Genomic DNA, 72089 nt, shown 5'->3' on the forward strand with positions numbered 1-72089 from the left:
GGACATCAATAGCTCATAGCTAAAAACAAACACTTTCGCGAAGTATTTGTTGCAGTCCTGTATGTATGTGCTTCCAGGCTTTCTACTGATATCCTGCAAATGAGAAATAACTTTAAAGAAAACAGAATTATGCCTCATATACTGAATTTATTATTTAAATGGTTCTATGGAATTTCGATACATGTGGTATTTCCTCGCCCAAATTTCATTTTCTCTCTTGGGGCAGGAGTAATAACATGAACCACTTGTTGCTCGTTCAGTCACATAATGCATGTGCCTAATCTCTTTTGCCTCTTAGTTGAATGGATGACTGAATTATCCAAAGAGGTTAAGAATTAAGTTTTAATTTAAATACAAGGCAGTTATAACCTTTGAAACTAAATTTTAAATAAGGAAACCAACGTTTTCATAGCATTGTAGAGCCTAAGGGTTGGACTTCACTTGAAAGGTCACCTTGAGAGCCACCTGTTCATTGCAAACCTCTACCTGATTCAAGCCCGGAGGTCATTAAGCCTCAGTTTGCATATGTCCAGTGACAGGGACATTGCTATTTCTAGAAGCAGTAAGGTTTTTGAGACAACATATTATAGTGGGAGAAAAAAATATTATTTAGGAGTCACCCATACCTGGGTGAGCTGAACTATCTTTTTTTTAAATCACTGGATTTAGACATGAGACAAGTTACTAAAATGCCTCTATATCTGCTATACTGTGGCTTATGTTAAAACTATATGCACAGACTTAAAGCACTACTCTTGATTTGGAAACTTTTGGGATCCAAAAAAAGGCTAATAATAAAGTAAGCTGTAAACTAATTATTTTCTTCTGGACTCATCAAATCTACACATTTGCTTATCACTTTTTCTATGCCAGATTGATACTGGAGATGAAAAGATAAATAAAATATTGTTCTTTGTTACAATATAAACTAAGGTGTATTGAAAATTTTAAGAGTTTATTTGAGCAAAAATCTATTCCAATCAGGCAGTGCCAAACCAGAAGTGGCTAGGAGCTCTCCAACAGGTGCTTGGGGGAGACTTTTATTTAAAAAAAAAAAAAAAGAAGGTGGAAGCAAAGTAAGAAAACCATCGATTGACTACAGTTTAATGCCTAGTTGGATCTTCGTGACTCGTTGCCCTTAGGTTTTTATTTTGTAAACTTGAGGCGTTTACAGGCTTAGATTTTGGTTTACCTATTAAGGTCACCATAGCCTCAGAGTCACCTCAGTCTAATGACTTTTTGTTTAACTTATTACCTTGTTCTCAAGACCTTCTGGGAGAGGTAGACCAGTAAACACGGAACCATAGGATCACATGTGGAGGCCGGGGAATGCTGGAGCAGATGATGCTTAGATAAGCCTTAGTGGAGGCAGCAGTCAGGCCTCGGTGAGGTAAGAGGTGACATTAGAGGTTGTGCCTAGGACAGAAAGGAAATAAAAGAAAGAGCATTCCAGGCATGGCAATCAAACCCAAGACATTCGAGAGAACATCTGCTTCTAGGGAGTCACAGGCAGGGCAATATGAATGGTGTGCAGTGTGGATATAAGCCAGCAGTGATGAGAGAGGAAGGCAGAGTAGCTTTTTATTGCTGCCATACCAGATTACCACAAATATAGAATTTTCAAATAACACAAATTTCTTATCTCCCAGTTATGTGGGGCAGAAGTCGGACACAGAGCATCTCAGCTGCATCTTCTGCTAAGTTCTGAGGCTGATTTATTTAAGAATCAGCAAGGCTGAGTTCCTATCTGAAGGCGCCGGAGAAAAATTTACTTCCAAGTATAGTCAGATTGTTGGCAGGATCCAGTTTCTTGTGTGTAGGAACTAGCTGTCAGCTGTGGGTCACTTGAGCTCCTAAAGGCCTCTCTCTGGTCCTTCCATATGACTCCCTACATCTCAGAACCAGCAAGAGCACCAGTTCCTCATGCTTTGAACTCTCTGACTTTCCTTTCGTCTTCTGCTCTCAGGCAGAGACAGCTTTCTGCTACAGGTGCTCAAGTGATGAGATTGGGCCCACTTGACAATCCAAAATAATCTCCCTATCCTAAAGGTCTTCAACTTAATCACATCTACAAAGTTCATTTTGCCATGGGGATGAGGAAATAGGCAGCTTTGGGGGACATTATGTTAATTACCATAATTAAAACACCAGTACCAAAAGATAAAACATGTGCGTGTCTGTGTGTGTGTGTGTGCGTGCATGCATGTGTTCACCTACACATGCACATGTATGCGATCCAGGATTCTCACATTTGAGAAACACCGAATGCTGTATTCCGTTCTTGAAGATTCAAAAAACATATTTTTATGTTAAGACTACAGTAAAGAAACCTATGTAACTTTTCCCCAAATTTGTTTTACCTTAAAAACTTTCTCCTTGAAGATTCCTTATTAAATTTCTGGGAACTGGTGTTATACAGAGAAGGCTTTGGGAAACTGAGAGAGGTAAGCAGAGGCCCAGTCACAAACATATTCTTGAGTCACGCTCAGATGTTTTGGTATTATTTTGAAGATTATGAGAGTCAGTGTAGGACTTTTAGTAAGGAAATATATCATCAAATGGATGTGAGTAGGAATTGTCTAGACATGGAGGAGAATGAATGGTAGGGAAGGAAGAAGTGTGTTAGGAGGAAGAGAGGATGGGAGGCAGGAACAGGATTCTAAGCAAGAAATGATATCAGCCTGAATTCAGTAGTGAGGGTTGAGATGGGAATGACTAAAAAAGGATACTAATAAAGCAGGAGAAATGGATGTGAAAACCAATTTATGAAATGAACTGGCTAAGGGAAGTTAAGGATGGCCCATCCCTGGTGTTTGAATGAATATGCCTCTGACACATTTCTGTAAATCTGCTCATTGGCAATGAGGCTTTAGGCTTTGGAGCATGGGTTTGATTGTTGGAAACATCCAGCATTTGTGGCCACAACTAGCTTTCACACTCTCTGTGTACCTTGTACTCCAGGGACTACTAAAGTTCCCAGACAGGCCAATCCCCCACACTTCAGACCTCTGCCCCTGCTGCTTCCTCTGCTCAGGCTCTCCCTCTACTCCCCTCCACCACGCATGGACCTGGCCAGCTGATACTTTATTTATGTATGTAGGTACCATCGGGAAGTCTTCGCACCCAAATGCATTCGTTGCTTCCCTCTATCATGATTCTCATCAGACCATTTTATGATCGACTTTCTTGTTTGTCTTCTCCTATCGTGAAAGTTCTGTAAGTGAAGAACCACAAATTAATTGTTCATTTCCATTTACAGCACCTTTTCTAGCACAATATGTAGGCTTAATACATATTTACTTAAGGAATGAGTCAATAAATGAGTGAATAAAATATTTCAACTGGGTAAGAAAATTTGGAGTAAAAAATAAGATGTGGCTATAAACTTTCCCCAATTTTTTTCTAATATAAGAGCTACTTATTTTCATAAAGACTGACTAGACATCACTGAGGTAAGTTGATAGGAAGGATAACCTGGAATTTCTCCCCTTAAATATACATCCAGACAGTTGACAAGTGATAAAGTGGAAGTGCTCACAACAATAGTTTCATTAGCCATAGAAACTCTGGTCCCTGTTTGAAGTCTGCCTGGCCCCAGTCTCCCTCTGTGTGTCAGCATCTGCCTGGCTTCCAACGGAGTCGAGATCATTCCTTTAGTGAAATTTCAATATGCATCAGAATGGGGCATGACTGATGGAAAAAAGCGGAGAAACCCTGCTTTAAGCCTTTCAGCCATATGAGGCTTGACGAGTTTTTAATTATTCCCCATTTTGCGGTTGTGACCCATTAAACGAGATTCATTTCCTAGTGATACAGAAGGGTAGCATTTGGACTAAGGAGAATGATGATAGCTACTTTGACAGGGATAAAAGTTATTTGAGAGGGGGGTTTAAGTTTTTGCTATATTAGATTTTGAAAGTCAATTTCTTTGGTTTATAATCATATCTTGCACATGATGTAACTCTGATATTTAACTGAATGTTTTCTGGGAAGTTTGAAAATGAGCTAACCTAAAGCAGAAATTTGATTTGTAGGCAAATGAGACACAGGCTGAGAGGGTCATTGGAAAAATTCCTCACAAAGAGATATGCCTGTTTCTGTAACTGTATTGTCCATCTCAACAGAATACCACACTCTCATATTCTTTCTGATTGAACTCTGATGTAAGATTGACCTAAAAAGTAATTGGTTTACGTCTGACTGATGCACAGTTGTTGTTGGTCCTGTTGACACGATGAGTTCAGACTGCTTCAGTCACGAGCTCTGTTGAAAGGTTGGCAGACACAGGAGACCACTCTCTGACAACCACGCCCACCAGTTTTCTGATATAGTGTCACACATTTGTCTGAGGGTGCTAAACTTGGCCATCAGAGATCCATGAAGCTTGTACAGGGGCATGAGCTAGATTTGGAAATTTATTTTAATGAAAGGTAGAGATTTATGGAATTCTTCATAAAAAATGATGCCCGAACAAATGCAGTACCACTCTTCATCCAATTTGCTTTGACTTTTAGCTATCTCTGGGGACCTTACTGTTAGGTAGCTAGTTAGACATGAGTGACAAGAGAAACCAAGGAATAGGGGCCTGGCCTAGAGGTCACCCAAAGAACACTTTATTGGTAGTTAGAGAATCCCTCCTGCATTCCCAGAGACAAAGAACAGGAAGGCCATAACTTATAGCTGGTTTAATCTGGCCACAGATGTGTGAGCAGAAGGTACTATCCTAACCTGCCCATAACATCAGCCTCATTATACCGTTATTATAATACCTTGTTTATGCCTGGAAATTCATGAATCTAATTATAACAGACTGAAATCTGGGTAAGCGCATGCACACTAGGCAAAGAGTTATATGGCAGCCAAGTGTCAATTAAAATGACCTAATGTGCCAATCACCTAGGAACGCCTTTGTAACCACCCATCACAGCCCAAATATAACTCCACTTCTGGGGGGTTACAGCTGTCTTCACTGAAACCCCGTTCCTCCCTCGGAGCATGCTCCATCTTTCTAAAACATAATTTTAATAACTCTTTCCTAAATCTCACTGATCTGTGATTCTTCACTGCGACAGCGAGAAAGAACCAAGGAAAAATGATAATTATACTTCTGTGTCATTATTCGCCCCATGCCACTGGGGCGACACTGAAGCTCAAATTACCCCCAAATGGTAATATTACTACTTATCTTCTTTTGTCTTTATACATCTTCTATCCATTGGTTTAGAATGGCATGAATTCTAATTTTTCACACCACAGAAACAGAAAGGCATCCAAACTTCATTTTAAAGACACATTTTAAATTTTGAAAGAAATAAATAACCATTTTGAGTAGCAATGAGCCAAAGTTTAAGAGGGAAAGATAGCCTTGAACATCATAAGATTTTAAACTAGAGCAAATCAGAGGACAGTGTTAATTAGTGCTAGTCCTGCATGTCACTTTGCTGTTAAAAACAACGTAGTCAAAAAGAACAACCGTTAGCAGAAAGTTTCCCAATGTGAAGACAATAACATACAGTATAATGTGGATACTTTGTCTCTTCTGGCTTCGGGGTCATCCTGAAAGTCATTTTCCTATATTTATCATTTTTTTATCATTTTCCTATATTTCATAGTTGTACTTTAAAAGATGTTAAAATTATGGCTACAAATAAAGATAACCTATACTGAAGAGTGTTCTCCGAAGACTCTTTCAGGGCTTTTTTTCTTTTCCATGGAACGGAAGTTGGGACGTCATTGATTTCAAGCGTAAGGCGATAAGATAATGCTCTGGGAATATCCCTGTGGGATCAGTTCAGTTTCCGGTGGGTATCAGACACGTCTGCGTCCTTTCTTTATTCTAAGGCCTCTTCAGTTTCTAATCAAATCCGGCTTCCTGTGAATTTAGGGACAGAGTATCTATCTAGGTTTGAAGGGCCAGCTCGACATGGCTTGATTCACTGCTCCTCCCTCTGGAACAGTTACGTGTCTCATTGACATCGGGTTTGGTCAGATGGCTCGTGGTACCCTTCTCTGTGGGGTAATTGTACTGACCTAATCCTTGAGTTGAAGTTTGGCTACATGACTTGCTTTTGCTGATGAAATATGAATGGAAGTGATGGACGATCCTTTCAAGCAAAAGCTATAAAAGCTATCGTGTGACTCTCTCATCTCCCTTTGCCATCTAACTGAAATTAGCACATCTCAGATATGCTGCTTCAGGAGCAAAGCTGCAGCTGATAAATAATCATGTGAATGAAAAATAAACTTACCTTGTTGTCCTAAGCACTGAGATAGTAGGGTCAGCTGTTATCACAACATCATTTAGCCTAAGCTGAATGATGCATTTACTTAACACTGGATGGCACCCTCTCATAGGGACCAAAATGTAGAAATTAACCCAATTCGGCTGGTCAGAGATAAGAGTGGAGGTGAGGAGAGCTGCAGTGATGATGGCCCAGAGAGAGAAACTTATTTACTAAAATTTGAGCCTTAAAGGCATGAGCGACATAGGTCAGAATGGGAAGAAGCTAAGTCAAAGGTCCCAGGAAAAAATCCAATTCATGTATTCATTCCTTATTCAACAAATACTGTTTTCTATTGATTTAAGGTCTGAGGTGAAAGTAGTGAGCAGTGGAATGTGTTTGTTTTGTTCACCATCATATTCTCAATGCCAGAAATTATCTTGAACATATTTTAGGGACTTCAATACTCAATAGTTTCTTATTGAATGAAGGGGGCCTAGTAGATGCTGTGTCTTACCTGGTTGAGCTAGATGAGCTCTTTGTATTTCCCCAGGACTGACTCCCAGATCTGGTGGTAAACTGGAACTGCAGGCGCTATGCACGTGATGACAGGAGTCAGCAGAGGCTGGGACATAAGCCATGTGCAGCTGGATGTTCCTGATAAAATCAGAAATGCATCACTTACAGGTGTTTCTAGAGAAATCGTGTGCTCAATCTGATTGAGTTGTCTTACCCCACAGGAAATGTCAACAGCATGGTCTCTAAGGTTAGATATAGTTGCATACATTCATTAGTTATGTGACTGTGAGTAAGTTGTTTACCTTCCCTGAGTTCCCTCTTTTGAAGACGAGGTTAATAGTATTTATGGCGTAAGGATGCTGTGAGGATCAAATTAAATAATGCATGTAATTCAGTATATTACATAGCAAGTAGTAAACAATTCCTTAGTGAGGGGAAGTAGTTGATACTATCAGCTGTCATTGAGTATAATCATTATCATTATTTTCACAAGTGTCATGATATCCCTGGCAATTTGACTGAGTGGATTGGCTTTATGAAATTTGCTTGGCCTACTTGGCTAGAGTAATCTAACTGTAATTATAATATAATTATGATCCAACTCTGGCTTTCTTCTATCATATAACTGGAACTTCTTTTCTTAATAAATATAAGTCCATGATGGTGGCAAGAAAAAAGGATTAAAGGTGACTACTTAGACTAAAACAGAGATAGCTTTGAATTTAGCCTTTTCACACTTTTGACAACAATAATCATTGTGCTAGGGGCTAGGGAAATATAAAAAATGAAACAGACAGACACTGACCTCAAAGAATATTCCCTATAATAAAAGAGATGCAGACATTTAATAAAGTAGAAGTGATAAATATCATAAAAATGAGTTGTGATATAATCGGCAGTTCAGAGAAGGCTGGATTCCCTCCACCTGGGAGGACCCCCTGGAGGAAGCAGCATGTAAGGTGGGCCTTAATTTTGAACAAGTGAAGATGGATCTGCATTTTGAGAAGAAGGAACAGCTTTAGTCGAATCGTGGAGAGATTTGTTATAGGCTGGGCTCCCCTGGAAACAGATCCTGAGATGGAGACTTATGTGCTTTATTCTATACTTATTGCAGTATATATATAGGAACAACATTTTTGAGGGAGAAAAGAGTGAGAAAAGCAGAATTGAATAGTAGTTGAACTGTGATGTAACTACAGTGGAAGCCACGCTGACACCATGATGGAATCTGAGACTGAAATGGCCCATTAGAGATGTCCTTGGTTGAGGCCGGGGCCTGAGCCTCTATACTTTGCAGTGACAAGTCATTGGGTGTGAGTTGCCCCTGAGGAAGGAGGAGGGTTCCTACGGACTAGGGCAGTTTCTGGGGAGAATCTCAGCTGTGAGCCATCAGCAGGTAAGCAGCAGGGCAGCTGGAAGAATTATAAGGGAGAATCTGAGTGGTCCATGGCAGCATGGTCCATGGTCCTAAATGTTGACATAGGACCAGTGTAAGAAAAAAACATAGACTGGGTGGTTTAAACAACAAAATTACATCTTCTCATTGTTCCAGAGGCCGGAAGTCCAATATCAAGGTGTCGACAGGGTTGTTTCAAGCTTTTCTCCTTGGCTTGAAGATGGTCACCTTTTGCCTTTTCTTTGTGTTTTCACATGATCTTCCCTCCATGTGCATCTGTGACTTAATTACCTCTTCTTATGATGACATCAGTCATATTGCATTAGGGACGACTTTCATGACCTCACTTAACCTTAATTTCCTCTTTAAAGCCTCTATCTCCAAAAGCCACATTGTAAGGCACTGGGATTTAGGACTTCAACATTTGAATTTGGGGAGGACGCAATTCAGTAGGAAATGTCAAAATATAAGGGACAAATAAGGAAAGTAAACAAAAGAGGAAATTTAAAAGGGGACAGAGAGAGGCCGGGGGACGGAACAAAAGAATATCCTTTAAGCCAATGGAGAGGATTTCTAGAATCACATATGGCCGATCTGCAGGTTTTTGTTAGATAAATGGACAAGTGATAAAATGACTAAATAAACAAATAAAAATATTTTTGTTTGCAAGCCTTTTGTTTTCTTAAGGCTGACAAATCTGAGCTTATTTACTCCGTAAGTTAGCTCACTAAGAACAAAACAGTAGTGTTTTCCTAGGTGTCAAATTCTAAAGATTGGAATGTTCTCATTCATCTATCCTCCTTAGATAAATGTTAAAATGAGAACTCTATATAGCACTCTTGTGAAATTCACAAATATCAAGAACTTACTGGAAGCTAGAATGGTCTGGTTCTATCTTCTGGGTATGAGTGGTGGAAGGGGGTGAGCTTCTACTGGAGGATGCCTGGCCTAGCTGATGTTTGGGATGTTTGCTGGGAAGTGGGTGTCTAAGGGCCTTTTTCTCTGTATCTTCCAGCCTGTCATGGGGTGCTACCAATCTTGGCTTCCTTGGGGCAGGAACTACACTTTATTTATCTTGTGCCCTGAGGACCTGGAGCTGTGCCTGGCACGTAACAAAAAGTGGATCTCTATCCACTTGAACCTTGCCACCTGTGGTGCACTAGTGGTTCAGCATCAGATGTACAAGTTGCTCCAAAGCACCAGCTGCACTCATGAGCCCCTAAAATTCTAGTACATTTTAGTCTAGACATAGAACTTCAGTGAACCCATGAAATTTTTTATGTAAATACTTCTTTTATGAATTTAAACAATTGGATAAAGAAAGTTAGTTAAGATCGGGATGGTCCACTTGATAGACTAGCCAAAAGAATGTTCATTTTAAGGCTATGTAAACCTTTGAACTACAAAACAAGAACATTAAATTATAGAGTGTTGAGGTCTTAGTACAGAGGGAGAAAATGTGATCCTTGTGCATGACTACTAAAACTACATTTCTTACTACAACCGTTTTCTCAATCTGGAAGGGATGCAAGTTTAGGAACTTACTTCAGGAAATAATATTTCTATGCTAAATCCAAACATTACTTTATCTCCTAGAGAAGGGATTTGCCACTTATAGGCCAAGTCTTGGTCCTCTTCTAGTGGAAATTAGATGATTAGACATTTTAGAGGAAGTGAAATTTTCTCATACCTGCTTGATAATCTACCAAAGGTGAGCACAGGTTAATGGAACGATTTCTGCACTTTTTTCTTCTATTTTTGCCTTCTCTCATCCCTCCAGGCTTCCCCCTGCAAAGACATTCATTACTCTGGGAAGCCTCTCTTTTGATCCACCAAGGCCAGGATAATGCCCCTCCCATACGCATTCGTAGAACACTGTGTGAGCATCTAAAATAACATTTTCACACTCTTTATTAAGTGTTTGCTCTCCCATCTGTTTCCACCCAACACTTGAGATTCTTAAGGGCAGGACTTTGCCTTTCATTACTGTGCCCTATTATTATTTACAAGGAATCTTGGTTTAATGACTGAGTCACAAATTATTCCCTAGATCTGAGATTGAGCAACCTTGATCATATTCTTACATCAAAATACAGTTATCTGAACGTCACCATTTAAAAATCAGGTCAGATTTATCCAGTATTTTATTAAAATAAATACCCAATATAGGAATAGATGAAACAATTTTCATTTTCACTTTTACTTACAACATTAATTGTGGCTCCCAATACGTCCTCTTGTTATAGCTACTTAAGGAAACTACTGTAAAAATTTAGTATAATTTAGTATAATTTACATTCGAATTTGGCTCTGTGCCACATTGTCATAAATAACCATAGTATCTATAAACTTTCCAAATTACACTGTCTTAAAGAAAAAGGGAACGTGTTTTTCTTTGTCATAAAATGAATCCGGAGGTAGTTACTAAGGGCTGGACAGGTAATCAGTGAGGTGTCACAATTTTCAGGGACTTGGGACACTTCGTCCATCTCTTATTCCAGCCATACCCTCTTCATTATAGCCAACGGGATGAAGAAGTGGAGAAGAAGAGCTCATCACTTCCATTTTAAGGAGCCCTCTTAACACCTTGCAACACTGTTGCTTACGTCTCATTGGCCAGAACTTGGCCAATGGCTGTACATGGCAACCAGGGAGATGGAGAAATATACATTTAGCTGGATGGTAATGTGCCTTCAAGAACAAATACTTTGTTTTTGTTTTTTAACTTATTTTAGCTTTAGTTTAGTTTTCTAAAGAAGAATGAAGGGGAGAATGAGTGACATGTTCAGTCATAGTTTCTTTAATCATATTAAGATATTACTATTTGAATTAGAATTTTATATCACTATATTCAATATTAATATTTGTTTTAAATATGGAAATATATTTATTTGTACACAGTTACATCATATGACATGTATAGTTCTGATTTTAATATTATTACTTAAAAAAAAATCTGTGACTGAATAATTTTCCATAGCATGTGGGTACCATTACTCAGTTACCCATTTGTATTTTTTCTGTTCATTATCTGTTTGCCCTTCTTGAGTAAAGAGCTCCAGATTTGAGGTGGGGGGTTAGGGGGATCTGCCAGAGGTTCCAGGAGAGTAAACTCAACTCTCCATTCCCCTGTCCCAGGTCCAGAAGCTGTAAGGGATTGAGTCTTGCCACTCGGAGGCTTGGCTTTCTCTAGCCTCAGTACTGGGTTGGGGAATGGGTGTGTCACCATTAAAATCAATAAGTGATGGCAAGATATTTGCTGAGACTTCTGGAACTGAAAGAGGGAATCCTTTCCCTCTGCAGTACACCTAGAAACATGTCACTGAAACTCCTATCTCCATTTGGCCACTGTATGAGGCACATGAGAATGAGGCTTTACACGGAGAGCAACAGGGATAAAAGACAGAGGAACTAGGCCCCAGAATTTTATTCAAGTCTTGATCAAACCTTTCCTGAATTGAGTCCTACCTCTGGGCTTTTCAGGTACGTGAGTTAATTAATTTTATTTTGATTAAGCCAATTTTAGGGGGAGGTATTCTGTCACAATATTTAACTGGAGGGGATCAACTCAAAATTATTATTAGAAAAAGACGGTGAAGAATTACTAATCAGATCCTTGTCAGTGTTTCTGAGTTGATAGGAGAATGGTATCTTTTACTAGAAAAACTATGCATTTCTATAAACTTGTTCTCTAAATTAAAGAAGCAAAACTTTTTGCCTAGGTGCGAGATTTAGAAATTCTTTACATAAAATAAAAAGTAGTAATACAGTTGGAAATTTTTTCATGACTGGAAAGGTTCCACTTTATACTCTTGATGTTTTTGCAGTCTAAAGGGCGATTTGAAGGTCTAACTAGAACTTGAAAATGACCTTCTATCTTTTAAGAGTAGGAAGGGGGTTTTCTTCCCTCCACCCTAGGCTCTTCCTCAAATAGCCTTATTCATAACCCAGGCAGATTGGGGGCTTGGCTTTCCTCACACAGTGACAGATTTTTGTTTATCTTAAGTGAGAAACGGACAAAAGGAAACACAAAACAGATGAACAGGCAGAACTATGAATAAACAACTCCCGCAGCCTAGTAACAGATGGCTGCACGGCCCTTGTGACTAAACAAATTGATTTTCAAGACTTCTGGAAGGAGATTTTAATGTTTTTCCCAAGCAAAGTTATAGTGATAGAATAAAAATGATCTCATCACTGACCACAGCCTTCTGTAAAAAACAAACAAAGAAAAGGTTATTTTAAGGAAGCAAATAAAGGCTTTATTACTAAGTTATTCTATATTCTTTCACTTATAATACTCCTAACAAACCTTCGCTGAGTGCTCTTCGTTACAAACAGTGGGCTGCTGCGGATTCCAAGAACAAAATGACCCTCCCCGCCCCTGCAAAGAATGTCTTAGGTGAATTGAGAAGGATATCTTACAAACACTAAATGATAATGCACCCAGAAAGAATTCCATAGTGAATGTATGGGGCAAATGTCGCAGACAGTGGTATGCAATGTGAGAAGGGCAAACATCATGGGCTTTAGAAGCAGACAAAACTAGACTCAGAATCTTTAGCGGCTCTGCCTTGACTTACACAGTTAGCTTCAATTTTTCCTGGTAAACTTAAAATAATAATACACCTTTATTTACTCAACCAACATTTATCAAAAGCAGCCTCTGGTCCTCAGACATGTGGAGCAGAATGAGAGGGCAAACAAAGATGCACGTCCTTCTGGTAGGAAAGTCTTAAGGCCGTCCCCTTTTTCAGAGGCTGTGGTGAGAATTTCTTGGGCTTTGTTGAGGAAGCAGCTGTGGTTGGAGCTTATCTACCCTGGAGTCAGATGCCGGCAGTGAAAATCACGGCAGCTCTGAGTTTACTGTGTGATCTACAGCAAGTTACTTAACTTCTCTGTGCCTCAAGTTCCTCTTTTGAAAAATGGAGATAATGACAGTAAATTTTACTGGGTTATTATAAAAAAACCAATGAATTACTAATACATGTAAAGACCTGGCACCTAGTAAACCATAAAGAAGAGTGAATATTATGATAACAAAATAAGATAACATGTTAGGCCCAGAGTAAGCTTCTGATTCATTTTTTAAAAATGTCTAGTAAATATTTTGTTCCCCGCGGAACCAATAAACACAGCCCACAATTTAAGACAGCTTATAACTTAGGTTTTTGATGAGATAATAAGCTAAGTATCACATGTTAAAAATAGTAAAATGTCTCACCCTGTATTTGATCATTTTAACATAGAATGCAATAACTGCACTGGAAAATCTAACTTTTCATATGACTTCTCTTTAATTCATTAATTCCTCATTGTAATTAATTATTAATTTTCTTATTGGGCCACGCCTATGAATTGTGTCAACTCCAACCTCTGGTATTTTCTTTCTGGGTTTTGCAACAGGAACGATTTTACAACAGGCCAGTCCAAGTCCTTCTGCTGCAGATTTGAGAAAATAGCTGGCTACTGATTCGAACGGATGGGCCGTGTGCCGCGATTCACAGAACCGGGAGCCCCCCAACGCCGTACTCTTCTAAGAAATCCCCTAAGACGCTTTTGAGAGTGTGGATACAGGCGCAAGCCGCCTTTAGGCCACCGGTTTTGCTGGAGCCACCACCGTGAGTGAGCGGCCAGCCTTAGGCGCTGTCTTCTCACACCGGCTGTGGAAGTCGGCCTACTAGGGCACTGGTGCAGATTTTTCTAAAGATCCTTGTCACTTGGGTGGAGACAAGGTCAACTTCATGCATCTGTGCTGTGATCAGCAATGCCAGGGACAGGACTGCCTCCAGAATGGAGGGCATCACCAACTTGCAGGGCTCTAGAGAAAAGAGGCTTTGCATTGCATTGCCTGTGTCCTTTTTACAATGACATGAATCAGGGGCTCCGCGCACCCGGAGCACCGCGCAACGCGAGCGCGGCGCACCAGGAGCACGACGGTGCCCAGAAGCCCGACGGTGCCCAGAAGCCCAGGCCCGGTTTCCGCAGCCCCTAAGCGCTCTGTGACTGCCCGGTAGTCTCTTCGGCTTTTACAGCCCCAGAAAGACCAGTGCGGAGGCGGTCACCTGGACTCCAGCCTGGTGATTAGAACTTCTCCTTTTGCTGGTGCCATTCTCTGCACCCTTTGCCAAGGGCTTGGCATCATAGGACAATCTGAGAGACAGGCGGGCCTGACCGATGCTGCTCAGTGAATGAAATAGCACCTTCATGAGTGGCACTCAACCAGAGGGATCTGACATACAACTAGAATGAAGTTTGGGACTGTGAGTCTTTCTGCGAAGACTCAGAGAAGCAGCACTGCACCAGGAGGCCCCAGCATCCCCGCCAGCTCTGCACTCTGGTGCTGTTTGACTCCAGAGACCCCCTCTCCGCCCCTTTTCTCCAGGCAGCAGGTGACATCCAGCTGCGGGACCTCCCACTGCACTGACCGCTTCCCATGGCTTTCGGTGCAGTAGTAACAGGTATTAACGGCCACGTTTTTTTTCTCTCATATTCTCCTCCCGACAAAATGCTAATGCCTTGTTTACTTTCTCCATTTTTTTAGATAAGAAAAATGAGAATCAGAAACAAGATCTGATCAAAAGCCACTTGGCTCATAAAAGATAAAGTTGAAGTTCTGACTCCAGCCCCAGACAACTTCTATCACCCCGAATTTACTTACACTGAAACAAACCAGGTGAGGCACATATATACAAAAGTATTTTGAAGTATATAATTTATTGCAAAGTCAATTTTATCTTTTTAAATTTTTTATTGCTGTCATTATCATTATTTTGTTGTTGTTTAATAACTGCTTTATCAAAGGATCGAAAGAAAGGCTCCAACAAAATCATCACAGCGAGAAACAGTCCCTTTTGAGTGGCTCTGTAAGATCTCTTGAGTGGCTAGTGCCCCTCCACCTGGCCAGGTCCTTGTCCACCTTGCCAGACCTGTGACCCTGCTTCCTTTAGACATGCAAGAAGAAGACCACAGGGAGGGAAACTTGAGGGTCCAGCTCTTTTGCTTAGAGAGGTCACAGACAACTGCCAGTGGCACATAGATTCAGATGCCTCTGGTGTTTGGCAGCTTCCAGTCTCACATATATTTAAATTGACAAGGAAGACAAGACTGATAAGAGCAGTTTCTTGAAATGACCCAGGACAGCAGATGAAGAAGCGCAATGTTTAGTTGTGTGCAAAGGACCGAAGACAAGCGTTTCCTTCCTGCTGGTAGTGAGGGACAATTAGCGAGGGACAAATTGCTTCAGAAAACAAAAGTTAAAAATGATTTTGTAATCAGGTGTACAACATAGTGATCAGAGTAACATAATAATGTATGTCGACTATAACTGAAAAATTTAAAAAATTATTTAAAACAATGATTTAATGTTATTATCAAGAAATACCTTGAACCATGGATACAGAATATGATATAAAGAGAGTCCACTGTGTTTTAGGTTGGCTTTTTACAGATACCAGATGGAAAAGCCTGTTTTATTATCTTTTGGGGTTTTCCTTTTACTCACTCATTTATAAATATACAATGAGGAATTACTCTATGTCAAGCTCTGTTCTATGTGCTAAGCATGTAAGAATGGAATGGGTTTTCCACCTTAGTCAGGCAAGTCAAATAATTTAATTTATAAGAAATTTGCTAATATGGACTGTATTCTTTAGGACAGCCTACCTGATGTTAACAAACCACCTCAGTATTTCAGTGACTTATCCTGTCACCCATCCCATCAATCCGTAGGACTCTGCGCTGCTCCATCACTTGGGAAGCCAAGGTCTTTCCGTCTCAAGGCTTCCCTTCCTCTATGTGCTTCCTTCTGTTAGTGGACTGGGAGAGAGAGAGAGAGAAATGCCCTTACGAAGTTTTTATGGGGTTTTCTCAGAAGTGGCATGGATTACATCTGCTCACTTTCCTTTAAGGTGGACAATATAAAATAGATGTATAACCAGAAAGAAAAGGAGACCCTGGATATTAGTGTGCACTAGAAACTGTGACATGGAGTTGTGTTCAAAGATTCAAGTCTTAACAAGTCCACTGTTTTAGAAGGGTGAAAGTTAAAATTGACTGAAAACTTTAAAGTTAGTTATAGACCAAAAACATCTTCCTTAGTCCTTGTTAACAGATCCCCAGTTTTGTTTGCAGGGCCCTGCCCCTGGCGATAAACTATTAGTGTTCCAAGCTCATCATGACAATTCTGGTTCTATTTGTCTGACACACATTCTTGGCTTTTTTGTAGTTAAGGGTGGCAATGGGATTTAAGTAGATATTGAATGAGGACTTCTGAGAAAGCAGCTTTTTTCTTTTCTGATAAAAGGTCAGGACTAGGAAGCAAGCTTGCTATCATGTTTTCTTCCCTTTGCTTCTTGCACTTAAATATGCTGATAGAACCAGTGTTGGAACTGTGGCAGCCATTTCAAGACAATGAGGTACTGGACATGAGAAAAAAAATCATGTAACCATCTGTACTGGTTTGCCTGAGACAGTCTCTAGTGTATCCTACTGTCCCAGTGTAATGATTGATAAGGCCCCCATTCGTACTAAAAAGTGTTCTGAATAAGACAAAAAAAATTATGGTCAGACCCAGAAAAAGCTTCAGATACTGAAGCTGATGGAGAGGAAAGCGATAAAACAAACATTGTGGAGTGGCTGGCCCACCTCTGGACGATTTACCTCCCTATTTTGATTTTAACTAAACAGCAAATGTTTCATGTGTAAACCTATATTAATCCAGTTTTCTGTTACTTTCAGCTAAAAGCTTCAACTCAGGAATTTTGAAATATAGTTAGAGCTTGACCATTACTTTCAAACTAAAGCCTTTTCAAGTTCTGAAATTTTTGGATAAGTTTTTCTTTTCTGTAATTCCTGAATTGGCATGATAATTACTGAAATGTTGCACAGAAGGCTTATTTTGTGGTATTTCCAATAGGAACCAGAAGTGGAAGTGTCAAAACTCTCACCAGAAAGCTTGTTATGAGATGTTCTGCCCAAGCTGGCAACTCCAGGTGGTTTGGAAAGTATAACTAAGAGGTATAAAAAAACTTTCCCCAGTTAATCCGATTTTCCAGCTTTTTGCATTTCAACTTTTCCCAGCAGACAGTATGCTTCTCACAAATCTTTAAGGCTTAATTATAACCTTTTCACTTATTTTGTTTTAAATTCAAAGGAAATTGTCAATGAAATCCTGGAATCCTGGAGGAAAATGTAACACTTTGCTGTCTATTACATTTGAAAGGTTTATTGGTCAGATCTGCATATAATGAAGAAAAAGTGCCAAATATCTGGGAAGAATTAAATTTTAGTAGAAGTAAAAATAAGTCCTTAAAACCATATTTATTTATTTATTCATTCATTCATTCATTCATTCATTCATTTATTTATTTATCTTTCATTAAAAGCAATGAAAAGTTAAGTAACAAATTTATAGAATTAATTCCACAACAAATTGCACATGTGTCATCTGGTATAATGTCATATTACAGAGGGTCTCCCATCTTCTACTTCCCAAATGACAACTGAACCATAGGATGATCCAGTTATGACCCTAGTTAATTCGTACTGATTCTGGCTGATGGAAGACTTGCATATGTTTGTAATAATTTGATTAAATTTGGGGTAAGTTTCTAATATGATCAACAGGTACTTTTTAAACATGTTTTCCTTATAAGTTTCATTTTCCAAATAGTCTTTCTCCTCAATCCCATGTGTTGCTTCTCTCAATAGTCTTCATCACTTAATCTGAACACATCTCATCAAGGTTCAGGCCCCTTACCCAACATTACTTCCCTTTAGAATTAACTTCACCCAAGGTTGCTAGTCTGTTGTGCTAATGAATGGATGATCTTTTACTTTCCCCATTTAGGTCACTAATAAGATGTTCCACATGACCTTCCTCTAGTTGATCCTCCACTCAGCTGCCAGAATGATTACCCTCACGTGCCAACCCAATCCCTACCTGCCGCTGGTGGAAACCTGCCAGTGGCTCCTCATTCCTTGCACGACAGGGCCTGATCCCACTTCTCACTCAGCAAGGTGAACACAGTCTTCCTGATTTAGCCTTCGTTGCTTTTCTAGGCTCATGTGCCCCCACCCCATACCTAGTTGCTGCCCCAGCTGTAATGGATTTCCTTTGGTCTCCAGCCTGTGGGATGTTCCCTCTTCCCTCTCTGCCTCTGGGTCCCTGTGCTTGGTGTTCCTTCCACATGGAATATTATTCTCGCCATCTCACATGCACAACCACAGCTCCCTTTGGGCGTTCCTGCTTTTCTTCCAGATCCCAGCTTTAGTATCACTTTTTCTGAAAAACCTTCTCTAACCTGGAGGTCCCTGCCAGGTGACCTTTCTGGGCACTCATAGACATTCCCCCATCAGCACTTAGCCCACTGTATGGTGATTGCCCACTTCCATGGTTAGATCCCTACTAAACTGTAAAGCCTATGAGGCTATGTGGGCACGTAGGATGTCCACATCCTGATCCTAGAAACTGTAGGTGATTTAACATGGCAAAATGAAATTAAGATTGCAGATGGAATTAAGGCTAATAATCAGTTAATTTTAAAATAGGGAGATTATTCTGGACTATCTACGTGGATCAAATGTAATCACAAAGGTCCTTAAAAAGAGGGAAGCAGAAGAAAGTCAGAGAGATGTGACTGAGGGAGAATGGCTGGAGAGATGCAACGTTGCTGGTTTGAAGATGGAAGGAGGGAGCCAAGAGCCGAGGAAGGTGGGTGGCCTCTCAGAGCCAGGCAAATCAGGGAAATGGTTTATTTCCTAAAGCCTCCATGAAGGAATGCAGCCCTGAGCACACCTTAATTTTAGCCCAGTGAGGCTCATTTTGGACTTCTAATCTACAAAACTGGATAACAGTAAATATGTGTTGTTTTGAGCCACTGTGTATATGGTAATTTGTTATAGGAGCGATCAAAAAAATAATACAGGAAAGAAATGCTGTCTCTTTTGCTCATAGTTGTAGCCCAAGGGCCATAATAATACCCAAATTGTGGTGAATGCCTTGATTAGTTGAATGGGAGAATAGAAAGGCAGGCCCAGGAATGGCTTGGAGGAATGCTCTGTAAGAGGGAATGTTGCTAATTGATGCTCACAGTCTTCCTCCATTCACCCTGCCAGGAAAGATGATTCTCTGCTGTGTACTTATTTCCTTATTCTCTTTCTTACTAACGGGAAAGAGTGTTTTTCTATTTGAAAGAAGTAAAGATGATTAATGCCCTAAAAGTAGTAAGAGGGAAGCAAGGTGAGAAACTGGTCCAGGAGAAAACGTTTTAGCTCCCCAAAGAATACAGAGCACCAGAAAAGCACAAGAGTACTGAAGCTCAGTGTAAGGACTTGTGATAGGTGTTATTGAAGATTGCAAAATAGATCTACTTTATGATACTTTGTAAGACAAATATCTAAAATGAGATTGTTTTAAAGCCACTTATAACTATTAAATTCTATGTCTTTAAAAAACTTTCTGCAATGGCTGACTTATTTGGATATTCTCCATTTATTAGGGTTACACTCTTTGACACAATAGTACAATGATATGGATACACTGTTAAGTCCATTTGGGGTGAATGTATATTAAACAAACTAGGTATGTATCTTTGTCCGCTAAAAATATTTTCTTTCCCAGCTAATTGGTCTACTGGGAAGAAAACACTTGAGTTCTTGGTTTATCACATTCAACGTAATGTCCAGCTACATGCAAGGGTTTATGTGGGCACTTCTGGAATCTTCCAGATGCAGAAAATTCAAGTAAGAGCCACAGAGGCATCAAAAAGTCCTTGGAAGAATTTGGTTCAATTGCCGTTACAATTATCTTACACGTTTGTGCCTTTTCTCCTTTTGTACAAGTGAAAAGAAGCTTTGCTTACTTCACATAACTCTTAACAAGGTATTTTGCACATTAAATCTATAAGCAATGTTCTTCAAAATCCAGCTACAAAAAAAAAAAAAATGCTGAAAATAAAGGGAAACCCTTAAGGAAAAACATTTCCTAATATTCTGGAACTTAAGAGTGAGGAAAATAAAGCTGCCATAGATATTAAAGAGAAAACAGTAGAATTTTCCCCCCAACATTTCTAGGTTACAGGGGAAAAAACTGACAACTTTAAATAGTAAGTTTGGAATAAATATGTGCCATCCAATTTTTGTACATTTGCTAGCGAGGTCAAGACCACTGGAATAAAACAGATGCCAAACATTGATTTTTAAAGACGAAATTGAGAGTCGTCATTGTCACAGTGCTGATAGAACAGTTATGTTTCATGCGGAAAAGGCAATGGGCAGCAGGAACAGACGTGTCTAACAGAGCTTCTTACCCACGACACACGATGATACAAATGTCCATTCTAGGAAATATTGGGCTGAGTTAATCCAATAACCTCTGAAAACAGTGTTTATAGTAAAAATGTTAAAGTTCACAGACCTTAGCTTAGTAGCTAAATCCACTTTTTTCTCTCTTCTCAAGAGCTTAAATTCTCTGTACTAAGGAGTAAGTCAGGAATAGTTTAGGCTTGTGTTGCCTAACTTACAAAGGCCTATTTTCAAAATTGCATACATAGGTTAAAAATAAGTTAAAACAACGAAGAAAGGTTTGCAATGAAAAGGCATCTTCAAAATTATAATTATAGTTGTTTTAATGCCTGACACCACCACTAGATTGTTCTATCCAAGAGAGAACTGGATTATTGTGTTCAATCAGCAATTGTGACAACAGTTTCCTTAGTGTCCAGCATAGAGCTTGGCATATAATAGACTCTCAATAAATTATTTTTGGTTGAATACATTAGAGGAAACCTAAACATTCTGATATAAGCTCAAGTCTACAAATGAGACTTGAAGTGTGTGGCATGCCTAAGAAAATGAAATGGGTTGTAGCAGAAACATCGCTAAAATCCATAATGGACCCCCAGCTGCATGACTCTCAGTTCAGTGCTCTTATGACCACAGTCAATTTAAACTGAATTTTTTTTTCTAATAATTCCCAAAGCAAGATTCTTTCATGGCCGCCAGATTAAAGAGCTCTGCAGGGCTCTTGTCTCCCACTCCAAACTAAATGCATCCAAGGCACCTACAACTTACCTACCAGTTTCAGGTGTAAAAGGTAAAGAATTAAGCACAGCGCCTCCATTAGAAGATGAGGGATGAGTACTATGTGTGGCTTTGGCACAACAAACAAACAAATATGTGGAACATTGTATGTCAGGACATCGCCAAACTTTTTAGTTATTTATCTTCTTTCTTAAAAGAGTGAATGGGAAATGGAGAATGGAAACAAGATTGTTAAACCTTATAATTTTACTCACCACTCGCTTCTATTCTACAGTGAGGGAAACTTATGACGATTCTTATGCAATTGTGGAGCTCAAGGAATAAAGGGCTTCACAAAACACTCCAAGTTTTTGTTTTCCTTACTCATAGTATACATAGGTACCTCCAATTATTAAATTTCTAGAGATAAATTCAAGTCCAAGAAATGAAATAAATTCCCTCATATTAAAGTGAAGGAAACTGAAGTCCAGAATTCTGCTCTCCTTAATGTCTTCTGCTCTGTCCCTATTGAAGAGAACTCACGAAGACACTCTGTGGGAGCCGGGTGTCCCCTGGCAACAGCTGCATCCTCAGCTTTCTTCCCAGGAAGTGGGAGGTGGGGGGCTCTTTCAGCACCTACAAAGTTGAATTCATATTAACATGAGTCTTTCATGGATCTTGATTTCCGATGAATCAATGAATCAATGGGAATGTGGAATACCTTCACTTTAGCCCCATATCCACATATTAATATTTTTAATTTTTCCCCAGTATTGACTCTCCATATCTGGTTTTAAGAAATCATCTCACAGTAATTTCTCCCTCTAGGTTCCCACTGGTGAAATTACTCTAATCTTCTGAGACTCTTCCTCTCATTGACTATCATCTTCTCTGATCTAGTGACAACTGAAATATCACCCACTTTCTATCTTTAAAGGTATTAGAATTAGAAATAGCTCCATTTTTTCTTCTTGACATTTGTCTAACTTGACCTTCAACACCTCACTTATTCCTCTAAGGATTTTGACTAGAGTTATCAGGGACTACTTATTGAATAAGTGACAATCTGAGGTAGACCTAGAAGAATAAATAGAATTTTGGAATGGAATTTTGACAATGTCTTATAAATCTTTCTATTATATCCCTTAGCATAATGCTTAATAATAAAAATAAACAAAGCAATAAATAAATGAATGAATCAGGGAGATAGTACATGAGTCAAGATAGAGAGAACTACATGAAGTAAGGCAAACTGAGTTATAATTTGGTAGAGAATCTAGGAAATAGTAGTTTAGTTCACAGATAATCTTGAATGCCAGTATAAGGCATCGGGGCTTTAGTGGACAAGGGGCTTTTTTCATTGGGTGTAATATGAGTGATGCTTTAGAAGCTTTATATAGGATGGTAGTTTGTAGGAAAGCTTAGAGAGAGATGTTGGAGGTAAGTTTGCAAGCTACTGCAGTAGTAGTAGAGATGGGCATGGAAGACATATATTACACTAGTAATAGTAGGAAATGACAGAAACCTATGGTAAATGCATTTAAACAAAATGGAAATGCTTATAAGTAATATGAAATGGAGAGTAAGGTATTGGAAATAGTCAAACATTTAGCCTATGTGTTAAATCCTACATCAGGGAAATAGAATTTTAATAACAGTTAAAGAGTTGAACAATTAATTCAGGGGAGAATTTCAGACTTTCTGTGTTTATAATCCAACTCTACCATTAATCTGTGTCACCTTGGGAAAATTATTTATTTGCTCTCTGGCACAGTTTTCTCATGAGTAAAATAAGGATAGTGGTATACTCCCCTTCTAGAGTTATTTTAAGGATCGAAAGAAAATTATGTCATACGCATAGACTACAAGTTGACATATTAGAAGTTCTCAATAACTATCAGATGATGATGATGATTAAATTGAAAGTTAGCGCATATCCAAGCAGAGATGTTTAGGGAAAAGTTAAAAATATATGATCAGGCTTAGAAAATAATTGTGACTAGTGGATTCTTAGAGTTTATGTTAGATTTGGGTGTTGGAATTGACTCTGAGATTAAGAGATTACCCAGAGAGTGATAGGAGTACATGGAGCAGATGAGGACTGGACAAAGAGCTCTGGAAAGTAAAGTACAGTAAACAGAAGAAGGAACAGCAATAGTGCAGATAGTGCATGTTTAGGGAGATTAATATAATGGTGATCATTAACATAAAAGGTTGCAGAGAAGAAGGTAGAGATAGAGGATAGGAAAGCTGATTTGATAGGAGCAGCAAGAGGGATGTTTCAGATGCAACCTGGGGCAGAAATCAGATTTTAAGGATTCAAGGGTTGACTCAGTGAAGACATGGAGACAGTGAATGTAGCTCTTCCTTCAATGACTGTGGTGAGAAAAGGAGGAGCTGGTGTGGGAGCAGAAACAGAGAAAGTTTGATGTTGATAGAGGATTTTGAGCACATTTTGGAAGGAAACTGAATCTGAAGAGAGAGGAAAGAAGAAGAGTAATTTTTTCTCTTCACAGCTTCTTTTTCTACTACATCTTCCACTCTTTAATTCAGTTCAACATTGAGTGTCTGTTCTGGACCATGCACTATTCTTGGGACTGGAAGCAAAATGACAACTATCACCTTGACCCTTCCCTGCAGATGGTATTCACATCAATTCAGCATGATCCATTGAAGACAACCAGTTGAAATGTGGTGAGTAGCTGCTGCCTCATTGTTAGAAGTACAGTGCTTTGAGAACACAGAGGAGGTTGGTTGGTTCTTTGTCCCAGGCAGAGAGGAGTTAGGATTTTTTTTTTTCACATAATCTTATGAGACATTATTTCTTTTGTTAAAGTTTTTAATGCTAAAAATAATAATCTTCTTTTCTATAGATAAGGTAATATTAATTGTTTATTTGCAACATTAACTTTAGCTTTTCTTCCTTATAATCTCCAAGCCTTAATTATAAAGAATCCCAAGCTCAAATGTTACTGGGTACCCTTTCCACAGCCTCATCCTGGGCCAGTGAATTTGCATTAGATAGTGATTTGCACAACATAGTGATTAGACATTTATATACCTTACAAGGTGATCGCTCTGATAAGTCTAGTACCCATCTGACACAATGCAGTTATTAGTTTTCTTATAACATCTCTGCTATGCCCTTCCTTCTGTACCTTAAATCAAGAGTCCCTTAAATTATTTAACATTATCATTGTCTTCTGTATTTTAGTTTTTCTTATGAATCAATTCCTTCCTTGAAACATTTTTCTCTAGCATTCTACTTGTCTCCATTAATTTTTATGCTATGCCCTCTTTTCTTATTATATTTTAAATGCCTTTTCTCTTAGGCGTTTCGAAAACATTGTCTTGTAACAAGATAAAAATCAAGATGGAATTTGAAATTTTTCTTTTCCTACAAATAAATTTTCCTCTTGCTTTCCTTCAACTGAGATTTGGCCGTTGTCAAAGAGAAGAATAAAATGAATAATTTCTAGTCATTGGACAGAGATCCATATACGATCATAAATTATTAAGATTTTATTTATTTATTTTTTCATTCATTGAACGAATATTATTGAGAGCCTTTTATATCCAAAAATGAAGTATTCCCAGACCCAATTCTCAGAGTCAAATCCACCTACCATGGCCGTCTACTCTCCCTCCTTCAAATAATCCATATCCTCATGCCCTCACCCCTTCTCCCTATCAAAAGCTGCTAAGAGAAAAGAATCTAAAATTACTCATATTACAATGTGAATGAGAGATAGCCTGAATCTATAATCCATCTCACAAGTATTTTAATATCAAAATGAATAAAAGTTATAAGCAACAGCAAAATCAAGACAGTGTTATTTCAGACATTATCAGGAGGAGAAGACTTTCTGTGAAAGAGGAGGACCGGTCATCTCAACACCAGGGAAGTGACACCACGCAATCACCAGTCCTTTCCAGCTGTCTTAATGCCTTGATAGATAACCTCCAATGTGCCTACATGATGGAGAAAATTTGACTTACTGGATGTGTACAAACTCTTCAAATTTGTTGTACATCATTGAGTAACTTCTACTGCATGCTTCTTGTGCCATATGTGATAGCCACATGAGAACCTGTGAAGAGATAATAAAAGGAAAAGACCAAAATGACACACCAGGACATTATAAGGGAAGACCAGTTATGTTGGATGTACCAACCTTGCTCATATACTTAACTTCTCCTGTCCTTGCCTAGAATGTTGTTACTTGCTTCATTTTGAGTCTATCTCCTGCATTAATCCTTCATAAAGCCTTCCACATCTTCCCAACAGGCTATAAAGTGATCATTCTCCCTGCACTTTCTTTGGTCTGCCAGACCACTGTACTTTATGTAAGTACAGTGGCTTTTACTCTACATATCTATATTTTAGTATTTACCATACTGCATACTAATAACAAATTCTTTATTTACCTCTGACACTTCATTCTTTGAGGGTTAAGACTGTCCTGTTCTGTTTCGAACTCTCTGAACCTTTAAAAATAAGTCCCTAAAATCTAATGGTTTAAAGTGTCTTTATTTAACAAAACTGGGATTAAATAGGGGGAGACTTTAATAATTGCCATCAGGGTGCATTCTACATCAAATTAGTTTAATCAATCATTGTGATAACACCTACATTCGAAAGATTATGATCAAGTCTACAAATTTGCAGAGAATTTCCAAAGGGTAGAGGTGTACCTCAAAAAACCATTTGCTTGTGAGTGTTTTTTTAAAAAATGGAAGAAACCCAAAATAATAGGAAGTTTCTCACAGAGATTTTGGAAGGCTCTACATCAAATTGCCTCTTAGAATACAATTTACTTCGTAGTGTGTTACAAGTTGCAAGAGGGCAATAAGTAAAAAATTTGTTTTGTGACTTGGAAAATCCCTGGAAATTTTGGCAAAAGATAAATCTATTACATGGATATTGTACAATTTTTATTTGTATTGACCAGGCAAATGGCTATACAAGCTTGAAATGAAGGCTACACCTAGTACATCTCCTTGAATTTTTTATATAGATGATAAAAATATTTGACAGTTTAAAAAGAGCACTCCTTCTGTGATCATGAAATGTGTTACAATTGAGTCAACGATCTTCTTATTTTCTATGGTAAAAATGAACTGTCATTACCTTTTAATTTGTAACACAATTTCAGAAATTATAAACTTGTGAAGACTTCAATAAGAATTTTATAGTCTCATCTTAATAGAATTTGGGGCACTGAGAAATCTGTATCCTAGGTATGCTCTCCAGGTATGTTCGTACCTCTTCAATTAGCCTATGATATTCACTCAGTATTCTCTCACTCCATTAGTTTCTAAACAATGTCCACACTATTGAACTTTCCTGGTTCTTCATGTATAATCACTCGCTGCTTTTTTTCACCCATCTTTTATTTAGCTGTTACTTATATTGATTTCTTATATAATGTATTATTTACTTTTGTTAAGAACATATTACCCGTAGGCAAAAATTCCTATATATTAAGATCTTGCAAAAATATCTTTTATAGAATAAATTAGCAACAAATGTGATTGAATGAATGAAAGATGGTTAAAAAAATCAAATTAAATATGTTTCTTCTTCCCAGAAAGCATAAGATTTAGAAATTGAAAGTTTGGGTTAAAAATCTAGTTGTCTTATGAGTTAAACTAACTACTGTCACCACCACCATATGACCACCAAAACACCCTTAACTTGTTTATCATCATCATCATTATTATTGTATTAGTCGTATGTGTGCATGTGTGTGTGTGTGTGTGTATTACTGCTTTTGGACTCAAAATGAAACATTTGCTCTTTTTGGTCTCTGTTCTCCTGGTTCTCAAGCTTTGTATTCAGACTGGAACTACACTATCAGTGCACCCAGGACTTGTCCACGTCCATAATTATGAGAGCAAATTTCTTGTAATCATTCTTTATATAAAATAGTGTAGTTCCAGTTTGAAAGCAAAGGCCTGAGAACTAGGAGATCTAGGATGGAATTCCCGTCTGAAAGCCAACAGGCTTTAAACCTAGGAAGAGCCTATGTTTCAACTCAAGTCCAAAGGCATGAAAACACATATGCCCCTGTTCAAAGGCAGTCATTCAGGAGGAATCTCTTTTACTCTGAGTGACTAAGAACCAGGAAAACAGATGCTGTTTCAGTCTGAAAGACAATAGGCTCAAGATCCAGGAAGAACCAGTATTTTAGTTCAAGTTCAAAGACAGGAAAAAAGTTGATGTCCTAGTCAGGCAAAAGGAAATCTCTCTTACTCATGAAAGGGTTGGTCTTTTTGTTCTATTCAAGCCTTCAACTGATTAGGTGAGGCCTAATCATATTAGGGAGGGCAATCTATTTTACTCACTTCACTGATTTAAATGTTAATCTCATCTAAAAACAAACTCACAGAAACACTCCAGATAATATTTAACCAAATATCTGGGCACCTTATGGCTTACTTAAGTTGAAACATGAAATCAACTATCACAATCATAATTATTATTTAATCATTGGTAGAAAACATCATTTATTAAACTTCTGTTGAATACATTGTTAAGTTCATCACTATCAAGGAGACCATGAATCTTCCAGTAAATCATAACCTAAAATGGCATCACCAACGTAATAATATTGTTTGGGAAAAAATGTTTCGAAAAAAACATATTTATGTGACAGATGAGAAAATATGTTTATTAACTAAGTGAGAAAATAAACTTGACTAAATATTGAAGAAAATACTGTTTGATGGAAAGAAATATATTCAAAATTATATCTGAAGATCAATAAATATTAATTGCTTTAAAAAATCTTTATCTCGGAAAATTCTTACTCTCTTTTAGTTATGGTTATTTCTTTGTTGAGAAGAATGTGACATAAAACTTCATGCAAATTCCAATGCCAGAAATACAACACTATAAAAATAATAGTGTTTTGGTTAGAGCTGCATTTTGAGATCATATTTTGAGCTATTGCAAAGACAAGATGTTAAACCAGGAAATATATTTTCAATGTTAAACCAGGAAATATATTTTCTCCTTAGGGTAATTTTTTTTATTTCTCTCCTCTTTTGTTTGTGTCCTATGGTAAAGGGGAAACAATAATTTAAGGGAGAAACTTTCAGAAACTAAAGCCTACTTTATATAAGTGCAATGGCTTTTACTGTAGAAAGTAGACATAGGATTCCAGAGATATAAATGACCTACATAAAACTAGGGGTTGTGAGTGGCTAAGTAATGTAGAGTTGACACTTGAACAACACAGGTTTGAACTGTGCAGGCCCAATTCAATGTTGATCTTGTCAATAAATATATGGTCAGCCCATTGTATCTGCAGGTTCTGCATCCATAGATTCGATCAATCATGAATCAAAAACTACATATTTTTAATCCATGTTTGGGAATTTGCGAATGTGAAGCGCTGACGGTATGCATTATTTAATGCCATTTTGTACAAGAGACTTGAACATCCTCAGATTTTGTTAACCGTGGGGTATCCTGTAGCCAATCTCCCAAGGATACTGAGAGACAACTGTAGTTAGTTTTGAGGGAGTCAAAAGTTATACACAGATTTTCAGTGTGAGGGGCTTCAGCGCCCCTAATGCCTGTTTTGTTCAAGGGTCAATGTATAGTTCTATGCTGTTTCATCTGGATCAAAACATTGAAGAGCAACTATTGAGATAGAATAAGATTGAAAGACAGGCTTTAGTATTCAATAGCTGTGAAATCTCAGAAAGTCTATTTATGCTCAGAGCCTCAGTTTTTCCATCTATAAAACTGAGATGATGACACATAGCTTTCATGTGTCTGAAATGCAAACATGGCACCCAGTGTGGCAGCTATCAGGGTTCTGTCATTGACAGCTGTTATTCCATAAGACTGTATGATCCCTACAGTCTTTTGCAAGGTCATTTCAATATTGTTCATCATCTGTCCCCAGAATCAAGCACACCATATGCATATGGTAAACATTTAATTTGTTAAATTAATGAAAATGTTTTACATTTCTACTAGGTTGAGCTAGGGAGAGAAGAATAATTCATAACCAGTGACCCACAAGAAAATAATAACCTTCTAATATAGTAGACTTGTACAAGATCATGTAAAAAATGGTTAGGTGAAGGAAGTATGTGTGAAATAGGCTAAGCTGCATTTATCTGTATGTGGAGACTAATTCTATGCAATAGGAACTCATTTAATGTTTCCCTTAGTTTCGAAATATTTATTGAATACCTACAGTGTGATGCTAGCATAAACCTTAGTGGATGTATTTTAACGTTACAAATGTTTTGCTGCTTTGAGTGTCTTATTAGAAATTTAATGAATGAACAGAAGTCAGATTGATTGTTTATATAAGGCAGTGTCAGCACACAGGGAGAAAGGTGGATGAATGGATTCTCTTCCTTGGAAGTCTTTTCAAAACAGGATGCTCATTTGTTTTCCTGGGATAATTTTACTCGGTCTACTCAATTTTAACTAGACAAATCAGGTCTACTTTGGCCACAGTTACCTGGAAAATTGAAATTATAGCTCAATTTTATAACCTAGCCTTTCTACAAGTACTGCTGCCATTATCCAAACCCATTTTCACAATGGAAACACAGGAACTATGCATAAGCCTACCTAGAAATAGAGAAGAACACTCACACGAGGCTAAGCCTGCTTCCCTCTGAGGGGTTTGGTACACTGCTGGTAAATGCTGTTCCACTACAAGTGCAGCTGAAGGCCACTCTTTAACACTGTTCATTTTAATTGGGCACAAATTTAAATCCTGCCGTAATTAGATCAAGGCAACTCCAGACTCTACTGGCCTTGGGCTCTATAAGTTAATGGGAAACCTGCCAAAATCTCTGGCTGGCAAAGTATAAAAGGGTCATAAAGCTTCCCAGACCAATGTTTTTCAAAGCAGACAATTTTTTTCTTTACAATTTTATTGGTCTCTCGAGTGTCTTGGTAGGGTATAATCCTCTGATTACTTATAATAAAAAATATTTCATGCCGGATAAAGAAAATGAATTTAATTGGGAAGAAAACATTACACAGGTGCTTCCCTGCATAAGCCCCCAGAGATTGTAAAAAGAGGATTTAATATTCACTACCTCAATTGTACTTTGACAGGGAAATAAGGTAGGAATTATTCAGATTCTGATACAGTTCATAAGTTAAGCATTATTCATGTGAACTAGTAGTGAGGCAAATGTGTTTGTGTAATGGCAGTGGCCAGTGCTTTGGGAACAACCTGTCAGAGAATTAGGAGAGAGAAAGTTTGAAACAGATTTTTGGTGGAAACAGACTTTAGAAGCTAGTTTAAGATTAGGAACAAAAGGGAGAAAGAATGGAGAGACAAACTTGGAAGGTTCGTAAACTTCCTTCCTCACACAGATGCATGGAATGTAAGCTAGACACAAAGCGATTCCCTCTGAGAGAAATTCAGAAACTAGTCGAGTGACTCTTATACATTGGACAAATGAGAAAATGCCCATACTGAAATGAGTAGGAAAGGCTGAGACACACTCTTGCCATAAACCCGACCCCTAGCACTCTGACATACAATCTTCGGAGAATCCCCATCTACCAGCTTCTCCCTGAGGAATAAAGGGATTGGACCATATTTCTAGGGCACTAGCTTTCAAGGCTCCCATCCAAGGGACAGGCCCCCAAACACTGTAACAGCAAATGGAGTTTCCTTCCAAAGAATCGTAGGACCCTGGCAAATGAAGAAGCAGTTCTTAATGCCTGCACATGTGAGAACTCATCATGGCTATCCCTCCAGAGGATATGCAGAGGGAGCTGCAAAAATGCCCTTTTCCCACTCTAACTCCGGAAGGGGTTTTACTGCATACTTTACAAGCTGCTGCCTGAGGGTCCAGGTTCCAATTAGCAGGCACAAGTGCTCAGGCAATCCTCTCCAGACCCAAAAGAGCCAGTGAGCACTGCTCTCACCTTCTCCCTCTGGCTTGTTTCAACAATAAAAACAAGTTGCCAAATATCTTCCTGGAAGAAGCTTGTCACATATCTAATACCCCAACTTTTACAGCTACCACCCAAGGGATGAGCCCTCATATTACCTAGATCTGATAGCCAATGAGGCTTGCATTCACAAGTCCCATGGGGCAATAGCAAACCAAGCAGCAATTTTTAAATGAGCGCAGGAGCACCACATCATGGCTATACACCTAGGCTCAATGCAGAGGGAGCAAACAAAAATGTCCGCCTCCCAGTTTCTCTTTGGAAAGGACTTAACTGTGTACTTTCCCAGATGCTGCCTAAAGACTTGGCTTTTTATCAGCCTGCATCTAAGTGATGACAGAAATCTTTCCTTTGGGGCGTAGATGGGTTTTGGACTAATCTTAGCTACTGGGAGCTACTAAAAATAAAGACGGTGGTGTAGACAATTACAAATGTTTGAGAAACAACAAGGAATTTGGGCATATTGATTGATGAGGTTCATCTCCTACAGGGGATCAATAAACATTGGGAGAGGTGGCTATTTTATCTAATGTGCAGAAACCAACGAAGAGAGTCAAAAGAAGAAGAAGAAGGAGAAGGAGAAGGAGAAGGAGAAGGAGAAAACAACAAGGGAATATGTTTCAATCAAAAGAACAAGGTAAATCTCTAGCAATTGATCTCAACGAAATAGAGATAAGTGAGTAGCCTAAGAGAGGTCAAAATAGCAGTCATAAAACTGCTCACTGAGGTTAGAAGAATGATGTAAGTAAGAATTTCAACAAGATAATTTTTTAAAAAGTACCAAATAGAAATCACAGAGCTGAAGAACATAAAAATTGAACTGAAAAATTCAATTGAGGTATTCAAAAGCAGATTAGAGCACATAAAACAACAGGTAAACAAACTCAAAGACTGGGAAGTGAAATTCATTCAATCATTCAAAAGAAAAACAGTAAAGATAGCTTAAGAGACTTATGGAATACCATTAAGTTGATCGATATATGCATTATAAGGGATTTAAGAGAGTTAATAGAGAGATAAAAAGAAAGAAAGCTTATTCAAAGAAATAATGGCTAAAAACTATCTTAACCTGGAAAAGAAACAGACATCCAGATCCGGGAAGCACAGAGAGTACCAGATAAGATGACTCTGAAGAAATCCACATAGAAACATAATATAATTAAATTGTTAAAACAGAGAATCTTAAAAGTAGCAAGAGAAAAGCAACTTGTAAATGTTTAGGCACTCAACATCGAAGCATTCAATTTATAAGTTAAATATTAACATACCCGAAGGGAAAAATAAATAACAATACAATAATAGTAGGGGCTGCAATACTCCACTTTCAATGGTGAAAAGATCATCCAGACAGAAAATCAATTAGAAAACATCGGACTTAAACTACCCATTAGGCCAGATGAACATAAGAGACGTATACAGAACATTTTTTCCAATAGCAACAGAATATATGTTTTCAAATGCACTTAGAATGTTCTCCAAGATAGACCATATGTTAGGCCACAGACAAGTCTTAACAAGTTTAAGAAATTTGAAATTATATCAAGCATCTTTTCCGACCAAAATGGTATCAAACTAGATATAAATTATAAGAAGAAAACTAGAAAAATCACAAATATGTAGAATTTAAACAACATGCTCCTGGACAACCAGTGGGTCAAAGAGGAAATCAAAAGAGAAATAAATAAAAAAAAAATCATGAAACAAATGAAACTGGAGCTACAACGTACCAAAGTTTGGGAATAAAAGTTTTGATTAACTCATTGGTGGAAACACTTTTACATTGCATATGTATAACAAATCATCATATTGTACACATTAAATGTACTAAATTTATATTTGTTAATGATATCTCAATAGAGCTGAAAAAGCAAAGTACTAATGAAAGAGAAAATGGAGAAAAGAGGTAGAAACAAGGAAAACAAAGGTAATATTCCCTTTTGCATGGTGTTCTATTAAAAGATGTCATTTATAGTTGTTGAGACAATAAATAAAAGCATAAGTCTATTATTTGAAGATACAAAGGCCATTATAAGATCTAAAAGTAGTGAACAAAAGCATGTAATGGCAGGAGTAGCGATAATGTTAAATTAAGCAAACTAAATCTATAGTGTGATTTTTAAGTCACAGATATCTATTGTATTACAAAAGTGTTCACACGTCCTTTTGGAAATAAATTTTACTAAACATTTTAAGAAATAACAAAGGAATAGAAGGGAGAGCATGAAAAGATGGGAAAAGGTAAGGGGAAGCGTTTCAGTCATAGGAGAGCCCTAAGGTAATTCTTATAGATGGGAGGCTCCATTTGTTTTTTAAAATCCTTATCTTTTAATCCTTCATTTATAAATAGCATATACTTAAAGGTTTTGTTAAATTGGATTTTAAGTAATAGAATATATAATACCTAATTTTAGAAAGATTTTATCACTTGCATATGGCTGCTAATGATGGAAGTGTTCTCGCATGTATTCTGTTGGCTTAAAGAGATGAGGCTTCCAGTATACGATAGGGGAAAACAAGAGAATCTGAGCCCAAGAAAGCCTGTCGGCCCAACCCGCCACCCACAGCCACCTCCAGGGTGTGTGATCAAGTTAAGACAAAATGGGAACAAAGAACTAATTACATAATAAAGTCAATGGGAATATTTTCTCTAATCATCCTTGCCATGTTGTCTTGACATTTTCTATTTTCATTTATGTCAGGCACTCTCAACTTCTCAGAGCCACCTTAATTCATATTCAGATAGTTAGAATTTAACATCACTAACAAAAACCCAAAACACATTACACAATGCAATTTAATCAATATATGGAAGCAATTTTTCACTGTACGAAAACAGCTGCATGAGGTTCTTCTGCAGGACGTCCCTCTAGACTGTTTAAGCAAGCCATGTGTCCTGTCCTTCCCCAGGAAACATGCAGGCGGCAGCAGCCTCCGTCACCTCTACCATCTAACCCTCTCACCAAGCTGCACACCAGGATGTTGACTTTGTGCCCACAGCTCTCATGGAGGGTAGATAAGCAGTCCCCCAGTTATCGTATTTGTTTCAATAGCTGGGATGAGAAATCTTTCTGGAGGTTGGCCTCTCCTGACATCTCCAACCTTCCTATATACTTTAAAATAGTCTACTTACTGTTGCCCTGGATTAAAATGTATATATTTCTGGGGACCATTCATAAACTGTGATTTACCATGGACGGTTCTAATTTGAGTCACGCTTCTAGTTTGGAAGTCAATAAGCTACTGATATTGTTCTTAATAGATAGTGATGGAATCCTTTGTCAGAGTAGGAATAGGTAAGAATCAAATTCTGTACTCTCTTGGCAGCTATAAGCAATCTGGGTGCTTGACTTCTCAGTGAACCAACCATCAAGGCTTCATTTTTGTTTTTGTTGTTGTTTTAATGTATCTGTAAAAGATGCAAGATTCTTCATAGGTGTTAATTAATTCTTCGGTTCTTCCCTAAATTACTGGTCTCAAGTGATATTGGTTAATAGTCTTTTTTTTCTGCAAAGTTCTGTTGGTTAATGAACCATCACTTTGAATCAAAAGCTAGCTGAGGCATATAAGAATGATTAATATGTATGGGCAAAGAAAGTTCTAAGCTAAAGATTTGAATAGAAGAAAATGTGTTACTGTATATATCTTCATTGGCCCTTCACTAATTTTTATTTTTAATACAGTATAAAAAAATGATTTGAATATTTATGATCTGTTAAAGTTCCACATAAGAGAAATGATTTTTTGTGTGTGAGGAAAAATAATTTGTTTAAAAAGAAATCATCTCAGCATTAAGTTAATCAAAACCTTACATAGGTAAACAATTTTGCATTTTGTTAACAGAAAATGATAACATTAAACTCATTCAAAAACTAAGGGCTTTGACTCATTTTTTTGGTTATATAAATATTACTAAAAATGTTAATTTATGTTTACAGTTGAATTTAAATATCACTATTTTATAAAAATTATAGAAATTGTGCAAAAATATGTTTAAAAATATTCATCACAGCATTGTTTATTAATAACAGAAGAGTGGAATTATCCTCAACTTCCATCAACAAGAGGTTGATTAAATTTTAAATGCATCTATATAACAGAATACCAGATAGTTGTAAAGAGGTACTTGGTGACCTGATATTTATTGATAAGATATCTAGATATATTGTTGAGTGGCCAACAAAATTAAGGTATAGAATATGATGCAGAGTGATCGAATTTACAGTAGCACGTATATGTGGTGTGTGTTTTTATAAACACTGGTGTGTGAGCAGAGGATGCAGAAATGTTAGAATTGAGGGAGAGGAGTGAAACGTTACATTCCAGAATGGTCCAAAACAATTCTATCTCTCAGGGCAGCAGCACTCTAGGCTGTAAACCAGTAAGTTACCTGCTTTTGGCTCCAGAAACAAAATGAGTTGTAGTTAGCCTTACCGTGTTAGAGCTGTGAGTGGTCCCCTTTTGAGATGTGTCATGGAGTAGCATCTTCTGGGCTTTCCCCTTCATCAGTCAAAGAATAAAAATGGTGAGTCTGTCTTCATAAGAAATTTTTTCTCAAGAAATATAAAAAATTTTCTTTCATTAAAATATTTATGCTCACCAACGCAATTATATTTCTTAACTCAAAGTGATGACTCTAATTAAGAAAATTACTTTCAAATTTTAAGTATCTTCATATGTATCTGTTGGGAGCTAATTCTCCATGGGTCTTTTGTGTTTTTTTTCTTTTTTTTTTTTCATTTCCTATAAGCAGAGACACAGACTGTATTTGTTCCAAGCTCTTTTTTCAATTGTTTATACAGTGAAAGGTTTTGGAATATAGAGATTGAGTCTCCCTCTAGGCAGAGGGCAGGTTTCCTTACCAGCTAAGAAAAATAATGTCTTCCTCCAACACAATTTCAGGCAGTCTTACCACCCATTATAAAAGATTTGAGTTCGCCAAGCTTAAAGTTCTTCTCCTATAATTTATCTCACTGCATGGGCAGGATCACTTGGCCTTTTTTGTAGCTGGGGAACTGATTAAAATGCTGATACTTTGTCTGTTGCTATCACTGTTAATAATAAATTGTTTTGGTCTCTAAGGCAGGAGTCTCATGTCATCTGCCAGCATCTATAAAACTGGCAGGCTAACTTCTTAGCTGGCAGGTAGGGTAAAATTTCAGACCTTTCACAGTTATTGCCGGGACCCTGTCATGGCTCAAAGTTATCTAATTACAAATGCCTTCATTAGGACATTTAATTACATACTTTTATAGAAATAAAAAGGCTTATTTAATGTCAAACTCCAACTTGAATTTATTGATTTCTAACATTTCTTCTTAAAGTAGTTTAAGATATTTATCATATTATAAAATAACTTAAAAAATACATTACAAAATAATTGTCCTTTAAAAGTTATTTCAATTACAAAGACTAATAATTTACCAGAACAGTTTTCTCAAATCAATAGAAACAGAGACACTGTATTGATTGATTTACTAAGGTTTACATTACCAGTGAATTCAAAGCAATTTAAACAGAAAAGAGAGAGAAATGGGTCAATATCACCGGTCAAGTTAGATTATATCCTATAAGCAATGAAATATCTTTGGTTTCTTTTCGAGTAAATAATCAGTTGTCAGAAAGGGTATTCCTCAAGGAACACCTCAGGCATGAATGGACTTTTGGTTAATAATTTCATTTTTATTTTTTAATAACTTTTATATAACTTTGAGAATTCATTTTCTCTATGATTCCACATAATTCAGAGTAAATACCTCAGTCAATACCTGTTGTCTGGTTTGTGTAGAAGCTTGATTCATCTCCATTGAAGTGCCCCGCACCACAGATTTAATGGAGAAGAAAGCTGCTCTAAAAGCAGTTAGGGTACTCAGGTGCAGTGGGTAAGGAATGGTAGAATCAGGAAAACCTGAGAAATCTTTCTGAAAAAAGTATGGAGGTCTGTGTAAGACTTCAACAAGTAGGAAGTGGGAAAAAACCTATCAGGCAGAACGAAGACACAGACAAAGCTGTGGAGGCTGAACCAGTGCAAGAGTTATCAAGGACACAAAGAGAAATGTGTGACAGCTGGAGTATGTAGGGCTTTCATGGTTCTCCAGCTTAAAAGATGATTAGTCAAGTTCAGGGTTAGAAATCAGTACTTAAGGAATGTCTGCATTGAGAAGCTCTTTGAAGCTAAGGAGATGAAAAAGATCACCAAGGGGAGGGCACATAGAGAGAAAAATGGGCTTATAGCTTAACTCTGAAGGAGGCCCACAAAGGAAGAAGAATGCACTCAAGAGACTGGGAAGACCCAGCTGTGCAAGCAGGTAACTTAGCCCTGTGTACACAGTAGTCCCAGGAGAGTGAGTGCTGGAGTGCAATCTGGCCTGTCTCAAAAACACTGTGTGACTTCAGCCGAAACACATATTCGACTTCAGTTTCCTCAACTGTCCTTTGAGGGATGAATCTGTGAGAATGCCATGGTCTCTTCTATCTCTGAATCTCTATTTTTTTCTCATTAGTAGTAAGTAAAGAATCTGAGGCAAGATCACTGAGTGAGCAATATACCAAGGATTTACTGGGGCATTGCAAATCTTGCGCCCTCACGGAAACCTTTTTGTCTTTGTGTTTATTCCAATGATCTTATGTTGATACAGAGAGAGACACGGGAGTCAGATATACCCAACAATTAACTGTTGGTAATATTGAAAAACAGTAGCCATTGTGACTGTTTCATAGTAAAAATATCAAGGAACGATCTCTAGTCAGAGACTCTTTGTATTTTGCAAGAAATCTGAAGTTCATTTGCATTTGTGTCAGATCATCTGGAACATGTACTAAAAGCAACAGTAACACTGGTTGCAATGGCATTTCCATTAACAAAGTCAACAGAAGAGACGACTGGAAACATGTAATGTAGTATGAGAAATCCAGTTTGCAACCAACCCAGATCTGTTAATTAATATGTTCTAGAGTTAAGATAATAACAGGCTGGAGAATTTCAAGTTTGCTTCCATAGACGAAACGTTTGCTGGAAGGACTTTAAAAAATTCTGAGCCCGCATCTCTGTGCCAAGCAGAATCTCTCACATTCAAAAATAGAGTTTACGCCAAACTGTCTTATCCCTGGAAGGAAGGCAAACTTAAAATTCGACAATGGAGACACCTTACTTAAGGATGAAATATAGCACAGTTAAGGTTGTTTTCCAAGATGATCTAGTATTTTTACCCAAATAAATTTTTAAAACTCATCCTCATTGTTTAAGGTCTGGGTTTATATGTTTATCAGTAGTGTATTATTTGGGATATTTTATATCTCAAACAAATGTAATAGCTGATAGGAAGTATTTCCTCTGAGATTACGTTTGGGAAGGAAACATCCACTGAGTGTTGGCTATGAACCAAGCACTGTGGTAGATGCTTCATAAATCTTATCTAATTTAGTCCTCACAGTAGCTCTGTAAAGAAGCCACTACTTTCCCCGATAAGGAAATTAAATATCAAAATTTTAAGTACATCATCAAGTTACTTAGCAGTAAAATTTGAATATCCTTCTCCTTGAATCAAAGGGAATCATTTTTTTTTTCTTTAGAGATTAGTATCTGAACACTGCATAAGTAAGCGTCAAGTGACTTCTCCTTTTCTGACAGCATGTTAAGAAGACGAGTCCTCCCCTTTGCAATAATCAGTAACGTGATAGTAGATGGATCACTGGACAAGGAGGCGAGAGAACCTGGCTCCTACCTAGCTCCGTTTCTGTCAGATCAGCTTCCTAGCCCAGCTGGGGACCCTCACATTCCTCCTAAATGAGGGGTCAGGGCCCTTCCAGTGAAGGCATTCTGAGATTCTCATTTTTTCACTTCATATCTAAATTTACTTGTCAATCTCAAGTGTTAATTCCCCCTCCCTCCCGCCCAGTTATGTTAATTATTAGAGGACAACAGATTTTCTTTTTCTTTTTTCTTTCTCTTTTTGTTAACTAAGGATCTTTAAGGTTCAAGTGGTAGCCTGAATACATAGATAATAAGTTCAGGATGCTGACTCATTTTTAATTCATTATCCTGATTACTTCCAAGTTTTTAATCAGATACTCCAGTTCTAAAGTTAAAGATATATGAGAGTCAATGCATCTTCCTCAATATCTTCCTTGCCGGTTACTGGCTTAAATAACTCAAGTGTGCATCTCATTACTTGTGTCTGCGAGGCTTCGTCACACTTTTCTTTTTTTTAAATCCATAACAACTACTGAATTTGCATGCATTCATATTTCTTGGATGCCAAAATTGAGTCTCCTTCCAATTCTGTGGAGATTAATGAAATAAGAATTGCGAATGTGTAAAATCCTACCAGTTTAAATTAGGAAGAATGAAGCCTATCTTCTCCAGGGTAAATTTATGAGATTTTGATAGCCAATCTTGAACAAAGTTTTTCAAGAGGCAATCCTAGATGGAATATAACTAACTGAAGGCAGGAGTTATTATTTTTCCATATTTAACCAAAATTGCACCACTATTGATGGTTCAAATAGTTTCATAATTAGAATTTGAAGCAACTGCGTTCTGAAGAAAATGGCCGTGTGATGAACCAGAGCTGAGCCATCAGAGATGGGCCTCTAACTGAGATGCCACAACAGTCGTGCCAATTGAGGTGAATGTCTTTGCTCGATGTATCATATCGAAGAGTTCCTTTTACTACTTACTAATTTATGTTACCTTACCTGGTATCTCTGAGAAATCTCACATCCGTGCAGTAACTATTAATCTATTCATATATTTCTTCTCATGAATCCCTCTCATTCTTTCCCCACCTCTCTAGGAACTGACTTCCTTTTCAATCTCGCTTTTGCTTGAATTCATCTTAGCCTCTCATTTGTCTGAAATGGAAAACTCTGGACTGTAGGACACACATTTTTGTTTGGTCAATGTGTTGTCCCCCCTATTGATTTGGTCCCTGTACACTTTCTCAGATCAGTTCTGGTCAGACTGACAAATCTGAGAATATGTTTAGTGCTCTGCTTTCTCCAACTATAGCCTCTGACGGCAAGGAAAGGATTTTGTAACTATAGCAGTAGTCAGTTGCCACACTTAAGAAAGAACTATTCATGCTGGAGGAATGTACCCTCTATGTGTGTGTGTATGACAAATATGAGCTACTGTTAATTATTCAAGTAATGAAAAAAAAAACAGACAGCAGCAACTTTGCTCAAGTGATGGATTCAATCAGTTAGCACAGCAGTTGTCACTGTTTCTTGATGTGCATGAATTAAACGATTGTGCCAACCAACTACTGCTTTGACCATTTAAGTCTGAGTGGTGCTTTATCTAGCATTCCTTAAATTCTGCACAACCAAATTAGTGAGAAATAAGACTTGTTTCTAAAGCTTTCATCATCTAGTGGCTTTAGTTTGGACACAGTTTAGATGAACTTTCATCATTTAAAGCCTGTGTTCATATCACTAAAATCATACCTCTGTTGGAACTGAAAATTTCACTTGAGGCCCATCCATCCTAAAGACAAGTTCATAATCGCAAAGCCTTTGTCAACTCCAAGCTATCACCATCCCTCTGCAGGATGCTTTTAAAGTAGACACAGATCCACAAAACTGGATTGGATAGGTTTAGTGTCTGGAATGCATGTTTATATTCCAAGTGGTGTAAGATAATCAAAGTATCTTTGGTAAACTATCTTACTTGAACAAAATTGTTCATGGATGTGTCAGTGAAGAGCATTCCAGGCAAGGGAAGCACATGTGTGGAGGTGAGAGGCATGGGCTGTGCATGTGATCAGACACACGAGACGGGAGTGTTAGTATGGAGCGAGACCAACCATGGGTATAACTAGGGGTAGAGGAAGCAGTTGGAAAGCAGGCAAACATAGGTTTTGATATAATTATATTCTTCAATCATAGTAGTTTGGTCAATATTTGTTAAATGAAGAGGCTATAGAGGTTTTAAGCTAATGAGGAAGATTTCAAGAAAAGAACAGGCAGAATGCTTTAATTTTAGATACTCACACATGAAAAACTGCATGAATTATACGGTGTGTAGGAGGCTCAAAGGCATATGTATTGCTAAGGCAAATGCTTCATCTTGAGATGTCTATTTAAGCTCATTAAAAAAGGAATTGGCAATATTGTTAGAGCATATATAAATAAGGCTCATAATGAGGAGGCTGGATGGAATCATTTCTGTGAGAGTAGGAGGTGCTCAGAGTTTGAGAAATGAGTCAGCCTAATGGAACATAGTATTTGCTAGTTGTTGAAGTATCTAGAAGTCTGCGTATTGTGCAGGATGTTCCACAACTAAAGTGCCTGAGAGTAAACCAGGAGGCTCCGGGGAGACGAGGCATCCCTTCTTCCTTCTCTGGGGTGCTACAGCCCAAGCAGGACTTGCGGAATCAGGCTTTGGACTTGCTTGATTCATAATGTGGACTCCTTCCAGGTCTGCAGAGGCATTGGAGAGCGAAACGTTCTCAGGCTTGTAGGTAATAGATTGGGTGTTATGCAGAACAGAGTAAAACAGATATCTGCACCACGCCTTCATTTAGATACTAAATGGTTTTTAGAGAGGGATATTGATTAACAAACTGTGTCCTTGCTTCTGAGTGATGGGCAGCTCCTAAGAGCTGCGCTTTGCTGCTGATGTCGGTGTGAAGGGCAGCACCAGCATTAGTGGATTAGCCCGCTGCCAAAATGTTTGACCCAGAGTCCCTGCGAAGAGAGCTTCTAAGGTGATTCCATTTGCTGAATAGTCTCTATATAAACTTACATGGAGGTTGTAAATATAAAATATTAAAATATTTCCTAAATTGTATGGTGTGGAACCTATAAAAAGGTTTATCAATCAAAAAGTTTGGGAAATAAGGCATATTAATGTTATTATAATATTCATTGACTTTCACATTGAATATAAGATATATTCAAAGTTCAGTAAGATGTTGCAGCTAAGCAACCTGCTTAACCAGGAATTTTCCATCATTTTTTACTAGAAAAACATTTTTAATAGCATTCATGATTACTCGTTCTTGCCTTATCTATTGAGGTTTACTTCCTTCAGCATCAATCCCCCCACAACGCCCATTGCACAGGAACATACCCTTAATCCCAAGAGTGGGCTTCCAACAATCATGCTCAAACAATGGAACTAAGAAATTTGCTGAAATTGGCAGATCAGGTAAGAGGGCAATGTTTACATTACATAAGTAGGTGCTTAAAGCTCACACCTTCATGCTGCTTCTCTATCCTCTCGTCCTCATTCACATCCAACATCACCTTCTGATAAGATAGATGGAGAGACAGGAAGTCAAAATTAACTTCTCGATAGCCATTTGCCATTAACCATATGGAAAGATGAGTTAGGACCACTCTTTGTACTCAGACCTATTCCTGCCAGATCTTCTCTGGGCTGTGGACCAACTCTGGTCTGTGGCCTGTTAAGAAGTAGGCCACACAGCATGAGGTGAGCAGCTGGAGAGCAAGCGAAGCTTCATCTGTATTTGCAGCCACTCCCTAGCACTAGCATCATTGTCTCAACTCCACCTCAGATCATCAGGCATTGAATTCTCATAGGAGCACCGGCCCCTGGTACCAAAAAGGTTGTACACAGCTGGTCTACAGGATGGAGCTGGACATATAGGCAAGTTCAATTTTTGATTATGGGTTCTCCAAAACTCTAGATTCTCAGTTTTCCTGGTTACCTCCTGACTCCAAGAGGTGCCACTGTCTAGGAACAACATGAACATGAACTTTCCCAAAGTGTAGAGCCCCTCTCGTCTTCACTAGTTCACAATGGTTTTGAGATTTATCATTCTCATTTTCTATTCCCAATCTCTTTCAAAGCTTTGAGGTAGTCAAGCACCTGTTGGTGAAGATTACAGTAATAACTGCCATTGTGGAAATGAACCAGGCTCATGCAGCCTTGAAAAAAATTTCTAATAAGATATTAGAGAAAATCTACAGTTTAGGATTAAGTTTTCTATGACGTAACTGAGGAAAAGAAAATGCTGGTCCATAGAGACAGGAGGGATAGCAGATGCCCAGAGAGGAGCAGAGACAAGAGACAAAGAGAGGATCCCAGAGTCTGGTTCCAGACTCTTCCTGAAGCCATTCTCAGATATCTCCTTTCCTGGACACTCCCGTACCTTTTTTTCTGAGTCCATATAAACTCAAGGTGGTTTTTGCTTCTTGGAACAGTGCTTCTAACCAGCATCACGCCAGGCAACATCATGGACATCCAGCACTCAATTAAGGTGTACTTTGTAGGCTGGAAACCCTGGGAGCTTTCCAGGAATGTAAGGGACAGATACAGAGATGGTACCATCTACATTTTGTCTATGTCATCGCATACTTAATGATCACTATTATCCAAAGTGCAGCTCCAAATTATGTTATTACCTCAATAATGACCTATTAAGTTCATAAAAAAAATTAGATGCAAAGATGCAAAGAAAGTAAGACATGTTTTCAAAGGCTGGAGACTCCCAGCCTTGAGGTGAGGATGGATACTAGATAAGAATGAAATTATCAAGAAGGGCCTAAGAGAAAGTAAAAATCCCAAGAGGTCAGGGTCAGAATCCAGTGTCTCACTTTAAAATCTTTTGGCATAGCACTTAACTAGATCTGAGTTAGAAGAATGATTAAAAAAAAAAAAAAAAAAAGGACAAACTTAAAAATGCTAGGGATATAAAACTGACTGTGCTTTTCATAGCTGTACTCTCTGTTCTATGCAGCCACACTCCTTCACCAATTTGAGCTCTTTTATAAGAAATAAATGATTATTGATGTCACAGTGATCTTCCTGGACAACGTTAGTCTCAGCCTCTGCCGACCATCACAGATGAGAGCATAGCAACCAAGCAATTCAAACTGAGAAGCCACAGAACTAAATCCATCATTGCTGAGGGGATTCAATTCAGACATAACTTAGAGAATAGGCAACAAATCAAAAAGCAGAAGATTTTGGTACTGAAGAATAGAAAGCTGAACATGTTAGGTTTTTTTTTAATTCATTATTTTTAAAAGTCATATTAAATTGTTATTATTGTGTCTCTAGCAAGGTCTTATGTGGGTAAAACAAAATCTAGGGAGATAAAGTACCATTAAGTATCATTTGACTCAAGACCCCATTCTATCTCTGTATATGTTCGTTATTCCCATTATGGACTGCTGCATAACAAACCACCCCAAAATAGTGGATTAAAAATAACAATTTATTATTATTATTATTATCATTATTATTATTAATTATTAAATTATCAAGATCTCTCACATAGTTGGAGTTAGAGGGTATTGAGTCATCCCCAAAGCTTCCTTACTCACACCTCTGGTGCTGTGGCTGAGAGACAAGGACAACTCGGGTTCTTCTAACAGAAACTTGCAGAAGGTACACGGCCTTTTCTAGTGCAGCCTTGGAAGTCATGCAATGTTACTTCTATCACATTATATTCATAAAGTCACAATGGCCCATCTAGTTTTGAGGGGAGGGGACAGACACTTCATCCCTTGATAAGGATGGAGTGTCTGTGAATTTGCAGATATGTTATGAAATTCATCATATTTCTACTGTCGAATAAATACTTAACCCATAAAAAGTTCTTTTTAGAAGTATTTTCTAACCATTAAGTACTTTGAAGTAATTTTAATTTTGCTTAAAACCGCTGTTTCACATGAATCTAGCTGCATGAACAGGAGAAATTTACATAACTTTTCTGCAGCTCTGTTTTCTTGGCATCAAAAGAACAATGATTTTTAGGAATATTAGGAGAATTAAATAAAATGAGCTAAATAAAGGGCTTAGTATAATACATGTCTGATAGTGTTTAATTAAGTAATAATTAATAACAAATTTCATTTTCAAACACCTTGCTTTCAAATCATCACCGTCTAGCTTTCTAGCTTATTCTAGTGTGACTTGACTCCAACATTTGACATGTCATCCATAATTCTGCCAGCTATGTGTTTAGAAATACATGGAAAGCACTGACTTGATAACTGAAGCACTGGAGTGTGAAGGATTAAGAAAGAGGGAGACTCACTGATCACTTTGTACCTTTATGGACATTAAAATTTTTAACATATACCATGAACTACTTATTCTAAAAAGCAAATGAAAATATATTTAAAATTTTTAAATTACAAAGAAAACATTTGCTTAATTAATAAAATAAGAATCCCTTGTTTGCTATCAATAAGTAATTTAATTTCAGCAACAATAATTGATATACTGATTTAACCTATCCTGTTGGCTGTTTGAACTGAACTATAATTTTATAAAGTTTGCTTTTCTCTTTAATTGATTCCTATAACTATGAGATAATACAAAAATATTTATTGGTCTCTGCTCCTGGTTCCTGACTCACAGCTTCTAAAAACCTTATAATTTCCTGGGTGATGGGAGTTTCATTTGTTCTACTGAGGCAATTTTGATTGGGCTCCTGGATGAGGGTCATTCACCAAAAAGACCAAGCCATGACTACAAGCTTGGAATGTTCAGTCCCACTCCCCCATTCTCTTGAGAAGGGAGAAGGGCTGAAAATTGAATTAATGATTGATCATGTCTATGTGAGGAAGCCTCCATAAAAACCCTAAAAGTATGGGGTTCAGAGAGCTTCCAGGTTGGTGAACACATCGACACCACAGGAAAGAAGCTCCTGTACTTGAGACCCTCCCAGACCTTGTCCTGTGCGTCTCTTTATCTGGTTGTTCATCTGTCTGCTTTCTCATATCCTTTAATTAATAAACTGGTCAAAGTGTTTCCCTGAGTTCTGTGAGCCACTCTAGCAAATTAATCGAACACGAGGTGGAGGTCATGGGAACCTCCAATTTGTAGCCAAACGAGGCAGAATTTGTGGCTGACCTGGGGCCCTACCACTAACGATTAGCACTGGACGGTGGTGGAGGTGTGTTGTAGGCTAAGTCCTGACTCGGTGGGATTGGATGCCGTCACCAAGTAGATAGTGTCAGAACCGAGTTAAATGGTAGGACATCCACCTGGCATTGTGGAGAACGGCTGGTGTGGGGAAAACCCTCTGCATACTTAGTGACCAAGAATGAAGCGTTTTGTGTTGGGGGGCAGAAGACTCACAGAGAAGAATCAACTTGTTTTTTCCCCCAAAATGGGAGAAAAATACTAGAGATTTTCCTGTACAATAACCAACAGTGATTTCTTTTAAATTATTTACAACTTGTCTCAATTATCCTAGTCAGCTCCTTTCACTCTTTCCAAATAAATATGATTGCAAAAAATTAGGTGAGAATTCCTGGACTTTCCTAATAGGTCTTCAAGTCCTTATTAATCTCCGCAGATACCTTGCATGGATTTCCTATTAGGAGATTCTTTTTAGTACCACAAAGGAAATAGAGGCTGGTCAATAAAATGATTTAAATTATGCACCAATAAACATGTCTTTTTTCTTTGAATTTTGATAAACCTTTTGCTGTAGACTTGATTAGCTCCCAGGTCAGGTGATTTCACGTGCCACAAGCACCTTTAGAATGTGGTGAGAGCCCTTTTCAGCACCCTTGCTCAACCATGCTGAGGACTGCGGTGGGGACACAGTCCTCCCTGGGTGTTCCCATGTCAGTCTCAAGGTGGGAGGGCAGGGTTCTGTGGATGAAGTTGGCAAAAGTATAGTTGTCATTGTAATTTTATATTGGAAAAGACAAGAAAAACTCAGTATGTGATAACTATTGAAAATAAGGTTGGACAGACTCTTACTGGCTGATTTCAAATGGTTAGGAAGCCCTGTGGTCAGAACTTGGAATCTTCTCCTCACGGTTTCCTTCCAAATAAAAGATCTGGATGGATAACCTCTCCGAACTTTTCCAGATAAACAATTCTGATTCAGAGATCCGGGTATTTATGTAAGCTTATTCCTGCTTTTGCCACCAGGGGGCGTCTAGAGTGGTCTGAGACTTGAAGCTCTCATGCCTTTGGAAATGGCTGCTTCTTTCTCTTGAAAACTGGGGTTCACATATATGTTCCTCAGGACTGAGGCAGGGACTGGGGCTGCATCGGCAGGGAATTGGGCGGATGTATTTCACGTGCCCCAGAAGGACGTGTGAATTGGAGACAAGCACAGGCAGGGCCTGGGTGTTTTGGGGAAACACCCAACACTGCGTTGCCTGCCTCACCAACGTCACTGCAAAGCCGAGGGCCACTGTCTCCCTCAGGAGTTCCCAGCATGCAGGCACCTCCAGAATCTCCTAGACCTGCTTACTGGAAGCCCTCTACTAATTCCCTACCTGTCCTCTCAGCAGACTTTGCTCCAGCAGGGCCTCAGTGGGCCTGGTTTCCCCAGTTTTCTCACTGTGGGGAATGAGCAAAGGGGTCTGATATGTCTCCTTCAGGGTCCCGTCAGTGCAGGAAACAACCTGGACTCTTAACTCACACGTTTAAAGATTTGTACTGGCCCTCTTGCCTGCTTCCCCCACCCACCAAGGGACACTGAGTTCGCCCCACCCTATTGGAAAAATTCTGAGCCACCATCTGGGCAAGTGACAGAGAGCACAGCTGTGAAAAAGAAATAGTGTATGAAGTTCTTCTTGTCACCTAATAAACCCGCCATCCCCAGTATCTCTCTCACCCCTTCTCTGCCTAGATATGAATGTTCATTCATTTATGCAATCATTTAACAAGTAAATGAGAATAATAATTGAGAACGAACCTTGCACCAGGTACTGAGAATATAGTGAGAGACAAGTGGGCTTCATTGGGGCCTTCCTTAGACAGAGAACATTTTGTAGTCAGCTTTTCTAGCTCTCTTAGGCATCTTCTGACTCTTTGAGTAAAGTATTATTTTTCCCGCAGCTAATAGAAACTTCTGTGAAGAAACTAGCCTTGTTTGGAGGCATGTTTTGCTCAGCCTGGCCTGGAGAAAGAATAAGCTTTCAAAGACTATGGGGTCTGGCCTCTGGGATGTCATTGAAAGGTGATGCTGCTCTGCCTGAGCTAAGTGGAGGGGGTAAAGGGGGCAAGACACCCCGATGCCATTGTGGGGTGGGGTTTTTTGAAAGGAGAAACATACAGACGGGGAATTTATATGTGTTTGGGGGTAGGTAATGGGAAGATGCTGGTAGAACTGCCTGGTCCTGAGATCAAAGCTGTGGGCACAACTAGAGAAGCAGACATAATTTGTAAATGACAATACTGATTGGAGATGTGGCGCTTGGTGTATGATAATGGCCATACTGAGTCCAGGAACGACCATCACCCCATTGGCGGAGACTGAGCAGAAGAAAGCTTAGTTACACCAATCCAGAATCAGACAGCCACAGGGAGGATTCCTGTGTCTGCAGCATCAAGGCTCACATGTGCACCTTTCATTCCACAGGCAAGAAAAGGTGAAGCAAGGGAGAATATTAAGGATAGAACCTGGGAGAATGTTTGATCATCATTATAAAACTCTAAGTGGGCACAAATAAGAGAGATTAAGTTATGTGGACTTTGTCAGACAGAAGGTGCTCTCCTAAGCAGGAGAGAAAGGGATTAAACCCAGTCTGAATCCACTAGCCAAGCTTCTGCCTGGAGGAAAGGGTTTCTTTCTCTAACTAGCACAAAAATGCCCTCTGGACTAACAGCAGCCTGGTGAGAACTTCCTGTGATGACTCATTTTATGCATCAACCTGACTAGGCCACAGGATGCCAGATATCTGGTTAAACATCGTTTCTGGGTGTGTCCGTGAGGGTGTTTTCAAAAAAGATTAGCATTCGAATTTGGTGGACTGTGTAGAACAATTCTTTCCTCCACGTCCCCTCCCCCCGCCCCCCGCTCAATGTGTGCAGACTTCATTTAATCCAGTGAGCAACTGAATGGAACAAAAAGGTGGAGGAAGGGAGAACTCTCTCTGGCTGACTGCAGAGCTGGGACATCAGTTTTCTCCTGCTCTCAGACTGGGACTTACAGCGTCTGTAATCCTGGTTCTCAGGCCTTTGGAACTGCACCACTAGCCTGGTCGCAACTCATAGATGGTGGGGCTTCTCAGCTCCCATAATAATGTGAGCTAATTTCTCCTAATAAAACTCTGGAAAATGCTGACGGAACACCACTTTTATGCTGTTCGACTCGCTGATTGCCTGCTACCCCTGCTCCTGGTGTTCAGGTCTAGTCTCCGGTCTGGCTGCAAAGACATTTTACCTTTCTGTTCTGCATCTAGTTACCATTCTTTTTTTTTTCTTTCTTTCTTTTTAATGCCTATAGCACCTGGTCTTCCTAGGTGGTCTCTCATTCAAGTACTAATCAGGCCCGACCCTGCTTAGCTTCCGAGATCAGATGGGATCGGGTGTGTTCAGGGTAGCATGGCCGTAGACCTAGTTATCGTTCTATTGCTAGCCCTTCTTTACCAAGAAGTTTCCTGGGATTCTCAAGTTTCTTAAATGAGAGGCTTCTTTCTGTGCTTTGGTGACATGCCTGTCTTCCTGTAAAATTTTATACTTCCCTTCCCACAGAAATTTCCTTAAAGAATGTTCAAAATCTATCCCTTTGAAAAATTCCCCGTTTCCCTGTTACAAAATCAATGAATTTTCCTGTTTCTTGTGAAAGTTTTTCCCTGCTTTAGTCCAGAGTAAATGAATTTTGGTATGAAACTCAATCTTTGATGAACTATATTTAGAGGATAAATCTTCTACATAAATTTAATCTTAAAAAATTTTCAGTCATAAATATGTTATCTATGTGTCTAAATTAATTCAAACAACTCTCAGAATTTAAATACACCTTCCTTCTTCTTGAACTTTCATCTGGACTTTAACATAACTAACCTTATTCTGTTTTATAGTTACAATTAATATTTTTACCAAGAGTCTCAAAATATATTCATTTCCAGGGGAATGTAAAATTAAACTTGACATCAAGAATTTTTTGGATACCCCTTGCCGATTTAATCTTGGAAACAGAAATCAAATTCAAACGTTAATCTGTCTCATTAATCAGTAGGTTTTGTGAATGTAGCCACACACCATGTCACATGAGCCAGCTTAAGCCCATTTGAAAATTAATTGTACCAGGGCAAATTTAACAACTACCACCACCAACAATGTGGAGTCCATCAGAAATGTGTAATAAAGTATGAAAACGATTATATCCCATTTGCAAGTGCTTTAGCTAATTCAGCTCTGGTGCTATAGAAATATTTTCTGCTTGTCTACCTGTCCCGAGTGGTAATAAAGTAACTTAAGATGACTTTTGTGTTATTCAAATTTCCAGAAACACCTTTTTTTCTCAATTTGCACTGACAACTGAACATTTAAAAATAATGTTTATAAAGCTGAGTATAAAAAGAAATAATTTAATAACTATTATTTTAAATATATTGTAAGAAATTATTTTTAAAAAAGAATTTAATAGGCAACTAGTGAGAGAGTGTTATAGGCAAAACTTTCCTACACTATTGTGAGAATATAGCATGGTATAGCTGCTGTGGAAAACAGTCTAACAGTTTCTCAAAATGTTAAACATAGAGTTATTCATGTGACTCAAAAGTTTCACTCCCAGGCATGTATCCAAGAGAAATGAAAATATACATCCATTCAAAAATTTTATACACCATGTTTATAGCAATATTATTCATAATAGCTCAAAGGTGGACGCAATCTAAATGTCTACCAATTGATAAACTGATAATGAAAATATGGTATATCCATACCACAGAATATTATTCATCAATAAAAAGTAGATGAACCTTGAAAATTTACTGGCTTAGTAAAAGAAGCCAGCCATAAAAGCCAGTAGTATTTGTATGTAATGTCCAGAATAGGCAAATCCATAGGGAGAGAAAGTAGACGAGTGATTGGATACCAGAGGACAATGAGAAGTGACTGCTGGAAGGTACAGGGTTTCCTTTTGGAGTGAGAACAATGTTCTAAGATTATATCATGGTCATGATTGTGTAAGTCTGATGATAGTACTAAAAATGACTGAGTTTTACATTCTAAAGGGGTAAATTTTATGGTGTGTGAATTATTTCTTAATAAAGCTGGTTTGTTTTTAAAAAGAAGCATATTTGTGGATAATGTTTGAAAAAGCTAGGTTGATAGATTATCTATTTGTAGAAGGGGTTTCTTGTTACCTTCTTAAAGTTGCAAATGTGTAGATTTCAGGTTCGTTCCTGGGAACTGGCTCTCACGGCATGTGTACAAATTTACCTGCCATTCATTCTCTTCCAGGCACCATCAGAGTTCTATTCTGATTCTTGAAACTAAAGGGAGGCAATTTCACTTTCTGAAGAGGTCAAAGTTTACAGGTTTGGTGTCAAATATAAATACTCTTGAGAGCAAAGCTTTTATTGCAGAGCCTGGAAAATACATTGATTTAAACAAAATAAAAGATATATTGACAAACAGAAAGCTATAGTCAGCCAGTCTTTCATTCTTTCAATCCATAAATATTTATTGAGCACCTACACATGTAAGGTAATGATATTTTTGGAGCTGGGAATAAAAATATTGAACAGGACAAAATTCTCGCCCTTTAGTGGAGAAAACAAACAATAAACAAATAAATAGATTAGTAATACTAAACTCGGTCAGGTAATGGTAACTGTTCTAAAGATAAATAAGTCAGATAAAGGGTAGAAAGTTCTGGAGTAGAAAGTCTTAATAGAGTGGAAGGAGGACCTCTTGGTGAGGAGAGACCTAATTGAAGGAATGTAGGTATTATATGTGAACATATTTCTGTAAAAGAAAGAGCACATGCAAAGGCCCTGAGGCAGCAGTGTACTTGGTGCATCTGGTACATTAAGGACTGTATTGTAGTGGAGCCCAGAGGTCAAGGGCAATCGTAGATAGAGATGAGGCCAGAGAAGGATAAGGAGCAAGAGCATGTAGCGTCCTGGAAAGATCTTTGAATTTTACTGTAATATCAATTGAAAAAGTTAAAAGCTAGATTTTTTTTCTTTATTTTTCTGCTGCTCTGATTCTCATGAAATCAATAAAAAATTCAGCCTTAGAAGGTGCACTGACCCATATTTTCTAAATTTCTGATAAATCCGATTTTCCATTTTTTAACACTTGTATATGCTCCAAAAAACAGATGAAAAGTTGAAATCCCAAATGTTTTCTTTCCAAATTACATCACTGTTTAAATCTACCAGTGATCTCGTTAAAAAATCATTTATTGTGTGAGAGAGCATTTGCAGGGATGGAGCATGAACCAGGAGGAGAGGCTGCTTGTTGAGCGGGTTTGCAGCAACTGCTGGCTGGTCTACTTTCTTTGGCATATCAAAGGCATGTGGAACAATTCAGCTGTGTCTTCTTTGTACTGAAATAATTGTTTCATTAAGCAAATAAACCAAAGCAGCTGGCAAATCAACCAGTTGATTTATCGGTGCTTTCACTTTTTAGTTGGTTGTTTTGTTTTTGCTACAAGCTTAGAGTTCTGGAAATAAGGAATTTAATGAGTAATTCTCAGGCTAAAAACATTCCCTTCCCTGTGGAACTAGACAGAGAATTAATGACATATTGGTTGATAAGCTGTTTTCTCTCTTCCGCGATTTGGAAAAAAAAAAAAAAAAATCAGTAACCCATGAAACATGGACCCCGTATAATAACCTATAAGAAATCATTTGCTTTTATCCCACACCAGACCAAAGCAGGAAGCTTGATGCACACCACAGACAGCTCCACCTGTTCAGTGTACTATTGAGAAATGGATATTCTAGGAAAGATTTTGTGAGACAATGGAGGAAGGAGAGGGAAGAAGAAGTTAGCTTTATAAGTAACATTTCATTCAAAAAATTCATTCTAGACCTTCTCTTTTGAGGTGTCTAAAATATTTTCTCCAGTCTTCTGGATCAACTTCCATATTCTGGAGGGGGTGGTACACCAAGACTTGTGGACAACACTTTTTACTGTTCCTCAGGTATGCCCAGTTGAGGGGAGAGCCAGGGTCTAAATTTCATTCTGCTATAGAAAGTTTAAGTAAAATACCTTGAAATAAACACACACACACACACACACATACACACACACACACACAACTTGTGAGACAGTAGAGGGTAACCTCAGGCTACACTAAGGTGGACACGGGAAACTCAACGAACTACTGGGGCTGAGACCCAACAGGCAGAAAGTGGTGTCCAGATTGCTGCCCACAGCTGGAGGTGGTAATCTCAGGCAAAAACTCAGCATCAGGGAGTTTCCATCCAATTTCTAGAAGTGGGGACGAGAGTAAAAGAAGGAGTTCCTAAAAGGAAAATGGAGTAGGATAATAAGGTGGCCTCATAGCCAGTGATTAGAGAGCTACACAGACAGTTGGCAAAAGAACAACCAATGGATCTAGAACTTTAATCGCTAGATCATATCAGAGGGAAAGGGGACTAGAAGTGATGGACACAATTGCAAAAATGAGGCATTTTTCTCTGGTCTGAGAGGGAGATCCACCGGCATGTACTGGGGCCCTAACAACTTGCAAGGTAGATTTGACGCAGTAGCTGAGAAGGTGGAGGTAGAGTTAAAGGATAGCATCTGGAGATGGTGATGCACTCCAAAGCTAAATAAAACAAAACAAAAGGACAGCAACGCAGGTAGTTGTTACTATCTACTACTGCTAGGTCTGAAAGAGCAAGAAGAGGAAGCAGCTTTGTGAGAGGACCACTCAACATGAGCTATGGCCTTTGGTCCCGAGCAGAGACCTTGCTGATCTTTGGTCTGGTAGGAGGGAGCTCAGGGAACACATAGTCTGATTTCTCTCTTTTCCAAAGCTATGATCTTTTGATGGTGCTTCCCCTTGGCCAGAGAGTAAGAGACCCCAGCTGAAGCTCTTCTAGAAGACAGTCATCAGGAACAGGACAGGTTAGTGGGTGGAGCCAGAGGGGCAGACATCTAACTGCCAGCACAGACCCTGGGAACCAGGGTGGGTTCGATTCCTTCCAAACAGTTTATTTACATATATATATATATATATGTGTGTAATATATATATTACATATATATTAATATATAGTCATATTTATAAGAATATGACCTCTGAATAAGTTCATATTTATGTACGAATTAAATATACAACATATACATATATTCCTTCTCAAGATTGCTTGCAGTTGCGTGACTAAATTTCATTTTTATAATGTTTTAGAAACATTGAGAAAGAACACCTTGTATTCAAGATACTTTTTCCTACATTTCATAAAGAACAAAGTTCCAAGCCTTGTGTGAAATACAGATAGATTTTTTTTTACAGTAAATCAAGCATTTGCACCAGAAAACCAATTGCTAATGATGCTTTCTTTACTCAGAGTTGGTCTTTATTAAATTCTTTGAGTGTGCCAACTTTTTTCTTCTATCAATAAATCAAAGTCAGTAGATAAAATGTATTTTACGATTACAAAATGAAATGAAACTTACCTTCTGATATTTAAGGCTAAAGCCTTAAGTGGTTGTTTTATGGACATGAACTCTACCTGGGACATGCTGACTTGAGGCCCATACTTTGTCCATCAAGAGGGCAATGAACTCTGATGTAAGTCAGAGTGTGCAGAAATAGATACTGACCTCCCTCTGCAAAAGAATGTCACCTCAAGGGCAACTGGTAAGGAGAAGAAAATTAAATCTTTGGGCTAAATTATGGATTTGCAGTGAGGCAATCTGACCATTCTGTTTTTTCCCCTGAATAGAAATCCCATGTGCCATTGAAGGGACACACCATGTACTGTGTAGGCCGGTTAAATGACCTAAATAAAGCACAAAGGGGAAGCAACTAGAGAAGTAGATATTATCATGGAAAACAACTTACAGGAAATAAGTACAGTGCTTTCAGTGGAAGTAGTCTACATCGTTTTCTTGTCCAATCAAACATTAAAACAAGTGCGAGACACTGAGAAGTAGGTGGAGGTTGGATTAAAGGTGGAGAATAATAAATTCAGAATCTGAGACCTTGTAAAGTCGGAGAGAGCTCAGTTTAGCAGAATAAAACAGGAATGGGCTCATCACAACTATGTGGCTCTGGGCAGGTTATTTTATTCCTTTTCCTTTTCTATAAAATGAGAGTGGTATGATAATACTTGCTTCACTCACCTCGGTGCAAGAAACACACACATTTAAGGGTTTCATCTGCAAGACAGCATAATCTAGTCTGCTATTTTATAATGTATGCATAAAGAAGAAAGATAGAAAATGGGTTTTTGTAAATTTCCTAGACCATATCTAGTGGTGGTGGGAATCGCTTCACTTATAGGAATTAACTCAGGCCTAATTGGAGGCTGGTTGGGTAAAATGATATTTATTACCACTAATGACACCCCAGCAATGAATAGTGATGGGTAGTGAGTAATTTGAATAATGACTTTGGCAGATGGTAAAGACAAGCCAATACTGTGTCACTGAGAGAGATGTACTCTCCTATATTTACAGAGAAAATCAGATGAGAGTCCAGTTAGATAATTGTATGATGACTCATTGAGTATAAAGAGAAAGCATATAAATATTACAAATGCTTTACACAAACTGAAAGGCATGAAGAGAGACAGATGCATTGAAGTGACTTTCTTAATGAGTTTGTTTTCTAACCCTAAGCATGATCTAGCCTCAACTCTCTTTTTACTCCCAAGTGGTTGTTTAATATAAATTTTACTGACCCTATTAGTCTAATAATTAAGACTTACCTGGAGCGAATATTAAGAGTAATTACATTAAAGACTGATTTATGTTTACTTTTTTAATATTTTGGGGTTCCTTTTTTGGTTCTGTGGGTCATGCTAGACACTGAAGAGCCGAAATAAAGGTCCCTGCCTCTGCCCTGACACGATCAGTTGGGCTACCATCTTGGCTCCCATTAGTACTCATAACTTGAGCTCTAGGTCCGGGGTAGGTCAGCCTGGTGGTAAGAGGCAGCTTATGAGCGTCCGTGTTCCATTTATGTGCTAGAATTAATGGCTTTTTTATGCAAAACTGGAGCAGCTTCTTTCATTCTTGAGGTCTTTTAAGTATGACATAGAAATCTTTATTTGCATTTGAAATTTACCTTTGAGGTTCCTAGATGATAATGGGGCCATATTGGCTTAGTCGTCCAATGCACAGAACTCTGAAAGAAAAAAAAAACTGAAAATGTTGAAGAAACCATGGAGAACATCTTCAGATGGTTCTTGAAACAGTGGTTCCTGGGTCTCATAGTTTGTAAGTTCAGGGACCATAATCTCTTTCCATTTCTCTTTCAAAATCTTACCATCCTTCAAATCTCCCTTTTCAATGAAATCCTTCCTCAACACTCTAGAGAAAAAGAGCATCCCTTTCTTTCCTAAATCATGTAAGACTCCATCTCTTTGCCAATTGCTGGATATTTACCCTAAATTTTTATTGGTCTATTTGATTACTCATTTCCTCCTTTAATCTGAAAGCACCTAGAGGTAAAATGATGCCATACAGCCCTGCATCCGCCAGCTACTATACATAGTAAGTTTTCAGTGACTATATCTTGAAAGAATTAACTCATTAAAAGTATACATTTGACTTTTTATTTATTGAGTGGAAAAAATCTTAGTGCCTTTGTCATTTAACAACATGCTAAACAAAGAGATTGATAATGTCAAGGTGTATTAATGAATAACAACTCAATGTCCAACTTCGATCTTTATGGTAAAATAGGTGAGAAATGGTAGCTAAATTTTTCAAATAATGAGTTAACTTTTAATAAAAGCATAACCATTAGGACTACGCCCTGGACTAGTTAGTGTTCTCCTTGACTGTCTTCGCTCACCCTCAGGCAGTGACCCTCATACCAAAGCAATTTGTCATTCGAGGGAGTTTTATTCCTTCTCACCTGGGCATAGTCAAAATTCCTTTCCAAATGTCAAAGCTGTAAATACTAATAGATTGTGTAGATGTCCTTTTGGAATTCAAAATTGAACTATACACTAGATTTGTAGAGAAATATATAGAATGCAAAGATCTAGGTTTTTTTGTTTTTCAAGTATGAAGTGGGGAGGACTGTTTAGAGTGAGAAGATGATAGTCCACAGGGACAAAGCTGAGGGACTTCGAGTACCCTTTCATCATCTTTCAAGGTATATTCGACAAATAAAAGATTTTACAATCCTTCGAGGTACTCTTTTTCACCTTCTCTGGTCTGGCGGGTTCATGAAATTCTAACCAGTAGATCATGTCACCCAATGAATTAAACTCTTGTCCCCAGCATGCCTGGGTAAAAGTACACATGATGTAGGTGGAATAGGCAACAGATTCACAGAGATTAATTTTGCAGATCAAATGGCTATTGAGGGAGAATGATTAGTCCTGAAGGAATGGACCACAGAGTGGAAAATGTCCAGTCTGAATAGTACTGGGCAATGCACACTTGAGCAAGACACCACAGTGTCTGGCCTAGTAAGCTGAGGACAGGTGGGGCAGCCTAAAGGTTCTAACCGCTGGGGTGACCGATCCAAACACGATTCTCTGCTGGGCCTTCTGAGGCCAGGAGCAAGATGCAAATGTTATTAATGCTTCTCAGGTTTTGAAATATTCTAAATAGCTAATGACATGATGTCAGAGAGGCAAGAACAATGGATTTGGAATGGAAAAGTCTGCATTTCAGTTGCTGACCCTTTCCTTAATTAGCCACGAAGTTGTTGAGGCCATTTACTTATTGTCCTCTGACCACCACGATTTCATCTGTTAAACACACACACACACACACGCACTTTCATGAGGTCATTGAGAGTGCAGCAGAATGACAATTTGCTCTGTTTGCCTATAGTTCCTCTTCAGTGTTTCCCTATATCCCACCTCCTTCACAGTCAGGTAACAGTGAGAGTTTCTTTACGAATTTCCTTAAGTTTTTGACTTTTGCAAACCACAACTGAGAAAATAGTTGAGAAAGTAGGTTTATGGGTCTAAAAACTCTGTGTTTGATAATCAGAACTGAGGTCGATAGGATGCCAAGTATGATGTTTAAGTCATAGCATCAAGTATGTGGGTTTCTCAAAAGCAGAGAACATTCTATGCCCACTGGGCGAGCCAGTGGAGGAGAGGAGTATTAGAACCCCAAGGTAAATTTGGGTATTGGACAGATTGTGTACCCCATGTTCTTCTGGAGATGTAGAAGGTGTATAGCTAAGAGTTCCTTGCACGACCATAAAAAGCAAGGAGTAGGATGAATGAGACATTGTGTGTTTACTTAGGAAGGGCCCTGAGACAGCACTCCCTGGTTTCACTAGTAAGGCATGAGATATGAGATGACTTTGACAAATGCCCTTTGGAGGAACTAGGAAGTAGTCGATAAATTCGGTACACCTGAGAAAAACCCTTGTACTTGGGAAGAAGCAGTGCAATGGTAGATGGTAGCGTGAATAAACAAATATTCCAGCATTTGACAGCATCAAAGGATAACAACCCAGAACCAGAACTGATGACAGACATCAGTGGGTACACAGTTTAGTACAAACACATAATGACCAATAAGCAAATGTTGCACTTCATTCCCTCCCACTTACCTTGCTAGTACATAACTTTCTCTTCTCTCCCTTCAAAAAGCTTGGGTAAGGGAAAGAGGAAAATTCTACATCGACTAATAAAACTCTAACATGCATATTAACTTTTCTGCCATCAGTTAAAATGATATATTATGGTAAAAATTTATTTCAGTCATACGACATGTTAGATTTTTATACTCCTGAGTTTGTGATTTATGAAATCAATGCCAATTACATTATGCTTAATGAGATAATGTGAGTGATACAGAATTTTGAAAATTTGAAGCATTATTTAAAGACTTAATAATAAAGACAAATAGAAACTGAGTAACTGCCTTTAAAAAAAAAACCAAACAAACAAAAACTGTATAGATGTATTTGTATTTACCAGACAGGATTTGTTACCTACACATCGATGGTCACTTCTCTTCTTCCTTCCTTTCTAATACTTTTGTTCAGGTATCCATTCTATTATTCTGGCCACATCTTTTCAGGAAGGAGACCTCAGATGGTGACTCGCTATTGCTCAAAGCCAAACATGGTAGACCTTTCCCCTTGCAAGGACTGGTTTCTGTGTGGGCTCGTTATGGCCAATGAGACATGAGCATAAATAGGCTTCTGGGTATCTGGGAAAAGTTTTTCTTGCTGATGATGAGATTTATGAAACAATACATCTTTTTTTTTTTTTTTTTGCCTCAGAATGTTGCCATGCAAACACAATACCTGTGAAATGAATTAACAGGATGTCAGAGCAGAAAGACTGAGACTTGTTATCGTGCACTAACAGCACTGGAGACAAATGACTTCAGATGTCGTTATATATGTTATTTTAAAAACATGTCAAGTTGGGATTTTCTGTTATTTGGAGCTGAAATCACCCTAAATTTTAGATCTAATAGCATTTTTAGGACTCAAAATAGTGTCTCTTAAGTGGAGTCATCTCTTCTCTTAAAATTTCAGTTTAAGATAGCCATCCCAAGGTCTGGCCAGAAGCAAAAAAATTCTGTCATGTACTTGTTTATGACCAGCTTCCTGCAAATATGATTAATGATTACATATTAGATGAGGATATTAAAAAATAAATCAACACACCAAACCTTATCTAATTTTCTGGGAATTATACTCACTTAATCTTAGTATTAGAAGGCTGCGAAAATTTTTCCAATATGCTCAAAGAAGATAGTCTCAGGTCAGATATGGATAGAAAAAGTTAAAAGCTATTAAACCTAGTTTTTTTTTTCTTTATTTATGCCTGAGGGAAATTAGTTAATTGGGGGAAACATTTCAGAAAGTACACGGTTTTAAACCAAAATGTCATTGTTAATGATTTTCTATCATCATTGTAGCCTGTACGTCTACAGTTATTGCCATTCTCTGACCTATTGGTCAAACAGTATTTTTCAGTTTGAAAAAATTATGTCTACCATGTATTAATAAAACATGGCACTGCGTTCTCTCATTCATTAATAACAATTAAAGGTCTACATCCAGGGATGAGCCATAAGAACAAACTGCTATCAAAATTAACTGTGCATATAAAGTCATATTTATGTGCATTGCTATATTCCCAGTAATGTTATATAAGAAAAAATGAGACAGGAAATGACAAGAGTGTCAAATTTATAACACAATTGAACTGGTCTAACACCTGGCCAAATGATAAAATAAGATTTGACACTTGAAAATAATCAGACAGTGGAGGATCTATCGCTAATTTACACTCACTGGCCGAAGGCCAAATGAAAATGACACTGGCTAGATGACAGACGATAAATGAAAAGAGCTCCCCTGGTGTCAGACATGTGGGGGGCTAACTCTTTCTGACAGTATCAGTGAAATTTCACTGGCCAGGAGATGTTCATTTAAAACTTTTTCAATTCCTGTTCGCTAAAGGATATTTCATAATTTGGAGATTTACCATCCAGAACAAGCTACTTAAGCCAACTGTAGCTTGAAACCTCTATGAGGAATTAAACTCGGAGTCTTTCCTGTCATGTCTGCATAGGGAAAATCTGGAAAATGTTCTGAAAACAGGAAGTCTTGTGAAACATAAAGAATTGAGAGTAATTTCATCTATATCAATGACTACAAAATCTGATTCAATAAGCTATGGTTCATAAAAACAAAAAGGTGATTGGAATAGGTTATTTTCCTGAGTCATTGATGGTATGCATTCCTTATCGATGTTCTTGTGTCTGCAGCTAATCTGTTTAGCCCAAAAAGTATCATGTGAGTAATTCTGCAATTGGACACGGAGAAACTGTTTTAGTACTTGTTGAAGAGTTTCCAAGCTTCACTCTATTGCTTTATCCTAGATCCTTTGCCCATCTCTGCCTCCATTTGTAGGCAATTGATCAGTAGACAGAATTTGCTTAGGTACAAAGTTAAGACAACATGATTAAAGGGCATTTATGAGCAACAAGTTCTTTGGAAAAAAGCACAGGCATCGGAAACCCCAGGCACTAGTCTAAGTTTACTGTTTAAGAGAGTAGATGGGTCCTATGTGCATCTGTTAATCTCTTTCTGAGTCTCAAACTCTTCATATGAAAAAGATAGATGGTAATATCTAATTCGTAGGATTGTCATTTCGAATTGTGAATTTTCATAGAACAGCAAAATGTTCTATGTTCTATGTTCATTTTGTAAGAGGAGCCATAGTTGGGTGATCGAATAATTATCAGCCTTGGGCTAATTCTAAATCAATATACTAATATCTATGTTTATATAACAACTACCCTGACCATCCCCAAAAAACTATTCTGCATTCTTAACAACAGCAAAACTTTGCCAATTTATGAAACATCCTTCCGTGAAACACTCAAGAGAGTAACTATTCTTCATACTACTCTTTGAGTTTCAGGGTTCACTTTATATATGTTATACATTGTCAGTGACGAGTCGATCGGATCGGCTACGCCCAAGTGTCAGCAATAAGCTCATTGAGCTGGCTATGCCCAGTGTCAGTGCCTAGCTGATTGAGAAGGGAAAGTTTGATGGAGAGACAACCAGTTGGAATGGCAGGCACCAACTTTATTGTGCGGAGCGCAGTTCTGTTGGGGAAAGTGTAGTCTACTGCAGGGGGCATGCGGTATTGCGCAGACTTCTTCTGCTTCCTTTTCTTGTGCTCCCTTTCTGCTCCCTAGGGAACCGCATGGCTCCACATATATCAGAGTACAATAGTGGCCTTCAGCCACACATGCGTGATACAATAAGCTGAATTATGTTTCCATATTTTAGGCACAGGCGCCCTACTACTCTAGGGTAACATTCTAAATCCAGGGTCCTATTCCTAGCCACGGGCCTGGATCACAGCCAGACCTTGGACCAGCCAGGACTTCGACCAGCCAGACCTTGGATTCAACTGGGCCTGCCACCCACATATGAACATATTTATTTAATGGTATTTCATATGTAAACACCCAAGTGGGCATCCTGATAATTTACCCCAAAATTTTTAGGTAGAACTGAATTAAATAACTCGTTAAACAATCACTTCATTCTGCTGAACAAATATTAAAGATATGTCATACATATATAAATGTAGATAAATAGATACTTAAATATAGACAAAAAATTTATTAGGTAGAGTAATAAATATTGAATTTGCTCAGTGTGTTATGTAAATTGAAAAGAAAAAAGTTACCAGGTCCAAGGAAAGTTCTTTGAATGAACAAAAAGTTTCTGAGTATTAGGAGTGCTACCTTTCTACACTGGTATAAATTTAACAATTGAGAACCAATAATGAGAGCTCTATAAAATACAAAATCCTTCAGAGGAGGAAATGTTCTTACTCATTGCTCTTTATAGCAAAAATAAGATTACTTTTGTCTAAATTAAGTATAATTTCTACTTAATTTATTACATTTGTATTGTACTTTGAGATACAGTAAGCATAAAATCTTCTTATAAAAATAAATTTCCTTCTACTCCAATGCCACTGATGTGACAGAGTGGAATAATGTCGACTGTTTTTCCTGAAGAGTTTAAAATATGGAAAATGGACTGAAAATTGGTCATGTGTTTTACTTTAAATAGCAGGCTTGTCTGTTTCTAAAGTTTACAGGCACAAGAAGTACTAAAACTGAGCTAACCTTAAAGTAAAATTCCTTCTTTATATTTTCATCAAGATGCCTAATATGTTTTAAGAAATTAGTTTTTTTCATTTTTAACCTTTGATATTTTCTAATCAATTCAAAATGTTATTTAGTTTCTTTTAAATATCCATACGCAAATATTCCCCAATCTTCCTTTAAAAAGAATCAAGTGATCTCACTGTGAGGCCTTGATCTTGAAATACCAGGATAATTGAGATAAGCTCTTTTGATTAAACCACTCCTAAGTGATCTACTGCTAGTTAAGCTGTTTCTCATCCTTGTGCCTCAATATTCTCATCAAGAAACAGAGTTAAACCATATCTGCTCCGTGTCTGTTCCTCAGGAGTGTTGGGCAGAAAATATATTAAATCTTTTTTTTTTTTTTAAGGCTTATCATAACGTAGAGTTATAGCTTCAACCATGAAATAAGATTTGGGTGTGAATAATATGACAATAATATGACTTTAGAATTATAGGTAGAGAAAACTATGAGAAGAATGCAGAATTCAATCAGATAGTAAGAAGTTTAGTTGAATACATTCAAGTTCTGAGAGAATCTATGTTGGGGTTACCGAAATCTGTTGAAATAAACCAGGTGATATAATATTACAAAGATGAGGAAATAGGTTAAAGAACAGTATGAACAGAGGGGAATGTTGGCTACTGAAGCAACCCATATGAAGGGTGTAGTGTTGGAATAATATGTTCAGCAGTTGACCCAGATAGGAACACCCTGTGGGCATTTCTTATGAGTCCTTTGGTTTATATAAAACTATATGTCTTAACTATGAAACCATGCTGTATATATGTATGTAACATCAGCTGCCCTGAAATGATAAAGTAGATTTCTCTCTCTAACCTTGAACCTTTAGGCAGCTTGACCTTCGATATAAGACTCAACTTGCCTCTTACTCTAAATTTGATGTCCTTAATTGGGTAAGTGCTTCACGGTCATGGAAAGACTTGAGTAAATATTGAAACAATGAAAGTAAGGAAAAGGAAGAGTATGAATACTTATGCAGCAGGTTCAACATATTTGTAATGTTTCTGAGAATTTAGCACTTTAAGGAAGTTGATTTAATTTAATTTTAAACGTGGCTTTAAGTTAAAAAGTATAAGTGATTTGAATATGTTGAAAACATGATAGTCACTATATGTATATGATTACTTTATTAATTTACAGAAATAATTTAAGTACTTGGAAAGATTTTGTTAGAGCCACAGGCTTGCATTGTCAAGCACTTGAAATGCTTAAAAATGAAATCCAATCCAAAAAGATATTTGCACGTCGATGTTTATAGCAGCATTATTCACAGTAGCCAGGACATGGAAGCAACGAAAGTGTCCTACAATAGATGACTGGATAAAGGAGCTTTGATACGTATATAGCATGGAGTATTACTCAGTCATAAGAAGAGATGAAATAGTGTCATTTGTGACAACATAGATGGACCTTGAGATAATCATGCTAAGCAAAATAAGCCAAACAGAAAAAGTTGAAAATCGCATTATATCACTTATATGTGGGATATAAATCTGAAAGCAACAAATGAACAGGACAAACAAACAGAGACTCATGGACATGGACTATAGACTAGTGGTTACCAGAGGGTAGGGGGAGGGGGAAGGTAGATGGGGTAAAAGGGGTCAAATATGTGGTGACAGAAAGAAATCTAACTATGGGAGGTGAACACACAATGTAAATATATATATATATATATGCCTTATTGTTAAAATGTACAACTGAAACTTACCGGATTTTGTTAACCAATGTCACCATAAAAAAAAAAAAAAGAAAGGAAAAAGAAATCAAATCTATTAAACTGACATATGAATTTAAAATATTTAATGAATCTTAATTACATTAGAAGAGTATTAAAGAAATTTTTTCTGTACAGTATGGATGAATCAAACATTATCGAAGAAAAAGTAATTCTGCTTATTTTACTAAGTTTAGAAATAAATAATAATATTTGTTTAATGAACTTAAAGAATTGAGGAAAAATATGCTTGAGGTTTATAATAAACTAAATAATAATTTAAAGCACAGTATCTGTAAAGGTCTTTTCTGTGCCTTTCTATGTTGAAAGGCCCTCTCTTGAAATTAACACAAATATTTATCTTTAAAAGATAGATACTATGTACATTTAAGATTCTGTTTAGATATGTTACATTGCTCAAATTCTAAAGTTTCTGTATTAATTTTTAGTATTCTCTTGAGCTGTGCTTATTAATTCAAAACAGTGATGTTTTTAATGCAGCAAATAGTAAAATACTTTATATTCGAGATCATAATTTTTTTATCTTCCTATATCCATATTCATTTCCTAGGTGATATTGCTCGGTCTGTGAGATATAAATGTAATCTACATGCTGACATCTTTTAAATTTATATCTCCATCTAGACATTCTTCCTCAATACCAGACCTGTATATTTAATTACCGACCTGGTTTCTACCCTGGGCACTCTGATAGGTATTTCATACTTTGCAAATCTAAAACTGAAGCTCTGATTAGCCTCTCCAAAACTTCCTCCTTCCAAGACTTCTCCATTTCTAGAAATTCATCATCATTCTTCATGGCTGGCTTTTGTGACTAGAATTAGCTATTGCAACTGGAATTAGCTGTTGTCCTTCCAAACATATCCAGATTTTGACTTCTTCTCTCCAAAATTGTTCCACCACTTGCAGGCACCCATCTCTGGCCTAGATCATTGCAATAGGCTCTTCACAGGTCTTCCAACTTCTTTTCTTTCTCTTTCAAATGCCATCGTTCACCTAGAAGCCAGAGGATTCTTTTAAAAACATATAGATGTGACCATGTGATTTCTCTATTTAAAATCTTCTAATGGCTTCTAGTCTCTTCAATGATCTACAAGGCCCTATATTATTTGGCTTTACCTCATCTACTCCTGATCTTGACCTCTCCCACTTCACTCCAGTCAAGGGCTTTGAGCATGCCAGGCACCATTCTGCTCCCATATCTTTATATTGGCTGTCCCTTTTATCTGGAAGGCTTTTTTTCCCCAGATAGTCCTGTGGCTAGCTTCCTCGTTCCCTTCATTCGCTCTGAAGTCACCGTCTTAGGAAGGCCTTCCATGCCCTTTATCTAATACAATCTGACATATACACACACATATCCCCTTTGATATTTCATATCCTCCTTCCCAGCTCCCACCTTTATTTTTTCTCTTGAGTATTTATCCTTTTGTTTTGTCTGTTTCCTCTCACTGAATGTAAACTCTATGACATTAAGGTTTATTTGGGGAAGGAGTGGTTTATTTTGCTTACGAATGTGTGAGTAAAGTGTCAAGAACAGCTGCCTTGCACATCGATTAATAATTGTTAAATTGCTGATAGGCATTTCATCCTGAAGATATAGAGTTATGTAGGCAGACTATGGTAACTGGAATCATCTTTGTTTCATCTATTCATTTCGCTTGTTTGCTTCTTAACTTCATTCAGGTTTCATTTCAAATGTCACCGAGAGGTCTTCCCTGACCTTCCTATCGAAAATAGCATCCTCCGAAATGCTCTAGTTTTCCTCTTAGTTTTAGATTTTTTTCATAGACTTTTTATTACCTGACACAATGCTGTGTATTTATTTGTTTATTCATTTCTCTCCCCCTCAAAAACGTAACAGTGATGAGGAGAGAAGCCTTTCTTTTTTTCTCCTCATAAATATTTACTTCACACCTGGAACAAAGCCTGGCACCCAATAGACCCCTGGTCCATATTTATTAAGTGAAGACTTAAGTGAATGAAAGAATGAATGAATGAGTGCAGCAATGACCTCTCTTTTGCATTCCAGACACACCTTGTAAGTACTGCATCAGTACCACTGTAGAAATGTTTTACCTCAAAGGCAGCAGGTCTTAAACTAAATCCCTCAATTTCTTCCCTCTCTGTTCTTTGGTTTGGTTGTAAGTATCCCATAGACTAGAAATAGCACATCATGTGGGCTTCTCCAGCTCACCTAAGTTTGAATCCATATTTGACCAAAGTCCTGTGCCCCTGCCTGTGTGCCCTCTGCTCTATCCCTACAGATGTTGCCTGTTTCAAATCCTCCTCATGCTGCACTTGTCTCCACTAAGTCTTTGGACATTTTGCAATTCATCATCTCCACTGTTGCCAAAGTTAGATTTCTAAACCCTAATCTTCTCAATTTTTCTTCTTAAAATCTTCAATGGCTCTTAACTGAATTTTCTTCCAAAAGACATTCAAAGCTCTTCACAATCTAAACCCAAACAAATTTCCAGTCTCAACTTTATTTCATTCCTTTTATGTCTACATTCAAGCGAGGACTTTTCAGAGTTATCTACAGGCCGCCTACATCGGAATCACTTAGAACACTAGTCCTTAGACCCCATTCCAGCCTTACGCATTAGATTTTCCAGAGAAGCAGTCGTAGAATCTACATTTTAAATAAGCTCTCTAAGCAATTTTTAGGCATATAAATGTTTTAATCACACTAGATTATAAACTGCTCAAAAGAGTTCTCTGGTCTTTCAGCTCTCCCCCACTTGGTCTGTCTACCTAGAATGACCTCTACAGATCAAGATTAATATGTTTCTTCCTCCATTTCCCTGATATGCAATTACCACACCCTCTTAGGGGGATTTGTTCTTTCTTTCTCTGTGTTCCTTTTGACTCATCTCTTCTTCATGTGCATTTCCTCAATGCCTAGCATGTTATTTTACACTTATGAGGTCCTTAATCAACGTAGTGCTCTAAGCTAGTTGAAAGCTAAGACAATCTTAAGTCACAGGAAAACATGAGATGAATTCACACTGAGGGTATCTGCTTTGCGATTATAATCTTTGCATTGCTAGATAACAGATAAGTCTCCATCTGCAATTAGCAAGTGCCTTTTCCTTACATAATGGACATGAATGTGGATAGCTTACGAACTTCAGAAAATGAAAAGTGAACTTGGACATAATGGTCTCCGTATTTTCTCTTTTTAATATTTCATGTCTTAATGTGCAATGTAAGTATTAATTTGATCAAAATATACGTACTTTATAAATTTGTTAAAGATTATTTTTAGTAAATCTGTATTGAGCTGGGCATTGAAGGATGAGAAGAACTCTAACAGACAGAAATCATGATGATTTAGCCTAGATAGAAAGAAAAAAAAAATTAACATGGATAAACAATGAGTGAGTTAATACCATACTTAAAGGAGTAGCTTAGATAGCAGCTGGCTGATAAATAACTATAGCTATTTTTTAAAGGGACCATCTGGCTTCTTTATGCTTTGCCTGGGGAGGTAAAGTCATGTTACCTGCAAGGTAAACCTCCTACCTCTAAGGGAATCAAAATAGCTAGCACTATGGCTGGTAAAATGGTGTTCACTTCTAGATCTAGCTTATGTTTTGGAAGAAGCTAGAGAACAAGAAGAAGGGGAGAAGAAGGGAAGAACAACAAAATGCTCTCTTTCCGCTGGCTCAGGAAGACCGAACTGCTCCTTCTAGCATTCAAAAAGAAAGCAAATCCCATTTTCATTTTGATCACATCCACAAATGGAAAAGACCTTTTTCAGAATCTCTTTGAAATAGACTTTAAAAATGACACATAATCTATGCATTTATTTTAAGCTACAGTTTTTAAAGTTTTGTGTTAGAAAAAATAAATCACATTATACACGTAAAAATGTAGACAGAAGGAAAATAGCTATTCCTAAATATTTCACTTTATTTCTCAAGCCAGATTGATCTTGCAATTCATTCATATGTAAACTTTGGGGAGAGAAGGAATATGCTTTTGTTTTCCCTTCTTATTGTCAAGTTGCCATGGGTTCGGTGACCATATCTATATATATGACAAAATATTTTTACTTAATACATATCATGTAAATGTGAGAGAAAATGAAGGCAATATTTTTCTAACAAAACATAAGCAATATATAAAGGCGGGCTGATACTAATTAGTACCATTATATTGGGAATCAACATCTGCTGTCGAGAATAGAAAGAATTGTACAATTATGTTAAAAATAAATTATTCATGATATTTGTTAAAGAATGGTAAGACAGACTATTGGAAGGGGGCATTGATGTAGGTGTAGAGACCACTATAGTGGGATCTTGCAATGATGGAGAGAGATTGGGATCTAGTCCAAATACAAATACCACAAGGAAAAGTGAGAATTTATAGCCAAGCAGCAGAAAAAGAGATCAGTGGATAGAAAATTACTAAGAGGAAATGTCAGAGGTAAAGAAGGATGGACAAATTGCCCATTATAGCAGGATTCTTGCTGAAGGCAGTCCAAGGTGATCAGACATCACCTGGGGGACGATGGACGATGAGGAGCCCAATTGGATATTGAGGATGTATGGAACATGGGGATTCTAGCTAAACTGACTTAGCAGGATTCTTGCTAAAACTGGATGGTGCAGAAATAAACAGGGAAAGTCAAAAGTCAGGGCCTAGTTGAGAAAAGAGTTCACAGGCTCTTGACTCAAGTCGGTCAAAGAGAAACTCTTGGTCAGCTAATAAAAAAGAATAATTGTTGAAAATCTCTAAAGTTTTTTCCTTAGCTTCCCATATAACCTCTCATTTACTTTCTATCTCAAGCTTAAAATTTGCTTGTGAAGGAAAAAATAGAATAAAATTTGTAATGATATAAAACAAGAATGATTTACTTTTAAAAGTATCTTTCCATCAGGAGTCACCAGCCAGTGTGCTGATAGTCAATGTTTAAAAACTTTCAGACAATTTTTCCAAATAAAATATTGTTTTCAAAGTACTCTATTTAATTGTTCTTTCCTAAAACTTTCTTTGGAAAGTAATTTTGTAGTTTTCAAACTGTTTTGGTTTAAAAAATTAGTTCATTATTTAAATTAAGAATGAATATTGCAAAGTCCAAAATATTAAAACAAACAAACAAAAACCCTCACATCTGAAATATGAATTTGATCATAATAGTTTGCAAATTTTTTTCTTTCACTGATTAATGAACTCATTCAAGAAAGTTTTTTTTGAGCATTTATTTTTGTGTCAGTCACTATGGTAGGTCTTATGGTTACAAGACTAATGAGACACAGTAGCTAATGTCACTCTGTTCCTTGTCTACTAGAAAAAAAGCAATGTATTTTAAAATCATTATGTTACAAGATGACCTCTGTAATGAGAGAAATATATATGAAGCAGGATTTCCCAAGTGGTGGTTCACAGTATCCTAGAGGTTCATGAAGCATTCGTGAGAGTCTGGGCTATTATGACAATTCTGTTCTTAAAAAAACAATTAGTACATGAATTAAATATTTTTTCCTTTTAAAGAATGCAGTTTGATAGTATCTGAGAGGATATGGGGAGATAGAGCAGAGATTCATAGAAGGTACATGTTCACAGGTAATATGTTCACAGTTCACTCATTTTTTTAACCACCCAACTCAAGATAGGTTTTGACTATTTCTATGGTCTTGAGTTATGTTTATTCATTGTTGGATAGGTTTTTAATAAATACTGAAGTATAACTTATATAATAAAATACCTCCAATTGATTTGCATGGTTCGATAAATTTTGACAGATACGCTTTGTAATATGCCCACAATCATGACATAGAACGCTTTATGACTCTAAAGGCTACTTTCATGCCTCTTTGCAGTCCATGAGCCCCACCTCCTACCCTAGGCGATCAGTGATCTGGTTTCTGTCACCATAAATTAGTGTTCTAAAATTTCATATAAATAGAATCATCCAGTGTGAACTCCTGTGTGTCTGGCTTCTTTCATTCAACATAATGATTTTGAGATTCTTCCAAGTTATTGTATGTACAATTGCTTTTACTTGCAGCATAGAATTTTGTTGTTTGGATATATAAACTTGGTTTAATGTACTTGAAAAAAATGGGTCTTATGCAGTTATCAGATGTTGTGTTTTATAAATATCAGTTAGGCCCCTTTGTTTGATACTGCTGTTCAGATTCTCTATATCTTTATTATTTTTGTCTAAATGTTCTATAAATTACTGAGAGAGGGCTTTTAAAATAGCTAACTCTGATTATAGATTTGACTATTTCTCTCATTACTTCTGTCACTTTTGCTTTATGAATTTTAAATCTTTGTTATTAGTTGCACATACATTTATGATTGTTATATCTTCCTGATGAATGATCTTTTTATTATTGTGAAATATCTCTCTCTATTCCTGGTAATATGTTTTTTCTCAAAGTCCACTATTCTGATAGCAATATGGCCATATCTGTTTTCTTAACCTCACCGGGTATCTTTTCTTACCCTTTAACTTTTAACCTGTTTATATCTTTATATTTAATGTGTTTCTTATAGAAAACAAAGGGTTGAGTCTTGCTTTTTTAAAACCAAATTTAACATTCTCTGCCATTTAATTGTAGGGCATAGTTAGTTAACATTTAAAATTATTATTAATATGGTCGGGTTTAAATATATCATCTTCTATTTGATTCTCATTTGTCCCCTGGTTTTTTGTTGTTCTGTTGTTGTTTTACTGCATTCTGATGTTAATAAAATATTTTTTAGTACTTCTTTGTATTTCCTCTATTGAATTCTTCGCTATATCATTTGTTTGTGGTAGTTGATATAAGAAATAAAAACAGTCATCTTTAACTTATATCCTATTAAGAATTAATATTGTGTCACTTTACACTTCACTCTTGATAATTTATACTTATTTCCATCTTATGCTTTTCACTTTTATACTAAAAGACTCACCTTTTAGCGTAAAATATTTTTATATATGCCTCAATCCTTTGTGCTATTATATTTTTCTTTATCTTTTATATAGTACAAACACTCTCTAAATGTTATTCTTTAGTTTTAAATAGACAATTGTCTTGTAATATTTTTATATATCTACTTATTTTACATTTTCAGTGTGCTTTGAGAATTTTTGTATATCCAAGTTTTCATTGGTCTAATTTCCCTTAAGCCTGACAAACATTTTTACATGTCGTATAGAACAGATCACTGGTGACAAATTCTTTCAGCTTTTGTTTATGTAACAGTTTTTTTTTTTAATTCATCCACATTTTTGTAGGATATTTTTATTAGATATAGAATTCTGGGCTGATTTTTTTTTTCTTCCAACACTTTCTAGATGTTATTCATTATTCTCTCGCTTCCACTGCTTATTATCAGCAATTAGCCATAATTTATTTTTGTTTTTCTGTATGTAATGTGTTTCCACCCCCTGTCCCCAAGCTGCTTTCAAGATATCCTTTATTCTTTTTTTAGCTGTTTGACTATTATGTGCTTAAGTGTGGAATTCTTGGTCATGTTTTAGGTTAGCTGAACTAATTGGATTTATAAGTTAATAATTTTTTGATCAACTCATGTTAGGTGTTGTGATGTTTTGGAAGGAAAAGGTAGAAGGAGGCTTACGAATCTAATTAGAGATTATCTTTAACGGATTTTCCAGTTTATATCTTCTCAAACTTTTTTTCTATAACACATCAAGATGTTTAAATAAGTTTTTTAGAAACATAAATATGTAAAACTATACAAACCATATTTTTCAACTATTTAGAAAAAGT

At 37.5% G+C, this 72089-nt stretch overlaps 1 long non-coding RNA gene and 1 other non-coding gene across 3 annotated transcripts; both read right to left on the reverse strand.

Annotated features, from left to right (window-relative positions):
• Positions 1 to 21664: 21664 nt before the first annotated feature.
• Positions 21665 to 40110, reverse strand: LOC120607419 (uncharacterized). Of its 2 annotated transcripts, none has more exons than XR_005654151.1 (4): positions 39803 to 40110; positions 35540 to 35605; positions 25159 to 25250; positions 21665 to 21795 (listed from the first exon to the last, which is right to left on the reverse strand). It is a non-coding gene; the product is annotated as an uncharacterized LOC120607419 (long non-coding RNA). The 2 variants fall into 2 exon arrangements; XR_005654152.1 differs by lacking the exon at positions 39803 to 40110 and adding an exon at positions 36874 to 37719.
• A 9162-nt stretch (positions 40111 to 49272) lies between these two features.
• Positions 49273 to 49391, reverse strand: LOC120607465 (5S ribosomal RNA). The gene has a single exon (XR_005654161.1). It is a non-coding gene; the product is annotated as a 5S ribosomal RNA (ribosomal RNA).
• Positions 49392 to 72089: the final 22698 nt, after the last annotated feature.

This window comes from Pteropus medius, unplaced genomic scaffold (genome assembly GCF_902729225.1).
Source record: "Pteropus medius unplaced genomic scaffold, Ma_sr-lr_union100, whole genome shotgun sequence".
Lineage (NCBI taxonomy): Eukaryota > Metazoa > Chordata > Mammalia > Chiroptera > Pteropodidae > Pteropus > Pteropus medius.